We start from the raw sequence: 68,156 nt of genomic DNA on the forward strand, positions 1-68,156 counted from the left end.
GTACAGAGATGGATGATAACTTGATTTAGTTATACTAGTAAGAGTGTGAAATGTTATGTACTAGACTTTGAATCAGATACCTGAACTTTTAGAGAGTTAAAGTTGATTTTCAAGTATCTCAGAAGCTATTATAGTTAGTATAGATGTTTGTGTGAAAATGTGAGGGTATTTCGAAGAATTGTGCAGCAAAATTAGCATTATCACCGAAAGGTTAAATGAGCTATGGTTGATTACACGAAGAAGCTTGTGTATTCTTCTCAGTACGAATGAGTTTTTCTACTGAATGATTATCTGAGTTATTCATTTTGAGGTTGTCAATTCATTCAAAGTGTAAATTTTAGTTGTTATTGTAACGCCCCCACGCCCGAAACTGTCACCGGAGTCAAGCTTGAGGTGTTACTAAACTTATCTTACCTTTTAAACAACTCTAAACCACTTATTTTAATTTTCGGAATAAACTATTTTTCTGCGTCATGGTTACTAAAAAATTCATTTCTCAAGTTTCAAAACTCGAAATTAAGCTCCGTAAATTTTTCATGAAACTAGACTCATATATATATATCTACTAATGTTTTTCTAGAATTTTTTGACTTACCCAATTAGTACAGTTTATTAGTTAAAGTTACCCCTATTTCAGAATTTGACTGCACTGGCCTCTACTTACTACGAACCACTTTTCTCTCTGTACAAAAATCATATGACTATACCGTTTGTTTCTATTAAAACTAGATTCAATAAGGATTCTAACCATATAAGGTAAACCACCTAATTCTTTTTGTAAAATTTATGGTGAATTTCTAAAATTTAAATAGGGGATCCAGAAATCGCTCTGGCCCTATTTCACTAAAACTCAGATATCTTATAAAATACAAAACCTTTACCTGTTTTACTTAATCCATATGAAAATAGACACAATGAGCTTTAGCTTCATATATTATTCACCATCAACCCATGTCTCTACAATTCCTTGTGATTTTTCAAAATTACGTTATTTCTGATACTTGAATCTGTTTTTAAGTTACTTTCACATTTTTCTTAGTTTTCATGTGATAGTTACTACTTATTCATACATACTATTAAACATGTATATCATCAGCCCTTCTATTAGTTAATCACTAGCAAGTATTTACACATCATTCATTGATCATATCATATCAAAAGAAACTAAGTTCCTATACATGCCATGCACAAAACGAAACGTCTAACTATACCAATGTGATTTCTTCAATAGTGTGATCGGTCTCCGACGTTTCCTTCGATCCTCGAGTGGCTTGATAAGAACTATAAGAAAAAGAAAATGAAGAGAGTAAGCACCAGGCTTAGTAAGCTTACAAGCAAATAAATTACAACATTCAACATAATGAATAATTATACATAATGTCACCTAGCCTCATAAACTTTCTTTACTTCTCATTTTCTACCTTATTCTTTACTCATTTACCTTCTTTCTTACCTGACCTTTCACTATTCATAAATATAATCTACCTTCCCTTTTGCTGATAATTCACTGTAATTTAACGTGTACAATGACCCATTGAACCACTCGAATACTAAGGATACTAGGGTCGTTCCTGTCTATCAATATCCTGCCAATGCCATGTCTTCGACATGGACTTACATGAATTATTCCTGTTTCCAATGCCATATATATATCTAATATGGGCTTACATGGCTCATTCCTGTCTCCAAAGCCATATATCTGATATGGACTTACATGGCTCATTTCTGTCCTGCCCTGTCCTGTCAACCCCAATATCCTAACATTCCTAAGGTTCAAACGGGGCTTCTTAATGCTTTTTCTTTGTTACTTCGCCTTTAATTCGACTTTAAATATTCTCAAAAAAATAAGTATATAAATGCTGGAAATTGACAATAATAATGTAAAATAAAAGAATATTGCATTTATTTACTGTAAACTTACCTCGTATGCAAAAATAGCTACTTTTACCATTTCGTCCACTACTTGGTATTTTCCCCATTTTAGCCCGAATTTTAGTTTTCCTTGCTCTATCATTTAAAATATAGTCTAATTAGGACTCACATTATTCAAATTGACCCAAAATCATATTTTGGAAAAATTACAATTTTGCCCCTAAACTTTTGCATATTTACACTTTTGCCCCAAAGCTCGTAAATTAAACTTCAGCCTATTTTCTTATGTTTTATGACATGCTGATCATTTTTCCCTTCTATGGCAGCATCAAATTCACACTCTAACAGGCATTTATGACTATTAGGTATTTTTACCGATTAAGTCCTTTTACTCGTTTTTGCTTAAAACCGAGTAGTACAAGTTGTCTAACATAATTTAAAACCTCATATTCTATCATAAAACACCAAAATACACAAATTTCACTTTATGGGTATTTTTCCAAATATGAACCCTAGGTTGAATTATTGCTAGCATAAGCTTAATCGAGTTACCGGGACTCCAAAAACGTAAAAATCGTTAAAAACGAGGCTAGAACAGACTTACAATCGAGCTTGGAAGCTTGAAAAACCCTATCCATGGTTTCTCCTTGCTAAATTCGGCCATGGGGTTGAAGATGAGCAAAATTGGCTTTTAATTTTGTATTTTAATTCATTTTACTCCTAAATGACCAAAATGCCCTTACTACTAAACTTTCCAAAAATTCCATCCACGTCCAATTTTTGTCCATAGACTTAGAAATTGGTAAAATTACTCTTTAAGGACCTCTAATTAATAATCTAATTCAATTTTATGCAAAATACTTCTAGAGCACAAGTTTTGCAATTTATTCAATTTAGTCCCTAATTTCAAATTAAGCACTTTATGCATAGAATTTCTTCACAAAATTTTCACACAATCTTGAAAACATATCATAGACCTCAAAATAATAAAAAAAAAAATTTTTCTACCTCAAATTTGTGGTTTCGCAACTACTGTTCCGTTTAGGCCCTATTTCGGGATGTTATATTTCTCCCCCCTTTAGGGATTTTCGTCCCCGAAAATCTTACCTGTGAAGAGATTTGGGTACTATTTTCACATAGCCTCTTCGAGTTCCCATGTAGCCTCGTCTACCCCATGTCTATTCCATAGTACTTTCACAAGTGCAATACTTTTGTTCCTTAATTGCTTTACCTCTCGAGCTAGAATCTTTACCGGTTCTTCACCGTAAGTCATGTCTGGTTGAATCTAAACCTTTGTCTGAGAAATCACATGTGACGGATCTGAACGATAACAACGTAGCATAGGCACATGAAATGTTTTATGAATCTTCTCTAACTCAATCGACAAAGCTAACCGATATGCTAATGGTCCGACTCTCTCAATCACTTCAAACGGTCCAATAAAACGTGGACTTAGTTTGCCTTTCTTGCCAAATCTGAGAACTTTCTTCCACAGGGATACTTTTAAAAAAAAAACTTTGTCACCAACTTGATACTCAATCTATTTTTTCTTCAAATCTGCATACGACTTTTGTCTGTCTGAGGCTGCTTTCAAGCAATCTCTGATGATTTTTACTTAATCTCTGATGATTTTTACTTTCTCTTCTGTTTCCTTAACTAGATCAACCCTGTAAATCTGATTTTCCTTAAGCTCTGTCCAATACAAAGGTGTGCGACATTTACGTCCATACAAAGCTTCATAAGGTGCCATCTTCAAACTCGATTGATAACTATTATTGTAGGCAAACTCTACTAATGGTAAATATTTTTCCCAACTTCCTCGAAATTCCAGTACACAGCATCTAAGCATATCTTCAAGTACCTGAATAACTCTCTCTGACTGACCGTCGGTTTGAGGATGGAAAGCTGTACTAAAACTCAACTTTGTGCCCAAAGCCTTCTGTAATTTCTTCTAAAATCGTGAAGTAAATCTTGGATCTCTGTCTGAAATGATCGATAATGGTACCCCATGTAGTCTGACTATCTCTGAAATATACAACTCGGCCAACTTGTCAAGTGAAAGATCCATACGAACTGGGATAAAATGAGCCGACTTCGTTAACTTAACAATCACAACCCATACTGCATCTTTCTTTCTCGGTGTAAACGACAATCCTGTCACAAAATCCATAGTAACTCGATCCCATTTCCACTCAGGGACAAGCACAGGCTGCAATAAACCTGAAGGTACCTGATGTTCGGCCTTTACCTGCTGACAGATCAAACATCTAGAAACAAACTCTGAAATGTCCCTTTTTATTCCTACCCACCAGTACATTTTCTTCAAATCATTATACATCTTTGTACTACCTGGATGAATAGACAAAGAACTACTATGTGCTTCCTGTAAGATCTTTCGAATAAGCTCATCATTCTTCGGTACGCATTCCCTGTCTCGGAACATCAAACAACCGCCAGAACTGATCTGAAAATCTGACTCTATATCCGACTTACACCGATCTCTTTTAGCTAAAACTCACTGTCATTTTTTTGAGCTTCACAAATTTCTTCAAGAAACATCGATTTAGCTCTCAACTCAGCTAAGATAAAACCATCATCTGATAAGGCTGGACTAGTGTTCAAAGCTCTTAATACAAATAAAGATTTCCTACTCAAAGCATCAGCAACAACGTTTGCCTTACCTGGGTGATAATCGAGCACTCATAATCTTTAATCAACTCTAACCATCTTCTTTGCCTTAAATTCAAATCTTTTTGAGTAATCAAATATTTCAAACTTTTGTGATCAGTGAATATGTGGCACTTCTCACTGTACAAATGATGTCTCCAAATCTTCAGCGGAAAAACAATGGCAGCTAGCTCTAAATCATGTGTCGGATAGTTCTTCTCATGTGGCTTTAGTTGTCTAGAGGCATAAGCAATTACCTTCCCTTCCTGTATAAGTACACAACCAAGTCCATTCATGGACGCATCACTGTAAATCACAAACTCCTTACCTGGTTCTAGTTGCACTAAAATAGAAGCTTTAGTCAACAATGCTTTTAACTTGTCAAAACTCTGTTAACACTTCTCAGTCCATTCAAACTTGACATCCTTTCGCAGCAATCTTGCCAGCGGGGTAGCTATCATGGAAAATCCCTCTACAAATCGTCTATAATATTCGGCAAGACCAAGAAAACTTCTAACTTCTGATACATTTCTAGGAGGCTTCCAATCTTCAATGGCTGAAATCTTGCTCGGATCAACCTTAATACCTTCACCTGAAACAATATGTCTAAGAAAACCAACTTCTCGTAACCAGAACTCACTTTTGCTGAACTTGGCATACAACTGATTATCTTTCAGAATCTGTAAAACTGTTCTCAAATGCTCTGCATGCTCAGTCTCATCATGAGAATAAATCAAGATATCATCAATGAACACAACTACAAACTTATCCAAGTACGGTCTGAAAATTCGGTTCATTAAGTCCATGAAAATGGCAGGAGCATTAGTCAAGCCAAATGGCATCACAAGGAACTCATAATGACCATACCTAGTCCGGAAAGCAGTCTTTAAGACATCTGACTTTTTAACTCGCAACTGATAGTATCTGGATCTCAAATCTATCTTGAAAAACACAGTAGCTCCCTTTAATTGATCAAACAGATCATCAATTCTAGGCAATGGATACTTGTTCTTTACTGTTACCTTGTTAAGTTGCCGATAATTTATGCACAATCTCATCGATCCGTCATATTACCTTGTTTCAATTCCAGGAACTCCTTTCTCTTCTGGTCAATAAACCTCTGACTGATGTACTTTTTATGAAATTCCTCCTGAAAGAAATCACAAGTGACCCTCTCCTTTGGTACAACTGATACAAGTGTCTTCCACCAGTAGTAGGCTGAGTCTCTAAGAAGTGATACTACACATTTCATACATTCCTCGGGTGTACAAGATAATTCATCAAAGACTCTGATAGTATTTTCTAACCAAAATTCTGCTCTTTCTGCATCATCATCTTTTGTTGCTCGGAACTCTTCTGCCCCTTGTTTCTTAATTCTATCAATTGGTGGCTTTTCTCTTATCACTGTACCTGTGACTAGGGGAGCTTGAGCTACATGGGTAGCCTGAGAATCATGAGGGGGTGGAGGTTTAACTACCGGATTCGTACGAACGAACTCGGCAAACAAATCATTCAAAGCTTGGAAGAGAGCTTCTCGAGTCACTCCTCCCTGATTAACTGTTACTGGCCTATTCTCAAATGGCGCTACCCCTTCCGTGGGAGCAGGCACATTACTTTCTACATCATCATCACCAGCTCGCTCGGGATCCATTACAATAAAACAAAATATTTAAAAATCGTCAGGAGCCGTCACACTATCAAAATACAGGTATGGCATGTATAGCTAGACTTTTACTCACACTAACTGTTCCGAGAACCGACTAAACCTGCTGAGATACCAATAAATGTAACACCCCCACGCCCGAAACCGTCACCAGAGTCAAGCTTGAGGTGTTACTAAGCTTATCTTACCTTTTAAACAACTCTAAACCACTTATTTTAATTTTCGAATAAACTATTTTTCTGCGTCATGGTTACTTAAAAATTCATTTATCAGGTTTCAAAACTCGAAATTAAGATCTGTAAATTTTTAATGAAACTAGACTAATATATCTATCTACTAATTTTTTTCTAGAATTTTTTGACGTAGCCAATTAGTACAGTTTATTAGTTAAAGTTACCCTTGTTTCAGAATTTGACTGCACTGGCCTCTACTTACTACGAACCACTTTTCTCTCTGTACAAAAATCATATGACTATACCGTTTGTTTCTATTAAAACTAGATTCAATAAGGATTCTAACCATATAAGGTACACCACATAATTATTTTTTTAAAATTTATGGTGAATTTATAAAGTTGAAATAGGGGATCCAGAAATCGCTCTGGCCCTATTTCACTAAAACTCAGATATCTTATAAAATACAAAACCTTTACCTGTTTTACTTAATCCATATGAAAATAGACACAATGAGATTTAGCTTCATATATTATTCACCATCAACCCATGTCTCTACAATTCCTTGTGTTTTTTCAAAATTACGTTATTTCTGATACTTGAATTTGTTTTTAAGTTACTTTCACATTTTTCTTAGTTTTCATGTGATAGTTACTACTGATTCATACATACTATTAAACATGTATATCATCAGCCCTTCTATTAGTTAATCACTAGCAAGTATTTACACATCATTCATTGATCATATCATATCAAAAGAAACTAAGTTCCTATACATGCCATACACAAAACGAAACGTCTAACTATACCAATGTGATTTCTTCGATAGTGTGATCGGTCTCCGACGTTTCCTTCGATCCTCGAGTGGCTTGATAAGAACTATAAGAAAAAGAAAATGAAGAGAGTAAGCACTAGGCTTAGTAAGCTTACAAGCAAATAAATTACAACATTCAACATAATGAATAATTATACATAATGTCACCTAGCCTCATAAACTTTCTTTACTTCTCATTTTCTACCTTATTCTTTACTCATTTACCTTCTTTCTTACCTGACCTTTCACTATTCATAAATATAATCTACCTTCCCTTTTGCTGATAATTCACTGTAATTTAACGTGTACAATGACCCATTGAACCACTCGAATACTAAGGATACTAGGGTTGTTCCTGTCTATCAATATCCTGCCAATGCCATGTCTTCGACATGGACTTACATGAATTATTCCTGTCTCCAATGCCATATATATATCTAATATGGGCTTACATGGCTCATTCCTGTCTCCAAAGCCATATATCTGATATGGACTTACATGGCTCATTTCTATCCTGCCCTGTCCTGTCAACCACAATATCCTAACATTCCTAAGGTTCAAACGGGGCTTCCTAATGCTTTTTCTGTCACTTCGCCTTTAATTCGACTTTAAATATTCTCAAAAAAATAAGTATATAAATGCTGGAAATTGACAATAATAATGTAAAATAAAATAATATTGCGTTTATTTACTGTAAACTTACCTCGTATGCAAAAATAGCTATTTTTACCATTTCGTCCACAACTTGGTATTTTCCCCATTTTAGCTTGAATTTCAGTTTTCCTTGCTCTATCATTTAAAATATAGTCTAATTAGGACTCACATTATTCAAATTGACCCAGAATCATATTTTGGCAAAATTATAGTTTTTCCCCTAAACTTTTGCATATTTACACTTTTGCCCCAAAGTTCGTAAATTAAACTTCAGCCTATTTTCTTATGTTTTATGACATTCTGATCATTTCCCTTCTATGGCAGCATCAAATTCACACTCTAACATGCACTTATGACTATTAGGTATTTTTACCGATTAAGTCCTTTTACTCGTTTTTGCTTAAAACCGAGTAGTACAAGTTGTCTAACATAATTTAAAACCTCATATTCTATCATAAAACACCAAAATACACAAATTTCACCTTATGGGTATTTTTCCAAATATGAACCCTAGGTTGAATTATTGCTAGCATAAGCTTAATCGAGCTACCGGGACTCCAAAAACGTAAAAATCATTAAAAACGAGGCTAGAACGGACTTACAATCGAGCTTGGAAGCTTGAAAAACCCTATCCATGGTTTCTCCTTGCTATATTCGGCCATGGGGTTGAAGATGAGCAAAATTGGCTTTTAATTTTGTATTTTCATTCATTTTACCCCTAAATGACCAAAATGCCCTTACTACTAAACTTTCCAAAAATTCTATCCATGTCCAATTTTTGTCCATAGACTTAGAAATTGGTAAAATTACTCTTTAAGGACCTCTAATTAATAATCTAATTCAATTTTATGCAAAATACTTCTAGAACACAAGTTTTGCAATTTATTCAATTTAGTCCTTAATTTCAAATTAAGCACTTTATGCATAGAATTTCTTCACGAAATTTTCACACAATCTTGAAAACATATCATAGACCTCAAAATAATAAAAAAATAAATTTTTCTACCTCGAATTTGTGGTTTCGCAACCACTGTTCTCTTTAGGCCCTATTTCGGGATGTTACAATTATGGTTGGAAATCCAGGGTTGCACAGTGACTTCAGAAGAAAGCTACAGTAAGTTTTGACCATGAGATTGCTAAATGTTACTGCATGTCACGTTTGTACTGATAGTTGAATTGAGGAAGAGAAATTTGCAGAATTAAATTGAGCAGAAAGGATTAGAGGAAAGTGAAAATTAATTACAGAAATCAGAGACAGATTATCAAAAATTGTATACAGAATCGAAAGGTAAGAATATTGACACTCAAGAGAGAAACTAAGAATATTGACACTCAAAAGAGAAATAAGTTTTTTTTAAAGTACTTTAGTGGCAGAGAATTTCCATTTTGGTAAGAAAAGAAGAGTTAGTTGCGTTTCATTAGAAAGTATGAGGTTAATGATAAAATAAGGTCAGTTACTTATCAGTAGGTATTCCAGTTCAGAGCCTTAGTTTAAGAAGTAAAATGTTGGGTATGCCAAGGCTGAATGAGAATTTGAAAGTGTTGCTGGAAATCAAATTCGAATCGATTTGTAGGTAAGATTTTTGGGGACGAAAATCCCTAAAAGGGGAGAAATGTAACATCCCGAAATAGGGCCTAAACGGAATAGTAGTTGAGAAACCACGAATTTGAGGTCAAAAAAATTTATTCCGATTAAGTTTTAAGGTTTATTCATTGATTGAATAATTGTGTGAAAATTTCGTGAAGAAATTTTATGTATAAGTGCCTAATTTGATAATTAGGACTAAATTGTAAAATTAGTAAAATGTGTGTTCTAGATAATAAAAGGGATCTAATTGAAATGGGTTCTTAAAGTGGAGGTCCTTATTTAGTAATTATATCATTATATTCAAGTTTGGACAAAAATGGGCAAGAATAGGACAAATTTGAAAGAAAAGCCTTTAAGGGCATTTTGACCATTTAGTAATTAAAAGAATTAAAAAGGGAAAATAAAGCCAAAATTGGTCCATCTTCTTCATGGAGGCCGAATATAGCATGGGGGAAGCTATGGTTAGGGTTTCCAAGCTTTCCAAGCTCAATAATCCCAAAAAGTGAGATTTGGACCTAGAATAGGAGAAAAACCAAAAATCGAGAAAGTTGGTAAAATGGTCGTTTTGGTATCGAGGTAAATTCATATGTTAAATAAGCATTTAATTATGCATATTTGAATGATAAATTGATATTTTGGCCATAAATACTTTAGTTTTGAGTTTCAGATATAATGATTAATGTTCGATAATAATTCGATATTGGAAGGATAACTTGTATAATTTATATGTATGACCATATTTTGTGTTATGGCTTTGTATGATAACAAGAAAGTATTGACTAGCATAGTTTGATGAGAATAAGTTTAAGTTGATGATATGATGAGATTGAGAATGTAAGTATGTAAGTTGAGTAGCATTTTATTATTATGCAATTATTGTTATTAGTATTGTTATTATTAAGTTATGCAACTAACCTTGAGAATTTGAACAAGTATGTTTCAACCATGACTTGACAAGGCATTGATATCTCAAAGTCCATGGTTGTACCATGGCAATTAAGGAAGAATTGACGGAAAAAGTCCATGTTCATAACATGACATTAAGAAGGAATTGACGGTTAAGGATACCATGTAAGATCATGTCAAGACATGGCATTAGTAAGGCAAGGATTCCGTGTAAGACCATGTCAAGACATGGCATCGGCATTGATTAAGGACTCCATGTAAGACTACATCAAGATGTGACATTGGCATTAAGATAAGGATACCATGTAAGACCATGTTTGGAACATGGCATTTGGTAACATAAGGATATCATGTAAGACCATGCCAATGCATGGCATTGATAAGTTCTATAAGGCAAGGAAATCATGTAAGACCATGTCAAGACATGGTATTAATAAGTTACTATAAGACAAAGGTCCCATGTAAGACCATGCCAAGGCATGGCATTGGTGAGTTCATAAGGCAAGGATACCACGTAAGACCATGTCAAGACATGGCAATGGTAAGTTCAAAAAGGAAAAGGTTCCCGAGTAATCCAAAGAGTAAGTCAAAGAAACGACAAGGTGAGAACATAAAAAAATAGTACAGGTATACATTTAAGGCTTATTTAATACTGAGATTGTAAGTAATTGAGATTATCAAGTATTAAGTAAGTGATGAGTTTTCAGTTATACTTGTGACACTTTATGACATGATTGGCAATATGCCTATATTATGAAAGAGTACTCATGTGTTAAGTTAGATGTTACAGGTATGTAAGCAAGCTATTAAGTAAGGTGTCTTTTTTATTCTAAGCCTTTGGTAAGGTTACTGATGAGTAATGATGGTCGTGTAACTAACTAAAAATTCGACTTAAGGCAAGCGCACCTATCAAATAGTAGTATAGTTCTGGTGCGATCGGAAATATCGTATCCACGAGGACTAAAAGTACTAGTAATTACTATCTTTTTATTATCTAGCCTAGGAATTAAAGTGTGTTTTTAACCTAAAACTGATTATCTAATTAACTAAGATTATGACTGTCGAAACCATTTTCAAATCGAGTTTTGGAAAATAGGAATCGATTTTAAAAAACGAAAACGGGAGTCGCCACCAATCTTTTTAGGTGTGATTGGATCACCTTTAAAACATTTTGTTTTAAAATCATTAGTTTTGGTCTACGAAATTAGAAAACGGGTTCGGGAATCGGTTACGTACGAGGAAGGGTTAGCACCCTCGTAACGCCCAAAGATTGGTACCCAATTGATTATCAAGTGTCTTTAATGTCGGAGATTTAAAAATTTTAAGATGCAATCCTTTTTAGAATTTTTTTAATTTTTTTTGATATTAGAGCTCACTTGTATCAACGTATTGATATTAACCTAGCTTTTTAGAAATCCCTATCTCGAAACAACAAAACGCTACATCCAATAAGTTAGGACATATTGTTGTGCAATCCCAAGACAGTCGCTCACATTTTGCAAACATTTAAAAACTAAGAAGGGTACTTGATTATTCGAACTTAACGAGAAAAGTTGCAACCCAATAAGTTAGGGCACTACTTTCTCGAAATTTCTGAACACCAAGCATTGCCTTTATGTTTTTTGAAAACTTTTGGGCCTTATTTTTTAAAAAAAAATGATGTGTTATGAATGGAATTATATTATAAATAATAACACATTATTGTAGTAGGTAAATGATACATGCATTTAAACAGAATGGAGACAACAATATAAAGATCGTGCTAGATGCATAAAAATCATATATACATGGCAAATATTAACAATATGCATACAAAGATATATATATATATATAGCATGTATTGAAAATGAATAAACAATATGCAATATCAATGGACATATTCATGAAATGTAATATCAAATAATAAATATAAAATAACATATAATACATGATATATAAAATGAAACGAGTTATTGTTAACAAAATATACATATAACACAAATAATAACATAATTTAACAATAATCTTAAAATAGTATTTGCTATACAATATAATAACAAAATATTTATAAAAGAATGATAAAATATATTGGTTTTTTTTAAAAGTATATAGAAAAGAGTATATAAAAGAATTTATAACACATAAAATATCATTTTAAAATAAAATAACACATAATAAGTAAATAATTAATAATTTAATGTGTGTATAATATGAGTTAGAAATATAATTCAATTTACAAATTTTAAAATTTTAAGTAATATAATGAATAGCAAATAATATAATAAATAATATATACATAACATATATAAAAAAATAATAAGTAATATAGAATAAAAATAATAAACGTTATAGAATAAAACATAATTTGAATATATAGGAAATAAGAATTATAATAGATATGATATAAAATAACAAAAGTATATATGTAAGGACAATACATATATATATAATTAATAAATATATAATACAAGTAAAATATATTAATAATGTATAAAAATAATGATAATAATAATTTGTGAAAAATAATATACGATAAATAATAATAATGTATGATAAAAATAATCTTATAGTATATAATATAAAAGTAAGGTTTTTAAAAAATAAAATAAAACAATGTCTACATATAAAAATATATATATAATAATAAAAATGAATATATAGGGCTAAATTGAAAGTGCAGCAAAATTACGAGACAAATTTAAAAGAAATAAAAATGAATTAAGGCCCAATTTAAAACGCGCGTAAAACAAAAGGGACTCATTGGGCAAATCGCCCTATTCCCAAAACGGCGTCGTTTCCCTTAATATGGTTTCAAAACACTGTGAGGGTTAAATTGAAATGGAATTGAAACATTAAGGCTAAATTAAAAATAAATATTAATGAAATTATGAATAATTAAAAAAAAGGAGGACCAAATGAGCAATTAGCCCAATTTTCAAAGCACGCGGATCCTCCCCGGGTAACCGGATCAACACGCGGATCCTAGGGCTTCAAAACGTCATCGTTTTAAGCTTATTAGACTAAGCTAAAACGATGTCGTTTTGTTAGGGTTATTTAATCCAATACTAAGGCCTAAAATTCATTTGAAATATTGTTTCAGAAAAAAAAAAAACAAAAATCCTCTGAAGAGGACTAGGGGCCGGTCATCAGAGTTCTGTGAGTCTCCGTCCACCAGTCCCCACACGCCTACGCGTCGCCACATACGGCGGTCGGAGGGTTAAAAACCCTCCCTTTTTCAAGTGTAATACAGGTAACTTTCTTTCCTTTGTAAAACCTCAGTAATTTTTGCTTAGAACAATTTATGTATGCATGCTAAAATAAAAAAGGTACACGATTAAATCACCTTTTGGAAACTGTTTGTATTTCTCTCTGAGTCGAATATATAAGTACGTTTCTATTTTCAAAAATCCGGTCCTTTACAATGGTTTGATTTCAGGCTTTTATAGCTACGATTGTGATTACATAAACTGGAAAGAAATCTTTGATTTCTTTCCATTTCTTGTCTGCTGTATCATATCTTTGATTGATCTGCTGAAATCTTTTTAGTTTCCTTTTGTTTGCAGGTAACCTACGAGAATCTCGCTTAATCACTGAGGTTTGCACGCTGATGGAACCAACACCAGATTCTGGCGTATCTTGCGCGTTGATGGTGGCGCGTCGATTGATGACAGAGTCGAGAAGTCACGGCGTGCTTGGTGGCGATGATTGAGATGAAAGGTCATGCCGTTTGAAGTGCCTGAAGCTTCTAGAAACTCCTTGCGGCGTGAGGAGGGAAGAAACCCTAGTGTTTGATATGTGTTTGGGGTTCATTGGGCCTGCTAAGAATTTGGGCCATGACTGTATTGGTGTATTGGGTCACTGTAACGGGCTATGGGGTTATTGGGTTTATTTGGGTTGCTGGGTAGTAGCAGTGGGTCTGCTGGGTAGGACCTTGTAATTTGGACTTTTTAAATGGACATTTTTAATTTTTATTTTTTTTGCTTTCAGCCCGGTCAAATTTGGGCTATTACAACGACAAAAATGAAGTTTGGAAAATACTTTAGGAAAAACCAATGGATAAGACAATACCCAAGGAAGAATCCACCTAGACTTCACTTATTACTTCTGAATTAGACAATTTATTCACTTAACTTAATCCGTAGAAATCCCTAATTTATATTAATATCTCTCTCAAGACTAAGAACAACTGACTTTAGGTTGATTAATTGAAATCTCTTTCTAATTAAAACCCCTATTGTCGCAATAACTCGATCAATAGATTCCCTTATCAGATTTGACTCTAATCCGGCAGATTTATGTGTCCTATCTCTAAGATTGCATTCAACTCCGCTTAATTATGAATGATCTACTCTTAAACAGTGACTTTTGCTCCATTGAATAAGCACATCAAAACCTGAATTAATACCCTGGAATATTAAAACAAGAATTTAGAACTCACAATTAAGAATAAGAATAAGTCTTTATCATATAATTCAAATAGTAATAAGATTCGTCATAGGGTTCATCTCTCTTAGGTATTTAGAGAGTTTAGTTCATAATAATGGAAAACATCTCAAAGTTTGGAAAACAACAAAACATAAAGAAACCCAAAGAACTTCTAGGAAATTGGATGGAAATCTTCAGTCTTGATGTAAATCCTGGCTCCGAGGTGATTTCGATGGCTGTTCTTGAGTATTTTCTGCCTCCAACTCCGTGTGTTCTCTCTAATCCTCTTCTAGGGTATTTATATAGGCTTTAGAATGCTTCAAAATCCTCAAAAGTGCCATTTTCCAAATAGAACTAGGCTTGGGCTCAGTAGAGACACGGCCGTGTGCCATGCCCATGTGAAGGTGCTCAGGCCATGTGCAATACTGAGTTGGTTCTTAGTCAACACGGCCATGATACACGGGCGTGTGATCTACCCGTGTGTCACACACGGGCATGTGGATCACCCATGTGGCACACGCGGGCGTGTGGATCACCCGTGTGGAAGTACCTAAGCCGTGTGCAACACTGATTTAAGCCCAATTTGTCCGTTTTTGGCCCGTTTCTCGCTCCTTTTGCTATCCTAAGCTCTCCTGAGTATAAAACATGAAATTAAAGGATTAGGAGCATCAGATTCACTAAAACCAATGAGAAATCATTCATAAATATGCCAAGCATGGGGTAAAAAATATGTATAAATTACGGTTTATCAAGTAAGATGGGAAAGTAAGAACTAAACATTCTTTAAGCAAATTATGACAGCATAGTAGTAAGCTAAATTTATTGCTAATGCTTATTATTTTACATGTGAACTTACTAAGCTTTATAAGCTTACTTCTTTCACTTTCCCATGTTTCAGAGTACTTAAAAGCAAGCTCGGGTTGGAGGTCGTCGGAGATCACTTCACACTATCGACTATCAAGTTACCAAATGGGTATCTTTGTTTACAAACGTTCTAGTTTATGGCATGTATATGGACTTAGCCATTTTGTGTGTATGTCCTTATGATATGGCTAAAGAATAGTATGTAAATATTTGATAATGATTAGCTATTGAAATGGCTAATGAAGAATATGTTTCGGTGTTATGTATGCCTAAATGGTAGTTAATACAAAGAAATCATGAAAAAGTGAAATTAGCATTAAAATAGTATTGAACAGTAGTAATGATGTGATTTTGAAAAATCACCAAGAATAGTAGAAATAGAATTAGGTAATTAATGAGATATAAAATTAAATCTTATTGAGTCTATTTTCATATGAAAGAAACAGAGTAAGCAAAAAAAGTGTATATCAAGAGATATTTTAATATTAGTGAGACAGGGTCAGAGCGATTTCTAAATCCCCTGTTCCTACTTTATAAATTCACTAAAAATTGTACAAAAAGAATTAGGAGTTATAGTTTATATTTCTAGATTCCTTAGTGAATCTACTTTCAAGAGAAACAAATAGCATGGTTATTTGAATTCCGTACAGGGAGAAAATTCATTAGTAGTGAGGAGTGGTTAGAGTAGTCAAATAGTGCAACAGGGAAAACTTTAACTAATAAACTGTACTAATTGGCTAGACCAAAAATTCTGAAGAAAAATTAGTAAGAAGATATATGAGTCTAGTTTCAGGGAAAATTCACGAATTTAAATTTTGAGTTTTTTGACTTGAGTTATGATTTATTTAGTGACTATGACGTAGGTGGGCAGTTTTATGAGAAATAATGAAATAAATTGTTTTGATTGGTCTAAGTATTCGGAAAATTTTTAATGTTCCCGGTTTGGTCCCGAACCATTTCAATTGCATGTTTTAAGGTCTCGAGGGCCTTTTTAGGGACATATTGAGTGAATGAAAATAAATTAATTTTAAAAGCAAATTTTATGCCCCGAATTAGTAAGTTAAGTCAGTTAATGCCTCGTGCTCGATTCCGGCGATGGTCTTAGGTAAGGGGTGTTACATTAGTGGCGACTCCTATTTTCATTTTCTTAAAATAAAATTCGACCCCTCTAAAAAAATGGTTTTGACAGTGCCGTAATATTTATAATGATTGTTTCCAACTTAATATACAGTTTTATAATACTGGTATGGCGATCCAAGGGTCATATGCGAGTGAGAATGTGATTACTACGTCTTTAATGGTTCCTCAAATGCCGATTTCCAAATCTGAATATGGTGATGAAAATGGTGGTGTAGTGGAGGTAAAAAATCATAATAACCGTAGTTCTCCACCATCCTATTCGGCATCGACGATACCAAGTGACACAGATGAGTACCACGCGATCCTTAAGAATAAACTCTATCAAATTTGCACGACTGTTGCTCTCTCTCATGCATCAGTTATGAATGCAGAAGGTCTGTCTACGCAAGTCAAAATTCAAGCGCTTCAATCGGATCTGATGTTCAAAGTTCCTTCGATACAGGAACAGGGTGAACCTGATAATGGTATTTCAACTATTTCAACTACATAAAAAATATCAGGGACACGAGTGAGGCAAGCCATAATTGGGACAAATGATAGGTGTGCAGTGATAGGTAAGGTTCCTCCAAATGAATACTTCTTCAGTAGAGTGCCAGTAGCAAACGATCCAGTTGATGATTTTGACGGGATTTTAGGTGATTCTGTTGTTGGGAATTTAATGGCTTCTACTCGATGTTCTATTCATTGGTATTCGGTTAGATTTGATAACCCTTGCAAAACCCTACTTTGGATTACTTAGGCAGTGAGCTATTCAATAGTTCCTCCATTGTCTGTGCTTGTTGCAGTAGACTCATACCTAAAGAAAGTGTAGTTTTGTTAGAAAACCGTGCATTGCTCTTGTTTGATTTAGTTTCTTGTGTTAATTATCAGAAAATCAATGGCTATGTTAAAGGGAGTGAACTTAGAGTTTTATGGGACGATTTAAATGGTGCAAAGAATTATAAATGGTTGGGTATTAAGTTCAAATTGCATCCTAAGATCTTAGTTGTTGCCCGATCATATGTTGCTTTATTACTTGATTTTATACATGATGAATGCAATGTAATTTGTTTAGGTAAGATTGAGATGTTGAGCTCTTATGTTGTAGTTGATGAGGATCTGTTCCTATCATTTTCTAAAGCAGGAGCTGATGGGTTTCAGTGTGTTTTGGCTTCCAAAGGTTTATTGCTTCTTTGTGATATGTGTACGCCAATGGTGCCATTGTTGTGTTGGGCTCATGATCTAGATAATCCATGCTTCATTGATGTGATTAGGTTATTAAAATTAAGGTCACAATCTAGGAATGATACATATCAGTAGGCAACTAAATTAGATTTTTACATAATGTTGGGATCATTTTGGAATTGTGAGTTTAAGTTGTTCAGTTATGGGTCTTTTTCAGCCAATGAAAGATATGTTGCTACAGGAATTTCAATGCTTTGCAAACCCTTTTTGAGCAGAGATCTCTCAAAGTTGGTGTGCGAGCTAAATGAATTTGGTAGGTTTATTTTGATTAGGCTAATGTCTTTAGGGAAGATTGAAGCTCAACGATATTGTGCCTCATGGGATTTGATGTAGCTCACAGAGAACCATTGTTCAATTTTGAGGATAGCTTACCATACTTCTTGAGTGATGATGGATATGATATTCTTAAAAGGTTTAAGTATGTGAACTTTAACCATCTTCGTGTTATTTAAATGGCAATCTTACGTAAGGCCTAGGTTCCAAGATGCAGAAGTCATATAAGGATTTTTAGTAGAAAAAAATCTTTTAATTTAAACTTTTATGAAATTTTCTGTGAGAAGTTGACGGTATGCGGATTTGGTCGATTTAGGTCATCTCTTGCACTTTCTTTTGTCTTCAATAACATTAGCTTGCCAACAAGTATATGGGAAGCTGCTTCTAAGCAAATGTGGGCAACCTTTTCTTTGGAGCTTTTACTACTAGTTTTCCCTAGCCATCTTAAGTTACTTGATGTGCCCTTTTCGATAACATGACAATGCCTCTGAAATTTTGAATTGTTCCAAACCATCCTCAATTGCCTCCATTCCTATTAGGGGAGTCCTTATGCCGCAACACTAAGTGGTCACATAAAATGCAGCATGATGATTCACTTATGGGTCATATTCTTCCTCTCCTCATTTTTCTTGCACTTTACGAGTTTCGTAATGGTTATCCAAATTCGGAGAAAATGTGTGGATTTTCATTAGATATGGAGTTTGGCTTTAGGTTTAATGAAGTCATGAGAGTTACTACAAAAATGGCTATATCAAATTTTTGCTTGTTTAACAATGATGAATTTGTCTCTCTTGCTGATGATAGGGATGAGATATGGGTTAACTCTCAAAGGCCAAAATAATTCCTTTTATATTATCCAGTTGTAGGCGAGGCACGTGGAAACCGAATTTATAATGATGTGAAATTTACTACCATGATTACCAAAGTGCATAAGGTTATTGATCCTAATGACACAATGGATTGTGTCGGGCTAGAACTTTTGATGATCTATATCCCATTGAATTCAAGTTTAATGTTACTGTCATGAACTTTGTGCTGATGGATGCCCTATACTTGATCAAAGAATGGGTATCTATGGTTATCTTATATATGATGTTTTGTTTTTGGCTAAGGTCATTATTTTGTTCCTCCCTCCCTCTCCCCCCTCCCCCTCCCTCCCTCTCCCTCTTCTCTCTCTCTCTCTCTCTCTCTCTCTCTCTCTCACTCACTCACAAAAAGCCTGTGGAAAGTGAAAACATAAGATTTTGAATCTCTACATATGTACTAACATTATATCCGCTGCTGTTTCTGAATGCCTCTCCTTCTCATGCAAACCTAACTAGGTTTTGCCTATTACTCCTTCACTATTATTATTGTTATTTGTAGACTTCTCTTGCCATTACAATACATTACAAATTTATATGTATAATTGCCTTAAATGTCACCATCTAGAACATGTAGGAAAATCCCTCTTTAACTAGCAACATTGTTGTTAAAGGCATTAAAAATTGTGGGTTTGAATTAATTTAGTCACGTAATGTCATCTCCACTAGATAAATATATAGTTATAGGATTTGAGAAATTGAAATCAAGTTCGAATCTAGAAGTTGAGTTTGTTGAGAGAAGTAGGAGCGGTTTTTTTTCCAAACATTTAGACCAAATTTGAATCCTAAAATTGAAATTGTTGAGAGAACTTTACTTGAATACCATCCTATCCCGACAAAATTATTTGAAATGGACTAAAACTATGATTATTAAAAAAAAACATAGAAAAAAATGGTTAGTCTTGATAGAGCACCACAGTGGCAGAGCCACACATATCACTATGGAGTCAATTGACCCACATAAAAAACTTTAACAAAAATTTAATTATACATTTAGTACATTGATCCGCAAGGTATTTGAAAATAATCTCATAAAAAATTTGATTTTAAAAAATTTTGAAAAGGCTTGCTAATTTTTTTCAAAAAAAAATATTTTATAAAACAAATTATTTTATATAAAAATAAATGAATTTCTCTCAGCCCAACTAAACTCAAAAGTCATTTATATTCTTTCAACACTCATCACTTCTCTTTTATTTTCTCACATTCTCTCTAAAATTTTTACAAGTTAAATGTTCAATCTTTTGGCACTTTCAAGTAAGTCTTCTGATTTATTGATAATCTTTTTTTTTTCAACTTCAATGATTAATTTTTAGAAAATTAAGATAGTTACTTTTTTATGTGATCGATTAAGATTTTTATGCACATTTAGTGTTTTATTTATTAAATGATTTTGGAACATTAATTTTGTATGAGATTTCTGACATCATGATTGAGTAATAATTTTTAAAGGTTGATTAATAAAAATCCTTGAAGAAATTAGGATTGGTTGTATTTATAATTTTGAATTTCTTGAATACTAATTAGAAATTTAATATTTTTATTTAGAATTTGTTGTTGATAGAGTGATTATTGTAAATCTTGTGTTTAGAATTATGATATTGCATTTTCATGAAAGTAATAAACACTTAAGTAATTTTTATTTTTGTAAAAGAATTTACTAGTTGTATGTTGACTCCGTAAACAATTCTATGTGTTTAAAACTGAACTTTATTTGCTTAAAATATTTAACGAGAATGAAAAAAATATTAAAAAAAAAGAACATTTTAATTTTAAAGGATAATAGGCCACTATTCACTTTACATATAAATTTTTTGTTTACTACGATTCACTTGAAACATAGTGTATATATATATATATGTTATATGAAGTTGATATTTTCGTGGTCTACTTCTTCCTTTTCTGCCCTAAAAGGTTTAAGTATTAACAAAACGGTATCTTTCAAATCTGAAGTTGCAGCTGGGACCAATCACTCTTCCACCTTCTTTCTTATCACTGCATCTGGGGAGCTGCTCGATTATACCGTCAAGACACTTCTTACAGTCAGAGCTTGAAAGATCCTGGGTGCACTGAGTCAACCCATAGATTTTCACAGCCCCGTACACCTCCATCTCTCCACTGGCCTAAAATGATTTAGGATATACAGAAGCTTCGGTAGCCAATGCACTCAGCAGTTCCTTGGCCTGTCGACCATATGACTCGGGTACGTTATTCGGGTTCCACAAGTAGATCGCGATTTGGTTATCAATCTTGCCGAAGAATTCCATGTTTGAATGCTTGAGAAGACAATAATCATACCAGATGATTGCACCTTTTTTGTAAGGGCAGCGTTTACGTATTTCGTTACCTGCTTCAACAACGCAGGTTTTACAATCCGCGCTCCTCACATCGCCTCTGCAAAGTGCGAGCCCATATGCTTGGTTTGGGTTTTGACCTATGGAACGGAGCCCGAACCACGAAGGAGGAGCTTGATTAGAGAGGTACTCAGTGAGCTGCTTTAAGTTGGCTTCATAAGGACTGCCGGCGGAGAAATTTCCAGTGTTTGAACAAGTACGGAAAAGAGGCTCAGCTCCAAAAGCTGTTTGGAGAAGGGAAGCAAGGGTTAGAAGATAAACAGAGGAGGTAATTCTTGAACAAGACATTGTAATTTGTTTGAAGCTTGGAAGCTTGAAAGGTGTTATTTATAGGCAAAATTTTCCATTCAGATTTTTACTGATGAATTAATATTGTCAGAGGTGGGCTGGTGAGACTAAGATAATGCTGTAAATAATGGGGTAAGCTGAAACGCACTTATATTCATAAAACTATCATGCAAGAGGAGTGTAATGGACAAGGAATTAGATTTTATATATATAGATATAGGATGGTGTGTGTTTGCATCAAATTAGGTTCTTAAGTCATGCAAATTGCAATGACACATGTCAAGAATTAATCAATTATAATGATTAGTGATTATTTAAACAAATACCTAATTCACAAGAATTAATCAAATTGCATGTAACTTTTATTTGTAATATATATATGTGTTTATATATATATAACTGCTGCATGCTTTACTATGTATGTAATTATGAATTGGTGTAGAGAGGAGATCCAAAGGATCAAGGCCAACAATCCAGCACTGCTGAAGTTCACTTGGTTGCAAAAACTCCATCAATCAGAACATAGACATTAGTTTTTAAGGTTTCCTATAAAATATTTATGATTATTCACGACCTCTTTGTTATCTTTTATTCCTATATTATAGTGGGCGCACCTCCCTAATATCCATTTTGGGCTGATGCTGGAAACCAACAATCAAACTAAGTTGGATGATGTAAGTAGTTAATCCAATTCCTGATAATACAGTATACCTAAACACATACAAATAAGTATAGTTACTTTCTATTTAAACTTCAGCTCAGTTTATAGCGATGCTATTGTAATAATGATGAATTTGAATGTGTTCAAACTCTTTCAGTACCAGCTTTAGCAAAAGAGTGTACCATGGAGTTCTAATCACGATTAACATGGTGAAAACTAATTAAACCAATCTTTGAAAAAAATCGATCAATATCATCAAACAAACACCATAGCTTCCATGGTCGATCATCTTTCTTAGTAAACCAAGAAACAACCGTAGCAGCTAGAGTCAGATTCAATAATGATCAACCCCTTATCAGATTCAATAATGATCAACCCCTTATCACATCTTCTTGCCGATTGATCAAAAAAGCAAGTGGGCAATTTAATGGCAACAAGTTCGGTAATAAGTGGGAGAGTAGAACCAAGAAGGTTAGAAAACAAAGCAATAGCCACACCCTTGTTATCTCGAAAAACTCCTCCACAACCTGCTGATCCTAGGCATCCTCGAGTAGCTCCATTGACATTTAAACTTAAGGAAACCTGTAGGAGATGGTGTCCAATGAAGAAACCAGTACATCCCTACAGCTATCAACAATACACTTATGCTATGACAAAGGAACTTTTACTGGTACTAACTTCTCTGCAAACATACACAAATTTGACATTTCTAAGTAAGCTAGCTATCTCCATTTCACGAGAAAGCATTCCTATGCTAAGGTATTCATTTTCATACTACTTTTTTGGTATCTAATGTTGGTAGTGATCCAAAATTATCGTGTTCGTGAAATCGATCACTTGTTTATCGTTATCAATTTAATGAAATAATTATGATAAATTATGTCCTTACTTTATTATTATATTGATTTTACTACTGAGTTACTATTAATTTAATTACAGTTTTTGTTTTCAATTTTATACAGGTGATGCTTTATAGGAATATGTCTAGGACTATGTTTTGGCTTTATTTTGATTGTGTTTAGTTTATTACTACTTAGTTTGGGCTAAATATTTTCTTAATGTTCGGATTTTGTTTGGACTATGGATTTTATATTTAGATTATATATATTGGACTATGATTATATTTATATTACTACTTTATTTAAAGCAGGCTTCCGTCAATTTCTAGCAATCACCTGGATGCCTCCTTCTATGACGTTCACAAATAGGCGTAGATACATCTCTCATGCCCTCGGTACTAGCAATTGAGGTAGTCTGAGGTCGCTGACTATCATGCCTATGTCCTTCCCTCCTTAAAGACTATGAACGAGTGGAAAAATAACTTCTAAAGTCCTTGGCCCTTTTGGTTGAAGATGGTGGCAAGGTGACTGCTTGCATCGCCGACGTGCAAACATCAGGGTGCAAAATCAACACTAACACAATCAAATAATAAAGCAGTATCTGTAAGTGTGACAAGTTAGTTGTAATATTTATAATATTCAATGGAACACCAAGGTATTCCAAGGATTGAACCCACAAGAATCGACAATTAAGCGATTTCTAAACTATGGACATGTAATTAAGGAAGTCTAGCCAACTACTCACTAAGCTTTGTAGTACGGAAGGCCATAAATGAGGTTAATTATGTTAATATACTAACTAATCGCTAAAGAGGACTAAATCATAAAATAATCAAAACTATGAACTTAACCAATTAATAAAAAGTAGTGGTTGATTGACTTCCATGCAGCTAGTTAACCCTTGAATTAGGGAACTAACTGGCTTAAACTCCTAAAATGACTCAATTTTACATATCGGCCTCAATTTTACCAAGTTAGATGAATTAGTCTTGTTTATCTCTCGACCTCACCCAACTAACCCGGGACTATCAAATTGGTGCCCGATAAGATCTCCTTTCGATCTCACTTATCTTAATTTTTCCTTAGGGCGTCAATCCTAAGCTTTAAAATCTATTCGATTTAGTCTAATTTTTACAATTTAGTTCCTGAAACAAAAGTTAACCAGCTAACATTTCCACCAACCTCCCACTTCAGATTTAGTTACCCAAAATCATATTTAAGCAAACAAAAACACAATAATCAAATAAAATTTGAATCTAAGCTAAACACAATAAAAATGAGAAAAGCTTGAAAGTAATGAAAATGGCAGCAAAGGAAATGTAAAAAAAAACTTAAAATAATATTTTTAATGATGAAAATAAAAGGAAATTGAGTTATATTGAAACTAAGGATTAAATTGAAAATAAAAAGAGTTTAAGGTACAAAATCAGTAAATAATCACTAGTTATAGTGATAACTAACTTAACTAACTATTCTTGAAATTAAGAAAAAACGGATGAAAACATAAACTAAACGCTATAATTATAGAGTAGAAGATTAAAACCCTAAAAGATGAAGAGAAAAATTGAAAAACATGAAAATGTGTTGAGTATACATTAACTTTTTTTGGTTTAGCTAAATTTGACATTTTTTTTAATAGATTACAAACCTAAAAATAATGAACAAATTACCCCCGATTGTCTAATTTTGATTGTGAGATATGTTAGATAAGGACTACCACTACAGTCATTTTCTGTTTCTTCTCGTCAGTGATATTGCAATACTTACAACAGTATTGAAATAACTAGATGTTTTGATTTATTGGCGACTAGCTCAAGGAATATGGTATTTGGACAAAGTTTCAAATACCCAACTATTCTTGCTTTTTGGAATTATTATTATGTTTTTTGGAGTTCAAATATGTTCATTGTGATGATTTGTGTTTTTCAATTTTGTCTGGTTATTATTAAGCTCGTTCTATTTTTGCTTAAGGCAAGGCAAAGATTGTGCATTTTCCTTTACGAGGATGGTTGGTGCAATCATATATGGAAAAATCCTTTCATGGATTGAGCATGGTGTTTTATGTGATTTAAGTGCCAAGGTGTTTCATTGAAGGAATGCTTTTGTGTTATTTTTGTTCATAAATTTCAAATATGTTACTTATTGTTTTTACCTCTATAATTAGATTCGTTCTTTATATTTTTAGGACCCTAAGCAAAACAATAAATTGGGCCCCTTTTAACAAAAAATTATAAAATAAAATATAATAAAAGCTGAAAAAATTTTAGAGCCCTAGAAAATAAAGTATTTATGGTAAAAATTGAAAGCCTAGACATTTAATTAATTTATTTTAATTTGAAATTTTTTTCTCCCTTTAAAAACCGAAAAAATATTTTTTGGGTCCTTTCCAACCTTGGGCCCTAGACGATTGCGCTCTCAAAAAATCACCAAGACCGAACCTATCTATAACAAAGTTACAATTTCTTGGTAATGTGTAGGTGTAGTTGTCTCCCATGACTAAAGGGTGATGATGAATCAATTAGCAATAATCGACATTTTATTTGACCCAATTAGCAATAATCGACATTTTATTTGACCGTAGTTAATGCTTTGAAGGCCTTTCGGCGTGTATTCGGATGGGCAGTACGTTTACCTGCTGTAAATATAAAAACAATGATGGCGATAAGATTAGATATTGTAGCAATACTACAACGTAGACAAAAAGTAAGTTAAACGCACCGCATCATACTCCACCACTCATCCAAACTCACCCTCAATTAAGTGGTAATCAAGCTAAAATTTTGTTTGACAGTAGATGTTGCTAACGAGTGGTTATTTGGTTGATTGTTTATGCAGGATTCGGGCAATGTTCTGTTTCATTGATATTGTCATTCGTAGGTGATCATCCTTGAATCCAAGTTGGTTTTATTGTGGTTGTCTCTAGCTTGGTGATTGGTTGCTATTGGTTGTATGATGCAATTTTTTGGTTGACGCGTGGCTTTCTCACTATGCTCCCTTTCTTTTAATTTTACCATTTTACACAAATGGTTAAATTTTAGATCCTTATAATACGCTTAAAATTGAGATTTAATATATATACTTTAACTTTTAATATAATTTGATCCCTATACTTTTATAATTATATCAATTAGTTCAAATAGTTAATACATAACTTTCAATTAAAACATTACGTGGTTATATTATATATAATTTGAATACCTTAAAAATATTAAAGACAAACATATGGCTTTTCATTCCTTTTAGGTTTACGTCAGTGTTTACCTATTTTTTCAGTTCTAAAAAAATGGTTAAATTTCAGTTTTGACCCCTCTATCATGCATAAATTTGAGATTTAACTTCCACACTTTAATTTCTAATGTAATTTAGTCCCTATGGTTTTATAATGTTGTTAATTAGTTCAAATAGTTAATATTATTAATTTCTTGAGTAAAAAATTACGTGATTATACATTATTTATTGCCCTAAGGGTCTACGTATCACTTTATTTCTTTTAGGTTTACCTTGCTTCATTTTTTTTATATTATAAGACAATGATAAATTTTCAATTTTAGCCTTTACTACACCTTATTTTTGACATAATTTTATCCTTCAACTTTTACAATGTCATTAGTTAGTCTAAATATTTAATATTATTAACTATTTCAATTAAAATACTGACTTTAATTTTTCTTAGACTATTCCAACAAAAAAAATTATTTTATCATGACAAATTTGAATGAATATTCTTAAAAAAAATTTATATAAACATTTTTTATGTTATTTTTATTATTACATATTGTAATGACCCGAAGTTTAAGGGTATCAGAAAAGTGTATTTTCGGGTCTCCGTTTTCGTAAAACGGATTCGTAAATATTTATTAAAAATATTTATAAAGTTAGTTGTGTGGTTAATTAGATGTTAATTAGGTGAATTAGTTTGAATTAAGGTTAAGTAGGTATAAAGATTAAATTGAATTAAGGGTGAAAGTTTAATTATAGAATCAAGAAAAGTTGAAGGACTAAATTAGCAAATAAAGCATAAGGGAAATAAGTGACAAATTTATGGAAAATATTATTCCATGTGTATTTATTTATACTTTATACTTAAGTATATGATATAATAATATATTAATATAAGAAGATAATAATATAATATAATAAAACATAAATAAACTAAAGTAAATAAAACAAAGAAAAAGAGAAATAAAGAAATGAAACAGAGAAGAACAGGGGAGAAAAAAAGAAAAGAAAAAAAAAGGAAATTAGTGATTTTAAGGTTTGAAGCTTAAGTGGTAAGTCAATTTAATCCATTTTCTTATAATTTTGATGTTTTTAGAATCCTAGAACAAAATACTACTTGATATAATTGGAAATTTTGAAAGTTAGTTGATTTTTAGATGTGGGTTATGTTGAATTAATTGAAGAATTAGGGTTTGAATTTATTGAATTTTAAGTTAGAATTGAGAAAAGGATTGAATTGTAAAACAAATTATAAGTTTTAAGTAGTAGGGACTAAATTGAAAGAAATTCAAAATTAGAGTTTTATGGCGAAATTAGGGAGTTGAAATTAGATTAAAGTGGACATTCAATTGAGATATGGAATTGGTTTCGTAAGAGAAAAAGTTGATTAGATTTAAGGACTAAATTGAAATTTAGGCAAAAGTTTTGTATAAATTGAAATAATTGATATAAAATTGTGTTGTATTGATAATTTTTAATTGTTTAAATTCCGTAGCTAACGTGGTACCAGAGACGTCGGCTAAGAAAGGAAAGGAAAAAGTCAACGAAGATTAGCTCAGAAAATACGATTTGTATTTCTATAATCCGAATTTAATAATTATTTAATGTATTTATTAATGATATGTGTGGCAAGTGAAAATTTAAGTAAGTGTTGATATTGTGGTATTGAATTGAATTGCGAGTAAGTGTGAATATTTGAATTAGAATTATGAATTTGTATGGATTATTGAATTGAAATGTGTATTGATTGAAAAATTGAAAGTGAATTGAATACCCTATTAACAATGTCGTGTTAAGTTAGATATAGTCGGCATGTCATAGGATTGGAAGTGTTCAGGGATACTTCAATTTCGAGTCGATGAGGCACTGTGTGTCGTATTATTATTGCTTCGGATAAATCCGATGAAGTACTGAGTACTGTATTGTTTTACTTCGACATGACCGATGAGGCACTGAGTGTCGTACTAGTGTGCTCTGGTTGGATTCATGTATCTGTCTGAGTCCGAGTTGTATTAATAGAGGTTTGTGAATAATTTGATCAATTGATTGATATTGAAAGATATTGATTATAAATTGGAATGAACATTGAAATGGAATATGTAATTGAAATGCATGGAATTGTATGAATCATGGGTTCATGAAATGGATATTAATATTGAAATTGCCTTGAATATCTTATTGTGAATTGCTAATAAATAGCAATTAAATGATTGAAATAAAAGATATGATAATTGGAAGTGTACTGAATAATATAATTATGATATTTTATTGTTGTTGAATAGTTTTTGTTATGCGTAATTATATGTTTAAGTATTATAAATTTATTCGGATTATAGAAATATCATTGAGTTTATACTCAGCGTACGGTTTGTTTCCGTGCGCAAATTGGGTTAAAGTCAGAACGTTGAATCAGCATCCAGAGTCGATCCTGAACTCAAGTGGTGAAGTATATTTTCTTTTTGGTAAATGGCATGTACCTAGGATGTTATGTTTGTCATTTTGGGAAATGAATGTAATGATGCTATAATGTGAAATGGGTTGAATATATATATAACATATGTGTTATATTAAGAATATATAATGGTATGTTGTGTTAATGAGTGAAAGAATATAACATAGATAAATTTTGGTTAACTTTGGCATGAATTTAGAATTAATCTTTTATAGTAAATGGTGGATTGTTTTGTAATATATTTAAAATGTTTACAAAATATATTAGTTAATTTATTAGATTGTTTATTTTGACATGTTTAAAAATATATTTGAATGTGTTTTGGATTAGTTGAATTATTGGTTTTTGTATTGCTTGAGATTCAAGATCTGCAGGGTTGGTAAACTTGAGGTATAAGGCTCATTTTGAGTCCACATAGCCTGGGACACGGGCATGTGTGCTGTGTACTTAGGAAAAATTTGAAATTTCATAAAAAATTCTCTGAGTTTTCGATTAAGTCCCGATTTGTTTCCAACACATGATTTGGGCCTCGAGGGCTCAATAAAGGGATATTATGATTAAATTAAGATGTCTATGATAAATTATTATGTGATTGTTTGTATTTGTTCTGTTAAATCTGGTAATGCTTCTTAACCCTGTTCCAGTGACGAATAAGGGTTAGGGTGTTACACATATAACTACCAATTATATTTTTTTTAATTTTAAAATGTCACACCAATAAATTTAATAGAAAAATTTTAATAATGATAATAATTCAATTTAAAATTTTAAATCCAAATAGTAAAAGTTATAAATTTTTGAAAAATAAAATTAAAAGTATATTTTAAACTTTGAATAATAATAAATCTAACACTAAGAGTCGAAATCATATCAACTTTATCTGTATTCCGGTGTTAATAATTAATTGTGTAGTTTATTTATTCATGGTGTAGTTTTTCTAGTTTCTGTCCTTAAAGGTTTAAGCCTTAACGAAAGGGAAACTTGTTAGATTTGTAAAATAAATCTAAAATAAAACTGAATAAATCAGGATCTATCATGTCAAATCATCAAGAATAAATCAAGAATAAAACTAAATGTGGAAGCATCCCTGAATCCATGAATACTTTAAAATTTTTCCCAATCTTGAGGATTTGATCTTCCAAATTAGCACACAAGAAATTCAGATAATATCTGCTCTCTCTTCCCTAATGATGAGATATTAGAAAAGATATTTTGTGTATAATTTGGGGACCATAACCGTAATATTTATAACCTTGGCATATTAGTTTTAATCAAATTCTAATTAGCCCATCATTAATTAGAATTTGATTAGAACTCAATTACTAGAGTATCTACACATATTTGACCTATACTTTATTTAATAATTAAAGCCCAATAAAATTTTAACCAAATTAGATCACTTTTAATTTGGGCTAATCTATCATGATAGTAAATAATAACATGTAATTATCTTTATTATATATGTGATGTTCATATTTTCCAACAATCTCTCACTTGGACTACATATATATACTAATTACTCTATAATTACATGTCATTATATAACCTTATCAGCTCAAAATTTTACTATCATATCCACAAGGTATTCCGAACAATCTCGTCCATTAATCATGATGACATAGAACCAAGATGATTTTTGTTACATATATCGTAACTAAATCCATCCATGATGATGTATATTAACACAACCAAATGACATAGATCAAGTATGGATCTGTAGCATGGAAATTACATGCAATATGATCTAAACATATTTATTTCCAACTGGTTCTCCTTAGTGAGATCAAACCTTACCAAAATTAGAGTGTGAATAAAACAAATAAACTTTATTTCTGTAGAAAATAAACTTAATATCCTTAAAGTGAAATAACTAAAAATGTGTCTATAACATAAAAGCATTTAAAAGTACAAACTCCCACTAAAACCAAATATCCTTAAATGATATTACACCCATATGAGCAACATGCTTATGAAAAACCTTAGGTGTAGTCCCTTAGTAAGCAGATCCGTAATTATGGAGTTTTTCCTAATATGTTTTATAGACACCTAACAACTCTGAACTTTTACTTTGACAACCAAGAACTTAAAGTCGATGTGTTTTGACTTCGATGTGCTCCTGTTGCTATTGGAATAAAAAGCTGCAATTTGTTTTCACAATTTGCACCATAGTGACAAAATCTTGTATCCATATTCTATCAAAATCGAAGGCTATATACCTGATGATCTCTAATTGATTAGACCTCCGATATATGAGCATGTAATCTTTTGTTCTCTGAAAATACCTTATAAACCTCTTGGACGCTATCCAATAGTCCAAACCAGGGTTGCTTAAAATATCTGTCTAACATCCCAATAGTGTGTAACGCCCCAATTTTCGGGAATCCTGTGGATGTTGGCATAGGTTTAATTATGTTAGTGGGCCTCTAGAAAGCCCAAACTTAAGATAGAACCCGAAAATTTTAGTTAATTTTTGTTCCATAAGAAAAAGGGGGTGAAATTATGAAATAGAACCTATGTGAAAATGTTTGAAAATGCTATAGGCTAAATTGAAGTGGTCAAATAAATAGGAGTGCAAAATAGGAGGATTTGCATGACAAACCTCCCATTTTACATGAAGTGGCCAGCCATCATGTTGTTGTAGACAAAATGTGCACTTGATATCCATAATTTATGGTACAAATTGATAATAGGTTAGGTAAATGTTCCATGATAATGGGTTAAGTAAATGTTTCATGATAATGGGTTAGATAAATGTTTCATGATAAGAATTTCATGTCTTTTGTATTAAAGAATTAAATGGATGAAATATGAAGTTTTATTAAAAGAAAAAGGGGTGAAAAGAACAAAGTTTTGTCCATCTTTGTTCATCATAGCTGAAAGTTAAAGAAGAGAAAGGAGAGGAGAAAGCTCTTGAGTATTCGGTCATTAGGAGGAGGAAAATTGAAGGTAAGTTCTTGGTACCTTGCTTCTATTTTGAGGTTCATGAGTTCTTCTTGATTCTACCTTAACTCTTGAAGTATATTTTGATTTTTAGTTGTGTTGTGAGCATTTAGTCATGAATTAAAATGAAGGAAATGGTTGTTGTTTCATGTTCTTTTGATGAAAAATGGAAGATAGGTGAAGTTGAGCCAAACAAATGAGCATGCATGTGCCTTAGATGTTAAAGGGAAAAATCAGCTAACATGTTGTGCTTTAAAATGATGAAATGGATATTATACTTAAGTAAAATCATAGATATGTGATGATTGATTGGTGATATACATGTTTAAATAACATGCATGCAAGTTATGTGCGAAAGAGTGAATTTGGTAATAAATCTGCTTGGGACAGCAGCAGTAACGTGACTTTGGAAAATCACCATAAATTGTGGGAGATGAATTAGAAGCTGAATAAATTATGTAATTAAAGTTTATTGAGTCTAGTTTCTAATGAAATAAACAAGAATATATTTTGAATTCTGTACAATGAGAAATTTGATTCGTAATGAAGAGTGGTCAGATTAGTCAAACGGTGAAACATGGGAAACTTTGAGAAAAATCTGGTATTGATTGGCTAAACAAAAATTCTGAAAATTTTATGGATAGAAGATATATGAGTCTATTTTCAGGAAAAATTAACGGAACTTGATTTGGAGTTTCATAGCTCCAGTTATAAATGATTTAGTAACTGTTGCTTAGGAAGACAGCTTGCAGTGAAATTATGATTATGTGGTAAACATTGACAAAAATTTGTTAATGAGTTGGTTATTGATTTCTTATAAGCTTACTATGACCTGTAGGTGTGGTTGGCCGAATATTGTAAGGGGTTAATACGTAGTTTGTATTTGAATAGTTAGATTAACGTGTTACTAATCCAATTGTAGGCGGTTCGTGTGTGGATCTCGTCAGCATATTGTCGCAAACAAGTGTGTAACTAACACCCTCTTTCTTAGTCTGGATAGGCAAAAGCCGAAAAGCCGAAATGCCGAAAACCGGCATTTTGTAAATTTGCGAGTGTGCGAATGCTCGTGAGGTAAATCGATTAATGTTTTTGGTAAGCTGCAATGTTTGGACTGTAAAGTACATGATTTCTGTGCCCTCGATATTTTTAGGCTTAATGGGCCAAAATTGGAATGATGGGCCAACGGGCCCAATTCGGTAAGAACCCTCGGTAGTGATTCTGTTAGTACGTGAAAGGTAGGAATATGCATGAAAAACCCTAAAATAGATAAATTACTGAAATACCTTTAAAAGTGGAAAATTTACAGTTTTACCCCTAGGAGATAAATTACCGAAATATCCCTAGGACTAAATTGACCTAAATGCATGTTTGACTGTTGTTATTTACTGCATGCCATGTTGTTATTATCTGGTGCATGGGACTGGGATATTGACGGAGGAAGTACTGAAAGTGGCTTGTCCACGTACTAGAGGCTTTGCCTCAATTTACTGTTAACTGAGCAGCAAGGCTGCAACTGTGGAGTGTTGGGCTTGGTGGGTTGAGCTATTCCCCACATGGAGTGTATGGCTGGTACGGGTGGAGTGTAGTGGTTGGTGGGTTGAGTAGTCTCCCCAAATGGGCTTGCATATGTTATTGATGTTGCATGTATTTTGAAATGGGCCGATGGGCCATACTGTTATCTGAATAAGGGGCTAAGGCCCAGTTTATTATAATCTGAAAAGGGCTCTGGCCCAGTACCACTGTTACCTGAATGGGCTTAGGCCCAATAGGCTTAAGCTGACTTGGGCTTTGAATGGGTTTTCCTTACACACTGAATTTCCCCAAACTCACCCCTTTTATTTTCATCCACGCAGGAAATCCCCAACCATAGTGGGCTTGGAGCTGTGAGGGAATTTGGAGTGGCCACCCATTCTAAAAGTTTGATTTTCTTCTGGTGAACTGGACATCCTTTTAATTACGTTTGAGGTTTTGGGCTTTTAAATGTAATAAGGCCGCTTATTTATTTTTGATGGTTTTTAATATGTATTACTAAGATAGGTAATACTTATTTTAACTGTTGAAATTGGATAGCTTTAGGGCGCGTTTTCAAAAACAACAGTTGATTTCAAAATAACACGACAACAAGCAAAGCTTCCGCAATGAAAGTATTTTCCAAAATTAATCACCTTTCCTAAAAATGACTTAATCAAATCGGTTTCCTAGAAATATCCATGACGTTAAGGTGTGGCAATGGCGGTATGCATGTCTAGGATTGGATCCGAAGGGAGCTTGGTACTTAAGCAGTCCGATGGACTCACCACCTCTTTTCCGGTTTCCTACCTGGTGCACAGCTTCCATTCACCTTAACCCTTAATGAATTAATCTTTTGAACATCAAGTACGATTTTCTGGACTTAGAATGAAATTTTTTTTTACGTTTTTGATGTGGCATGCCGGATCCAGCCATAACTTCTGGGCCGGGTTTAGGGTGTTACATTTAGTGGTATCAGAGCCTAGGTTGCAACAACTCGGCCGTAGAATGGGTTTACAAAAACAAAGATTTTTGAAAACGAAAATTTTATAAAGAATGCAAAAAACTCGATTTTCAAAATTTAGATCTTTAGAAGGTGGCATTCCGAATCTCCGGCTCAAGTCTGTAAGTATTACTCTGAACGCTTCTAAATATTTTTCTGACTTATCTGTCTGTACTGAAATCCTGCTAGGATACTCTAGATAGGATGATACTGAAACCATAGGAAAATCTGATAAGAGACTGAAACTGTAGCTAGACTTCGATTCTGCGAAAACAAACTCTGAACTACTGTCTGATTCATAAAACATCTGTAATAAACACTGGAATATTAATTGATGCATAAAAATTCGTAATCAAGATAATACATATGAGTATAAGAGGCCGTGGACGGAGCCGAGGAAGTGATCGAGCGAGATCTTCGTCTTCGAGACATATGCCGGCGGTGGATGCATCGGTACCACCGGCAACAAAGGTAGAGTCTCATGACCACGGTGCCGAGGATGATGCTCTGTCACAAGCAATGCTTCGTGTTCTGGAAAGGGTTGCCGGGGCAAGTACGGGTAATGGAGTTCAGGGATCAATTTCTGAATGACTTCGGGACTAACGGAACGGAGATCTTTAAGGGCGTGTCTGGTATAGCCCCGAATGTGGCGGAATATTGGTTGAAGGCCACAGAACGGATTATGGACGACTTGGACTGCTCTGAGGAGATTGTGAGTGGGGTATCTGTACTAAGTCCTTTAGGTCACTCGGTTAGGGTAGACAAACTGTATAGGGATGTACCCTTAGAAACTCAAGGTAAGATTTTCCCTAGAGATCTGATGGAGTTACCGTTCAGAGAGTTTGATCTCATTTTGGGAATGGACTGGCTTGTTAAGCATAAAGCAACTCTGGATTGTGCTGCTAAACGAATGGTGTTAAGGACCACAAAGGATGAGGAGGTTACGGTGATAGGTGAGCGAAGGGATTATTTTTCCAATGTGGTGTCGGCATTAAGAGCCGAAAAGTGGATTCGGAAAGGTTGTGAGGTCTATTTAGCATTTGTAATTCAGTCAGAAGAGGAGGAACTGACAGTGGATAAGGTTAGGACCGTAAAGGAGTTCCAAGATGTTTTTCCGGAGGAGCTTCCAGGATTGCCTCCGAACCGAGAAGTTGAGTTTGGAATAGACTTGTTGCCTGGAATGGCGCCTGTGTCTATCGCACTGTATAGGATGGCACCGAAGGATTTAGTAGAGTTAAATGCTCAAATTCAAGAGTTGTTGGATAGGGGCTTTATTAGGCCAAGCGTGTCTCCATGGGGAGCACCGGTGCTATTCGTGAAAAAGAAGGATGGTACAATGCGGATGTGCATTAATTATCGCCAGTTGAACAAACTGACGATTAAGAATAAGTATCCACTGCCAAGGATTGATGATCTGTTCGACTAGCTTAGAGGAGCTTCTGTATTTTCCAAGATTGACCTTCGATCTGGATATCATCAGTTAAGGGTCAAGGAGGCAGATATCCATAAGACAGCATTCAGGACTCGGTATGGTCATTACTAGTTTCTGGTTATGCCATTTGGACTGACGAACGCTCCTGCAGCATTTATGGATCTGATGAATCATGTGTTCCAACCATTTTTAGATCAGTTCGTAGTCGTCTTTATTGACGATATCCTGGTATATTCTGAAACTGAAGCGAAACATGATGAGCATCTCCGTATAGTGCTGCGAGTGTTAAGGGAGAAGGAACTCTTTGCGAAGTTCAGCAAGTGTGAATTTTGGTTGAGGGAGGTAACCTTCTTAGGACATGTGGTCTCTTCCGAAGGGATTAAGGTGGACCCTCGGAAAATTGAAGCGATTTTGGAGTGGAAGCCGCCTAGGTCAGTGTCAGAAATACGGAGTTTTCTAGGACTGGCAGGATACTACAGAAGGTTTGTGGAAGGTTTTTCTGTGATGGCAGGGCTGCAACTGTGGAGTGTTGGGCTGGGTGGGTTGAGCTATTCCCCACATGGAGTGTATGGCTGGTACGGGTGGAGTGTAGTGGTTGGTGGGTTGAGTAGTCTCCCCAGATGGGCTTGCATATGCTATTGATGTTGCATGTATTTTGAAATGGGCCTATGGGCCATACTGTTATCTGAATAAAGGGCTAAGGCCTAGTTTATTGTAATCTGAAAAGGGCTCTGGCCCAGTACCACTGTTACCTGAATGGGCTTAGGCCCAATAGGCTTAAGCTGACTTGGGCTTTGAATGGGTTTTCCTTACACACTGAGTTTCCCCAAACTCACCCCTTTTATTTTCATCCACGCAGGAAATCCCCAACCATAGCGGGCTTGGAGCTGTGAGGGAATTCGGAGTGGCCACCCGTTCTGAAAGTTTGATTTTCTTCTGGTGAACTGGACATCCTTTTAATTACGTTTGAGGTTTTGGGCTTTTAAATGTAATAAGGCCGCTTATTTATTTTTGATGGTTTTTAATATGTATTACTAAGATAGGTAATACTTATTTTAACTGTTGAAATTGGATAGCTTTAAGGCGCATTTTCAAAAACAACAGTTGATTTCAAAATAACACGACAACAAGCAAAGCTTCCGCAATGAAAGTATTTTCCAAAATTAATCACTTTTCCTAAAAATGACTTAATCAAATCGGTTTCCTAGAAATATCCATGACGTTAAGGTGTGGCAATGGCAGTATGCAAGTCTAGGATTGGATCCGAAGAGAGCTTGGTACTTAAGCAGTCCGATGGACTCACCACCTCTTTTCCGGTTTCCTACCTGGTGCACAGCTTCCATTCACCTTAACCCTTAATGAATTAATATTTTGAACATCAAGTACGATTTTCTGGACTTAGAATGAAATTTTTTTTTACGTTTTTGATGTGGCATGCCGGATCCGGCCATAACTTCTGGGCCGGGTTTGGGGTGCTACATAGTGTACACAATATTCCAATGTATACAAACCCGAATGTACATTAGACTTTCTATTGCTAAAATGTGAAAAATCTAATGCATTTTTGTAACCTCAAAATTATTTTTAGGGTATTGATTGAGGTTATATTTATTATTGACAAGCAGTATGTCATTAACATATAACACCAAATATAGAACCTTACTCCCACTAAACTTATGGTATATAAGATTATCAATAAAATTCATCTCTAAATCGAATGAGATAATCATTTGTTAAAATTTGTAATATTATTGACGAGAAGTTTGCTTAAACCCATAGATGAAGTTCTTTGCAAATCATTAACTTTGCATCACTAGACACAAAGCTTTCTAATTGCACCATATAAATGTATGATCAATGTTACCATTGAGAAACCATTAACTTAATATTCATCTGATGTAGCTTAATGTCAAAATATTCCACTAAAGCCATTATAATCATTTCTCTACTGGACCTTTTTAATGACATTCATTCTTGAGGTTGTTGAGTTTGTTCTTCTGGAACAATTACCTAATCTTGAATAAGGAGTTGTTCAATATTGTCTTATTGAGGTTCTAGATTCACTTCTTAATCAATAATAGGTATGATAACCTAAACATCATCAAAAGTGATGTAGGAAATGAATTAGAATTCAATTCCTCATTAAAAGTAATGTCTCTAACCTTATTTCTCCCTCCAAACTCAACATCCTAAAAGAATATTGAAATTCTCTTCCTAAAAATATTTCTAATTGTGGGATCATAAAACTCATAGCCATTAAATCGCTTAGAATTTCTTTAACCCTTAACTTTATAGACATCAAAGAAGTCAGAAATGATGTCATTTCAACCTTATCATTTTTAGCAAAACGTTTCTCAATTTCGTCAAGGAAACCTTAGCCTGAGTAATCTTTTCAAATTCTATGCCCCAAAAGGCTTCTGAAATGTTGTGCTTCATGATCACTAGACTCTTACAATTTGAACGATCCCACCTCTCAAAATCACTTTTAACATAGGGGGTGTTTTCCTCAATAAGAGGTGCGAGTAGTTCTTCCCTTAGTACAAGGTCTATGTTCATACAGCCAAGTGCTATAAGTAAGTGCATTTTCCATTCATTTAAATTACTCCCATTAAGCATAGGTATAGAATTTATATTCGTTGATATTGTGGCAGTAGAATATGAATTAGCTGAATATAGAACAAAAAATAAATAAAAGTAAGCTCACATCAATATTCATAAGTAAACAATAAATTCAATATAATGGCTAATCTCATCTCAAGATACCAAACACAACATTAATATCAAGTCTTTGGAAAGTAATATTAATAGTAAGCGGTACTATTGTTGTAGCAATCAAACATTGAGAATAAATTATGTCAAATAATGAATTAATCTTTGGACTAACTTATTACTCACATAAAATACATTATAATTGTCATATATTTATCACCACATATGTCGTTGAAATTTTGCCAAATATTAACTTACTTTTGGGTCAATCAATAAACGCATGAATCACAAAATCATATAATCATCTTAATATTTCAAATAAACTAATCTACACAAAAGATGTCACTTTAGCGGCATTTTTTTTCAACTAATTTATTTAAAATATTAGACATCCTTAATTAAAAGTCAAAATCTGAATTTATTTGTTTCAAAATATTTACCTTAATTTTATCTTTCAATCAAATTAAAAGATAATTATATATATTTATATAAATTTTCAAAACAACATGCATTAAACCAATCAAAGCATATATATATATATATTATTTTTATATATAAACAAAACATATATATATAAATCAATTTCTATACTTTGAATTATTTTTTTAAAATGCCTTACATGATTTTTTAAAAAAAATTAATAATAATAACCACATGCTTTGCAATTATATTTGCATATAAATATACAATAAATCAAAGCATAAATTAAAAAAATTAAAACAAAACCTTAAAATTTTTAATATGAATTCAAGATAATTAAGATCTAAAAAAAATATTTTAATATAAATCTTCAAAGATCAACATATATATCCGAAATATGAAACCAATGAAATTTCATGAATCAATCATTCAAATGAAAAATCTTAATCAATTTCCAATGATTCGATATGACAAGGCTCTGATACCACTTGTTAGATTTGTAAAATAAATCTAAAATAAAACTGAATAAATCATGATCTATCACGTCAAATCATCAAAAATAAATCAAGAATAAAACTAAATGTGAAAACGTACCTGAATCCATGAATTCCTTGAAGTTTTTCCTGATATTGAGGATTTAATCTTCCAAATTTGCACACTAGAAATTCAGATAATATCTTATCTCTCTTCCCTAATGATGAGATATTAGAAAAGATATTTTGTGTATAATTTGGGGACAATAACACTAATATTTATAACCTTGGCATATTTGTTCTAATTAAATTCTAATTAGCCCATCATTAATTAGAATTTGATTAGAACTCAATTACTAGAGTATCTACACATATTTGACCCATACTTTATCTAATAATTGAATCCTAATAAAATTTTAATCAAATTAGATCACTCTTAATTTGGGCTAACCTATGATGATAGTAAATAATAAAATGTAATTACCCTTATTATATATGTGATCTCCATATTTTCCAACACAACCATCACATATGAAGTTACAGCTGCCACTAACAACTCTACCTCCTGCTAACCGATTACAGCATTTGGGAAGCTCGTAGATTATGCTGTCAAGGCATTTCTTATAGTCAGAGCTTGAAAGGTCCCTGGTGTACTGAGTCAACCCATAAATTTTCGCTGACCCGTACACCTGAATCTCTCCACTAGTATAAAGTGATCTGCGATCTGCAGAAGCTTTATTAGCCAATACACTCAGCAATTCCTCGGTCTGCCTACTATAAGCCTCAGATACGTTATTCGGGTTCCACAAGTAAAACTTGTTTTGGTTATCAATTTGGCCGAAGAATTCAATGTTTGAATACTTAACAAGGCAATAATCATACTAGTTGATGGCGCCTTTGTTGTAAGGGTAGAGTTGACGTATTTCATTACCTGTGCTAACAACTCAGGTTTTACAATCTTCGCTACTCACATTGCCTCTGCAAAGTGCCAGCCCATATACTTGGTTTTTTGATTAAACGTTAAATGTGATTTTAATGGATTTAAAGTGATTTTAATAGGTTTAATTTAGAAGTTTATTTTTTAGAAAAACGAAAGGTCAAGAGTAATTGGTTTATGGCTTTTATTATATTTTAATATTTTCAGTTTTTTTAAGGAGAATAGCCTATAAATAGTTTGTAAGCATTTAATATAATAGAGAGAGAAAAAAAAGAAAGAAAATTCAGAAGTCAAAGATAAAAGTTTTTTTTCTGTCTTGAGCAATTTGTCAATTTGGTATTCGAGCCATGGAGAGTGTGACCAGTAATGTGCCGCTGCCTTGACTAACAAAGGTGAACTACGAGAATTGGAGCATCCAAATGAAAGTTCTCCTCGGGTCTCAAGATGGTTGGGAGGTGGTCCAAGAAGGTTTTGTAGAACCGACAACTACGGCAGAATATACGGCGGCTGAAAACAAGGCATTGAAAGAGATGCGATCAAAAGATAAGGCGGCATTGTACATGTTTTTTTGAGCTGTTGAGGAGTTGGACTTTGAGAAGATTGCGAGAGCGACAACTTCAAAAGAAGCATGGGACATTTTGGCGAAGGTGTAAAAAGGAGTCGACCGGGTTAAAAAAGTCTGCCTTCAAAATCTTCGCGGTGAGTTGGAAGGCATGAAGATGAAGGAATTGGAAGGTGTCTCCGACTATATTACACGTGTTCAAACAATAGTGAGCCAACTCAACTGAAACGAAGAAGCGTTGACCGATGCACGAGTTGTGGAAAAGATTTTGAGGTTGTTAACTAACAGTTTCGAGAATGTCGTATGTGTCATAGAAGAGTCAAAAGATCTAGCAACGCTCACAGTCAACGAGCTCGTCGGTTCTCTCGAGGCATATGAACAATGTAAGAAGAAGAAGAAAGAGGAGACACTCGAGCAATCACTTCAAATGAAGGCTTCAATCAAAGATGAAAAGGTTTTCTATTCTCAAAACTTTCAAGGTAGATGGCGTAGCCATGGAGGTCAAGAAAATGGTCGCGGTGGAAGAGACTGCGGTCAAGAAGGGCATTACGAAGGGAAGAAGCAATCAAACCAACAAAATTAGCGTAGAAGAGGACGCGGTCGTGGAAGAGGCGGTCGGTCGAATTATTCCAACATCGAGTGTTACATGTGTGGCAAATGTGGTCACTATGCGAAGGATTGCAATTCTAATAAGTGTTACAATTGTGGTAAGACAAGGCATTTTGTGAAAGAATGTCACGACTTTAAAGGTGGAAGAAACAACCAACCTAACCACGGAAAATGATGAGGCGAAAGAAGGTTTTCTTTTGATGGCACACAACGAAGTCAACACCAACAACAACATGGTGTGGTACCTTGACACAGGTGCAAGCAACCATATGTGCAGGCATAAGCACCAATTCAAAGAGACACGAAAGGTTAAAACGGGATATTTGTCGTGTAATACCCTGAAAATTTTTACAGTAAGATATTATCCTTGATATAGTAAAATAAGGAAATAAAGTGACAAAAAGGGAAATTTTGAGTTATGTCAATATTGAGAAGTATATTATGATATATTAATTCAAGAAAGGACTCAATTGTAAAAGTGAGAAAAGTTTTGTTGCACAAGAGTAAATATTCATAATTTGAGGGGTTAAAGTGTAAATATGAAAAAGTTGAAGGACCAATAGCGTAAATAATTTAAGAGTGGAATGATCTAGAAACTAAGGAAAATGGATGAATTAGGACCAAATTGAATAGATGAAGAACTATGAGGGACTAAATTACAATTTTACTAAATTAAATGATGACTCAATGATGGAATTTTAAAAGATAATGAAGGGCAAAATGGTCAATTGGAAGAGAGAGAAATCTAGAAAGTAATAATGATGCTAGAGATATTTTGATATTTTATAATTATTTAATTAGATAAATATTATTTTATTAATACTTTAATAAAATATTTTATTGATTTATTAGTATATAAAGAAAGAAAGATGAGAAATTCTCATCCATATTTTCCCATGCACTAACGTGAGAGAAAGAGAGGAAGAAAGAAAGTTTTGCTTTCTTTACAATTTGGTCCTTTTACCAAAAATTCACCATTTTCACCCAAAAATCAAATGAATTTCCATAGCTACCAAGAGACAAAAATGTTAAGGAGAGCATGGGGAGTTAGAATATCCAGTTGGATTCAAGAAATAGAAGCTGGAAGAGAGAGAAAATCAAGTTAAAGATTAGTATCAATAGAACAAGGTAAGTATATCAAGATTTCAATATGTTTTTAAGTTTGTTATTATTGACAAAGCATGGAAATAATGTTATAGTAGAGTTTTCTTACATAAGGTCCTATGTGTTTGATATGTTAGTGAAGAGAAAATAAGAGAAAGTGATGAGAAATGGTGTAGGAAAAAGAAAATAAGGGTGTTATAACATGGTAATTAATAGCTTGCACAAAAACAGTTTGAACAGCAGCAGTAGACTAACTTTGAAAAATCACCATAAATTGTAGAAATCGAATTACAAGATGAAAAAAATATGGAATTAAAGCTTATTGAGTATAGTTTCTCATAGAAGAAATAGTGTAAGCAATGAATTTTTAAATTTTGATATATAATGAATTTTGTGAGACAAGGTCAGAATGAATTCGGGTTCCCCTGTTCTGACTTTGAAAAATCATAACAAATTGAATAAAAATAATTAGGGGCTTAAATTTATATTTCTAAAATCCTGAATGAGTCTATTTTTAAGAAGAATAAACAAGAACATCATTTGAATCCTGTATGAGGAGATAATTAATTTTTGGTGAAGAGGGGTCAGAACTATCAGACAGCAGAACAGGGGTAACTTTAAAGAATAAACTGTACTTATTGGCTAAACCAAAAATTCTGAAATTTTTATGGTAAGAATATATATGAGTCTAAATTCATTGAAAATTATCGGATATTAATTTGGAGTTCTATAGATACAGATATAAATAATTTAGTGACTATGATGCAGATAGACAGCTTGAATATTCATAAAAGTAAATAATAAAAATTATGGATAATGTTACTTACAAGTGTGTTATCTACATTAAGGATGTGGAATGGAGAGGAGGAGGAGGAAAAATATGTATGAATATTCATCTAGCATGGCTAATTTGCATATTTTAGGCTCAGGGAATAAATTGAATAAAAGTAAAACTTTATGGGCAATTTTGTAAACATGTCAGAAATGACCAAATTGCATGAAATGGATTATTTTATTATTTAAATTACAAAATTGAATGAAATTATTAATTTAGTTCAAGATCGGGGGAAAACGTGTTTTAGGGATTAAATTGAAAAGTGTTGAAATTATGAAAAATTCTGATATTTTATAGAATTCATGGATTGTTATCAATATATATGAGAATAATAGCTGGAAATAAGGATTAAATTGCAAGAATTTTATTTTCCTGACCCTAAGGATGAAATCGTCATTAATTAAAAGTTTAGGGACAAAATGGTAATTTTGCCTAGAGCATTAATTAAATGCATTAGAATATGAAATGAATGAAAATGATGATCAAATTTATTTATAAATATCCGGACGACTCAAATATGAGACTTGATCGTGGAAAAGAAAAGATATCAGATTAATGAAATTATAAACACAAAGAAGCAATGAGGTAAGTTCGTGCAACTTGAATTATATTCTTAAATGCTTGAGATTGTATGTTATTTATGTGAATATGATTTGAATGTTCATTGTATGAAAATTTATGAAACATTGATAAATTTGATAAAAGGAGAAGAAATCTCGGTTGAATGAAAGGAAAATTCGATGGATCTCTGAAAAGGAATTGACGGTAAAAAGGATTTAGCCCGGATGGGTGATCCTATCCTGATATAGCCCTCCCGAAGAATATGTGTAAAATGGATTTAGCCCGGACGGGTAATCCGAATTAGGGTCTGAATTTAGCCTGGACTGGTAATTCAGATCCAAGCTCATTAGAGTAATTGTCGTTGCAGAGGATTTAGCCTGGACTGGTAATCCCGACAATACTCTATGAGTTTATATTACAGGGGATTTAGCCTGGACTGGTAATCCCACTGTAAGGAAGAGGTTCGCAGGAGTGTGCTCTCTGATATGAAATGTGTAAGACCATGGTTGAAAGATACCATGGCAACCTATGTGTAAGACCATGGTTGAAAGATACCATGGCAACCTGATATGAAATGTGTAAGACCATGGTTGAAAGATACCATGGCAACCTGTGTGTAAGACCATGGTTGAAAGATACCATGGCAACCTGATATGAGATGTGTAAGACCATGGTTGAAAGATACCATGGCAACCTGTGTGTAAGACCATGGTTGAAAGATACCATGGCAACCTGATATGAAATGTGTAAGACCATGGTTGAAAGATACCATGGCAACCTGATATGAGATGTGTAAGACCATGGTTGAAAGATACCATGGCAACGTGACATGAAAAGAATAAGACCATGGTTGAAAGATACCATGGCAACATGACAGAAAATGAGTAAGACCATAGTTGAAAGACACTATGGCATCACGTCAAAGATAAATAAGACCATGGATGGGAGACGCTATAACATCTGTTGAACAATTGATATTCAGGTAAAATGTATCAGATGACGAATGGTTATATGAAATGGTTGTGTGAAATATTTACAAGAACTGGTCATATGAAAATATATGTACAAAAGCGTTTTATGAAATAATTATGAAAATGGATAAACGAAATAAGTATAAGTACATGGAATATAATTTATGTTAAGTTTGATATAAGCTATTACCAGAATAAATATACATAAAATATATGGAAATGATGAACCATAAAATATTGATATAATGAAATGAATGATATATGCTTGTGAAGAAACGGTAAGAGCATGATATGTTTCATGACATGTACATATATGATTATCTTTGATATGTTGATACAAGAAAATTATGTAATTGAGACTATTATTAAACTCAAGTGCGACATGTCAAGAAAATAGATATATCAATGTTGAATTTATATGAGATATGTGCAAGTATACTAAAAATGTTGTTGTTTGATGCTTATACAAGTGTCAAACTGTTGATTGAATGGTAATATATTTATTTTATATGATGCATTGAATCGGTAAGTATTTTAATTTTTTTAAGTGATCTGCAAATGGTAGTAATGCTCCGAAATCCTGTCCTGGCAGTGGATACGGGTTAGGGGTGTTACATGTCATTTGGAGATACGTCAAAAGTTGAGGTAAAAAGCTAAGGTACCATTTGTTATTTACAAAAAGATGGGTTAGTTGGGTCTATCCAAGATGTTTATTATGTACCAAACCTCAAGAGCAGCATTTTGAGTATGGGGCAACTCATTGAAAAATGTTATTCGGTACTTATGAGAGACCGGGTGTTACACTTGAAAAATAAGCAAGGGCGTTTGGTCGCTCGAGTTGAAATGGGGAGAAATCGCATGTACAAGTTGAATTTGAGAAGCGTTCGAGAAAAATGTTTGTAAGTCGACATAGAAGACAATGTGTCGTTGTGGCATCTCCATTTTGGTCACCTACATTATGATGGTCTAAACGAGTTGACGAAGAAGAACATGGTGTACGGGCTACCGGACATGGACTATGAGGGAAAATTTTGTGAAGAGTGTGTGCTCTGAAAGCATGCGAGAACTTCGTTTCAAAAGAAGGTAGAACATCGAGCTAAACAATCTCTCGAATTGATTCATACCTACATATATGGACCAATTACCCCCGAATCTTTTAGCGGTAAAAGGTATTTCATTTCTTTTATCGATGATTTCTCACGAAAAACTTAGGTTTATTTTCAGAAAGAAAAATCTGAGGCGTTCGAGGTGTTCAAAAAGTTCAAAGTGATGGTGGAAAAGGCAACCCGTAGATACATCAAATCTGTACGATCTGATAGATGTGGCGAGTATACTTCGACAGCTTTCATGGAGTATTGTGAGAAGCAAGGCATAAGACGATTCCTAACCGCACCGTACTCTCCTCAACAAAATGGTGTGACAGAGAGGAAAAATCAGACTATTCTCGACATGGTTCAGTTAATTCTCAAGAGCAAGAAGATGCCGAATGAATTTTGGGTGGAAGCCATACAACGTGCCATCTATGTGTAAAATCAGTTTCCACATGGGAAGTTGAATGATCAAACACGACAAGAGGCTTGGAGTGGACAAAAACTGATAGTTTTTCATATCAAAGTATTCGGTAGTGAGGTATATGCACATGTGCCGGATCAGCGAAAAACGAAGCTCGAAGATAAAAGCAAAAGGTTTATTTTTATTGGGTATGATGAGAAAACAAAAGGATACAAACTACTCGACCCGATAAGTAAGAAGGTTGTGGTGAGTCATGATGTCCGAGTTAATGAAGCAAGCGAGTGGGATTGGAATAACTCAACGAAGGTTATTATCAAAGATGGAGAATCATCAACCACTACACCAACAATCATACCGACAAATCTTGAAACTATCGATGATGAAGATGAAATGCAACAACCCAAAATGCGAAGTTTGCAAGATTTTATGATTTAACAAGTAAGGTACACATTGTATGTCTTTTGGCAGATTTCGAGAAAATAAGTTTTGAAGAGGTGGTACGAGACAAGAAGTGGCAAACTGCCATGGACGAGGAGATTAAAACTATTGACCGCAACAGCACATTGGAGTTAACGGAGTTGTCGAAAAAAAGTCAGCCCATTAGTATAAAGTGGGTGTTCAAAAGAAAGATGAATGCTCAAGGCGAGATAGAACGGTACAAGGCGTGACTTGTTGTAAAGGGATACAAACAAAAGGAGGGAATCGATTATGACGAGGTATTTTCTCATGTTGCAAAAATGGAGACAATCCAGTTGCTCTTTTCACAAGTGACTCAATTCAAATGACTGATATTTCAAATGGATGTCAAGTCGACATTCTTGAATAGTGTGCTCGAAGAAGAAGTTTACATCAAACAACCACCCCGGTACATGAAAAGTGGAGAAGAGAAGAAGGTGTTAAAATTGAAGAAGGCACTTTACGGGTTGAAGCAAGCACTGCGGGCATGGAATACTCATATTGATACATACTTCAAGGAGAATAGGTTCAAACAATGTCCCTATGAACATGCCCTTTACGTGAAGAAGAATGGAGGTAATATGTTATTTATTTCTTTTTATGTTGATGACCTCATTTTTATGGGGAACAATGGTGAGATGATACAAGATTTTAAGAGCACAATGACACAAGAATTCAAGATGATAGATTTAGGTTTGGTGAAGTTTTTCCTTGGTTTGGAGGTAAGACAAGAAGAGACAAGTATTTTTGTATCACGGGAGGCATATGCAAGGGAAATTTTGAAGAAATACAAGATGGCATATTGTAAACCGGTATCAACACCAATAAAACCAGGTGTAAAATTCTTGAAATTCAATGGAGGAGAACAAGTCGACGCGAGCAAATACCGGAGTTTGGTGGGAAGTCTTCACTATCTCACATGCACAAAGCCTGATCTTTCGCTAAGTGTTGGTATTGTAAGTCGGTTCATGGAGCAGTCAGTTTATTCACATTGGAAGGCATTGAAGCGAATCCTACAGTATATCCAATGAACAGTATCACACGGGTTATTTTGTTCAAAAGTGGAAGATTACAAGTTGATTGGGTACTCTGATAGTGATTGGTGCAGAGACTTAGACGATCAGAAAAGTACATCAGGATATGTGTTCTTTATGGGTAACATGACGTTTACTTGGCTTTCAAATAAGCAACCAATTGTGACACTCTCGACATGTGAAGCTGAATATGTGGCAGTGTCTTGGTATATGTGTCATGTTATATGGCTCAGAAATTTGTTGGACAGGTTAAAGCAACAACAACTTGGTGCGACTGATATACAAATTGACAATAAATCAACAATTGAGTTAGCAAAGAACCCAGTGAATCAGGAGAGAAGCAAACATATTAACATTCATTTTCACTTCATCCGAGATCATGTAAAGGAAGGAAGTGTGAAATTAGTGCACGTGGCAAGCCGAGACCAAGTCGCAGATATCTTCACGAAACCACTATCGATGGTATTTTTTGACAATTGCAAGAAATTAATTGGCATAAAGGATGGCAGAAGCATTTAAGTTTATGAGGGAGTTTTGTTGATTAAATGTTAAATGTGATTTTAATGGGTTTAAAGTGATTTTAATGGGTTTAATTTAGAAGTTTATTTTTTAGGAAAATGAAAGGTCAAGAGTCATTAGTTTATGGCTTTTATTAGATTTTAATATTTTCAGTTTTTTTTGAAGGACAATAGCCTATAAATAGTTTGTAAGCATTTGATATAATAAGAGAGAGAGAAAAAAGTAAGAAAATTCAGAAGTCAAAGATAAAAGTTTTTTTTCCTGTCTTTAGCAATTTGTCACAGTTTGGGTTTTGACCTATGGCACGGAGCGCGAACCCTGATGGAGGAGTTTGATTGGAGAGGTACTCAATGAGCTGCTTTAAGTTGGCTTCATAAGGATCACCAGCGGAGAAACTTCCAGTGTCGGAACAATTATGAAAGAGTCCAACAGCTGTTTGGAGAAGAGAAGCAAGGGTTAGAAGATAAACAAATGAGGCAATTCTTAAACAAAACATTGTAATTTTCTATTTTTGATTATTCGTTTGAAGCTTAGGATCATGAAAGGTGTTATTTATAGGCAAAATTTTCCATTCTGATTGCATTAAGGTGGTGAGAAAATTTCAAACGTGGTATATAAAAAGTGAATACATTGTTGCAGTATAGATTTATTTTATGTTTAGGGTTTAGGGTTTAAGAAAAAAATATTTTTTTGTTATTTTATGTTATTTTAGATATATATATATTTATGCACAAATAATTCATATATTTTTTAACTTATACATTTTACTTATGTTGTATTCATTTTAATTTTTGTATTGCTTTGTAATTATTTATGGTATGTTATGTTTATGTCATGTATCAATTATTTAATATTGCACTTTAATTTTGTTATTGTGATTCAATTCAAGAAAAAAATTATATGTATTCATAATCTATAATGATTTGGTATTAAATTATTTAAATTAATAATTAAAATCTATAAACAAATTTATTTACTTAATTGTTTTAATTTTAATATTAAATCATGTTATTTAAATGGATTGATTTAGAATACCATGTCATTTTTAATTCCATCCTATTGTATTTTTATCTAATATGCCTATTTATCTCATATTTTGCATAATTTATTATAATTATTAGAGTTTAATTTCAAAATATCTACATAAATTGTTAAATATAAAATAATATATTTAAATTACACCTATTTAATATAATTAAAATTATACCTTTTCGTAATCTCTTAATATATTAGTTGGTACCTAGAGTTTGTACCTGTATTTTTTAATCTAATGTGTAAAACATGATTTATAAAATTAATTATTTTACATACATGATGATAATCTGGTTGCAAATTTTATAAATTATATTTTTTATAAAATATCATAAATTTATTTTTAATAATTAACAAAATATAATAATATTAGCAATACTCAAAATTTGTTTTCAACTTTTCAAAAATAAAATAATTATTCTATAGGTTTATTTAGAGTTTCAATTAATACAAAAAAGAGAATATCTTACTGACTTTGATATGTGTAATAAAGGCTAATTAGGAAAGGCATTATATACTAAATCCCTAACCTTGAATTTAGAGTAATAAAAAGTAAAAGTTATCACAAAATAAAAATTTGTGAGTAGTGTTATAATCATTTATATTAATATTATTAATTTGGAATATTATGGGTTCTGAGTGAGCTTAATAAAAAGGTTATCGAAGGTCCATGTGGACACGATACCATACGTTGAGAACGTTCCAAAGTTATTGAAATTTTTCAAAAATCACTTACTTTTTCAAGAAAATAATTTTTAGTAGTTAATTTTTCTTGGATTATCAAGCAAATAAACTACTAAAGAAAAAGTTACTTCGCAACGTCACTGCATTTGCGTGTTGTCTTGGATTAGGTTCTGTTTGTGACGATAGCTTCCTTTGAGAGTTTAATTTCTCAATTGATATGGTCAATTATTTTATAGATGCCTTCGTTTCTTTTTGGAAATTAAGAGTTTGCTGTTGGAAATCAATGACATTAGCTGCTAATTTATTGACCATAGTTTCTAAAGAAGTAATTAAATCTCGTGGTTGATGTGGAAACTGATTTTGGTATGGCTGATTATACCTTGGGTTGGCACCATAACTCAAGTTAGGACGGTCCCTCCATCCTGGGTTGTAGGTATTAGCGTAGGGGTCATATCGCCTTTTGTGGTGGTCCAGGGAAGTTTCCCCCAGTATCCAAATGAGCCATAGTATCATCATACAGACTAGGGCATGCATCCGTTGTATGTTTAGGGGTAGCACAGATTCCACGTAGCCGGGCTAGTTTTGTTTTTTCTACAACAAGAGAATTTAGAATATTAGCAAGTCTATCGACTTTAGCTTCTAAGGTCGAATTACTTAGCTGGTGAACCCTTCTAAGGGGCTCAGGATTGGTTCGGAGTGACTGAGTATTTGTAGCCATCATGGATATTAAGTCTCTTGTTTGTTGGGGAGTCATGTTGACCAACGCTCCTACACTAGCGGTGTCTACCATATTCATCTCCATGAGTTTCAGGCCTTCATAAAAGTACTGGAGAAGAGATTGTTCTGTTATACCATATTGTGGGCAACTTGCACACAACTTCTTAAACTACTCCCAATAGTCGTAAAGAGACTCTGCTTCTTTTTGCCTTATTCTTACGGTCTCCCTTCTCAACTCAGCTGCACACGATGCTGGAAAAAACCTGTTAAGAAACAAACAAGAAAGATCACCCAAGTTGTAATAGATCCAGAGGGTAGATAAAATAACCATTCCCTAGCAAAATCTGCTAGAGAAAAAGGGAAAGCACACAATTTTTTTCGATCATCAGTTGGCCCCTGAGGTTTCATACTACAACAAACCTATGAAACTCTTTCAGATGTTTGTGGGGATTTTCATTTTGCAACCTATGAAAAGTTGGCAGTAACTGGATTAAACCTGACTTCAGTTCAAAATCAGTATCCATAGTAGGATATGCAATGCACAATGGCAGTTGTTCTGCAGGAGCTTCGGCCAGTTGCCCAATTGTTTGAGCCATTGGTTGATGTGCTAGATTCGATTTTTCGTTAACCCTAGCGTTAAGCACTTCTTTTGGTGAGTCGACTTCTACTTTTTCGCTTGCAAGTGTTTGAGTAGGGTTTTCATTAACCCTAGACTCAACTTCGTCGTCGACTTCAATTTCTGGCAATAGGTTACTTTGAGTCCCAACCACTGCTGACTTTTTTTCTTAACTTTGTTTCCTTGTGATTAGCTCTCACAGTCTTTTCAAACTCTGAATCAAACGCAAGAGTACCTAGAGTAGATCTAGTCATAAGAAACAAAAAACAAGGTTAACACGTTGCTAGTCCTAGGCCACGGTGCCAAAATTTGATACGTTGTTGAAGCACTTGCGTACCTAGGAAAAAAATAAAAAGACAAAATAAAAAAGATAAAATTAAAAGTTGATTGAAATTGTGAAATTAAATAAATTGTGAAAATTAAAATAGAGAATATAAAAATAAACAGAGTTTGGGAAAAGAGAGAGTTTCTTATGTGGCGAAATTCTAGCCTCTGGTTGTCTCGATCCTCCTTAGGTTAAATCCTCGGCTTTTAGGTGATCCTTCTCGAACTGAATAAGCCAGTTATAGTGGAAGAGGACGCCTACGACCACCAGCTCCACTTAGGGTTTAGACTTATAATTTAGAGGAACCTGACTCTAGCCAACCGTCGCTCCAGTGGGACCGTCTTACACTAGGTCATCACTTCCCAATGGCAAATCTCACGCTATTTTTTTCTTGGGCTCGGCAACCGCTGACGCAGTAAGCTCACGAACCGACTGTGCAACCTTCTCAAAATATACAAAGCAGCCGTTCCTTGCACAAGTTGAAAAGATCACTTTTGATGGGACATGGACGGAAGCATCAGCCCCGTAATGTGGAGAAGTGATGAATACTCGTTGAGAAGGCTAAGCGTGGAATCTAAGCCTCATGAACCTTTTTGGGGGAGGGAGTGTTTACAGAAAAGATGATATGAAATTTGAGTCACTCCATCTCTATTTATAGTACTAGGAAACCTAATCTAGTTATACTTAAATTCTAAAAGATAAATACAGACAAATAAAGATAATTAAAGATAAAAGCTGAAATAAACTCTAAATAATAATATCTAGTAATTATCCTAATATAATTAAAAATTAATAGATTCTTGTGTTTATAAAATATCTCTTCTTTGCATTTTTGTCCTTATGTCTTCCATGCTTGCATTTTCGGCACCACCTTTTTTCCTATGTCGCATGTTGGCTCACTTTATCTCTAAATTCATGCTTTTCGCCCTTAAACTTACTTTTTCCTTCAATTTAGTCCCTAAAAGATAAAAGACCATAAATAGCCCAAATTAATAGGATCATACTCAAAATAAATATACAATTAACACATAAAAATGTGTCGTTCTAGAGTATTATCAAGCAAATAAAAAGTAGCTACAGTGATAACTAACTACACTTGAAATTAAGAAAAACCGGATGAAAACATAAACTAAACACTACAATTATGGAGCAGAAGACTAAAACTCTAAAATATGAAGAGAAAAATTGAAAAACATGAAAATGTGTTGAGTATACATTAGCTTTTTTGATTTAGCTAAACTTGACCTTTTTTTTAATAGATTACAAACCTAAAAATAATGAACAAATTATCCTCGATCATCTAATTTTGGTTGTGGGACATGTTAGATAAGAACTACCCCTACAATCATTTTATGTCTCCTCTCGTCAGTGATATTGCAATACCTACAACAATCTTGAAGTGAATAGATGTTTTGATTTATTGGGGACTAACTCAAGGACTATGGTATGTGGACAAATTTTCAAGGATCGAACTATTCTTGCTTTTTGGAATTATTATTATGTTTTTTTGGAGTTCAAATATGTTCACTGTGATGATTTGTGTTTTTGAATTTTGTCTGGTTACTATTAAGCTTGTTCTATTTTTGCTCAAGGCAAGGCAAAGATTGTGCTTTTTTCCTTTACGAGGATGGTTGGTGCAATCATATATGGAAAAATCCTTTCATGGATTAAGCATAGTGTTTTATGTGATTTAAGTGCCAAGGTGTTTCATAGAAGAAATGCTTTTGTGGTATTCTCGTTCCTAAATTTCGAATATATTACTTATTGTTTTTATCTCTATAATTAGATTCGTTCTTGATATTTTTAGAACCCTAAGCGAAATAATAAATTAGGCCCCTTTTAAAAAAAATTATAAAATATAATATAATAAAAGCTGAAAAAATTTTAGAGCCCCAGAAAATAAAGCATTTATGGTAAAAATTGAAAGCATAGATATTTAATTAATTTATTTTAATTTAAAATTTTTTTCTCCCATTAAAAATTGAAAAAAATATTTTTTTTGGTCCTTTCCAACCCTGGGCCTTAAGTAACTGCACTCTCAAACAATCACCAGGACTAGACCTGTCTATAACAAAGTTGCAATTTCTTGGTAATGTGTAGGTGTAGTTGGCTCCCATGGCTAAAGGGTGATGGTGAATCAATAGTTAATGCTTTGAAGGCCTTTCAGTGTAAGCTTGGATGGATAGTACGTTTATTTGCGGTAAGTGTAAAAATAATGATGGCGATAAGATTAAATGTTGTAACAATACTATAACATAAAACAAAAGTTAAACTAAACGCACCACATCACACTCCACCGTTCATCCAAAGTGGTAATCAAGCTACAATTTTGTTTGACAATAGATGTTGCTAACGAGTGGTTATTTGGTTGATTGTTTATGAAGGATTCGGGCAATGTTTTGTTTCATTGATACTTTCATTCGTAGGTGATCATCCTTGAATCCAAGTTGGTTCTACTGTGGTTGTTTTTGGCTTGGTGATTGGTTGCTATTGGTTGTATGATGCAATTTTTTTGTTGACGCGTGGCTCTCTCACTATCTTCCCTTTCTTTTAATTTTTTTCATTTTACACAAATGGTTAAGTTTCACCTTGATCCTTCTAATATGCTTAAAATTGAGATTTAATCTATAAACTTTAACTTTTAATATAATTTGATCTCTATGCTTTTATAATTATATTAATCAGTTCAAATAGTTAATACATAACTTTTCAATTAAAACATTACGTGGTTATATCATATATAATTTGAATACCTTAAAAGTATTAAAGACAAACATGTGGTTTTCCATTCCTTTTAGGTTTACGTTAGTGCTTACTTTTTTTTTTCAGTTCTAAAAAATGGTTAAATTTCAGTTTTGACCCCTCTATCAGGCATAAATTTGATATTTAACTGCCAAACTTTAATTTCTAATGTAATTTGGTTCCTATGGTTTTATAATGTTATTAATTAGTCCAAATAGTTAATATTCTTAATTTATTGAGTAAAAAATTACGTGATTATACATGATTTGTTGCCCTAAGGGTCTACGTATCATTTTATTTCTTTTAGGTTTACATTGCTTCATTTTTTTATATTATAAGACAATGATAAAATTCCAATTTTAGCCTTACTATACCTTATTTTTGACAATTTTATCCTTCAACTTTTACAATGTCATTAGTTAGTCTAAATATTTAATATTGTTAACTATTTCAATTAAAATATTGATGTTAAGTTTTCTTAGACTATTCCAACAACAAAAAAATTATTTTATCACAACAAATTCGAATGAATATTCTTAAGAAAAAAATTATATAAACATTTTTAATGTTATTTTTATTGTTACATATAACTATCAAGTGATTTTTTTTTAATTTTAAAATGTCACACCAATAAATTTAATAGAAAAAATTTAATAATGATAATAATTCAACTTAAATTTTTAAATCCAAATAGTAAAAGTTATAAATTTCTGAAAAATAAAATTAAAAGTATATTTTAAACTTTAAATAATAATAAATCTAACACTAAGAGTGGAAATCAAATCATACCAACTTTATTTGTATTCCGGTGCTAATAATTATTTGTGTAGTTTATTTATTCATGGTGTAGTTTTTCTATTTTTTGTCCTCAAAGGTTTAGGCCTTAACGAAAGGGAAATTTTCATATCTGAAGTTACAGCTGCCACTAATAACTCTACCTCCTAACCGATTACAGCATTTGGGAAGCTCGTCGATTATGCCGTCAAGGCACTTCTTACAGTTAGAGCTTGAAAGGTCCCTGGTGCACTAAGTCAACCCATAAATTTTCGCTGACCCGTACACATAAATCTCTCCACTGGCGTAAAGTTATCTGGGATCTGCAGAAGCTTCATTAGCCAATACACTCAGCAATTCCTCGGTCTGCCGACTATATGCCTCGGATACATTATTCGGGTTCCACAGGTAGAACTTGTTTTGGTTATCAATCTGGCCGAAGAATCCAATGTTTGAATACTTAACAAGGCAATAATCATACCAGTTGATTGCACCTTTCTTGTAGGGGCAGAGTTGACGCAGGTTTTACAATCTTCGCTACTCACATCGCCTCTGTAAAGTGCCAGCCCATATACTCGGTGTAATGACCTGAAATTCACGGGCACCAGAAAAGTGAGTTATAGGGCCTCCGTCTTAGTGAAATAAGTTCGAAAATAATTATTAAAAATATTTATGAGCCTAGTGGTGTGTCTAATTAGGATCTAATTAAGTGAATTTAGCTTAATTTAGAGTAAGTAATAAAAATGATTAAATTGAATAAAGGGTAAAAGTTTAATTATAAAGCAATAGAAAATAAAAAGGATTAAAATGGTAATTAAGCCATTGACTACAAATGAGGTGGCATATTGGTGAAATAAAATCAAAGTTTTTTTTTAGGTTTTATATATTATAATGATTATTATTATGGTTTTATATTAAATTGTTATGATTATTTAATTGATAATATATTATAAATAAATTAAATAGAAGACAATTGTATGGTAATAAAATATACATGTGTAAGAATTGTATGGGTACATTTGTAATTTAAATATTTAATTACTTATAATTTAAGTATAAAGATATTTTATAATTATTAATTGTATTAATTAAATCATGAGATTTTTATTTAATAAGCAAATTAGATAATGACATTTGTAATAATATAAATATGTACACTTGTTATATAATTATTAATTTACTTAATATTAAAGTAAAAGATATTTTATTATATTATATTAATATTATATTATGTTAATAAAATAATAAAGTATAAAAGAATTAAAGAAATAAAGAAACAAAAGGAAATAGAAACAGAGTTGAAAACGGGAAGCAGGGGAGAAAAAGAGAAAGAAAAAGGGAAAGGAAAAACTAGGGTTTTAAGGTTTGAAGCTTTAAAAGGTAAGTCAACTAAGTCCTTTTCTCTTAATTTTGATGTTTTAGGAGCTTTGAAACAAGATTTTGATGAAATTAAGTCGATAGTTCAAGAGTTCATATGTTTCCAAGTAGGGTTCATGTTGGAAAAATTATGGAATTAGGGATTTAATTGAATGAATTCTAAGTTAGAATTGATTAAGGGATTAAATTGTAAACTAGGCTATAAGTTTTATGTTGTAGGGACTAAATTGAAGAAATTTCAAAATTAGGGAAATATGCTGGAAATTTTATAGTTAAATATAAGTTTAGACAAAATTTGAATAGAAAAAGAGAGAGAATTGGATTAAGAAAATAATTAAGTTTAGTTAGGATTAAATTGAGAATAAGGTAGGAGTTGTTTAGAAATTTAATTATTTATTATAATTAATGCTGTAAATAATAATGTAAATTACTATTATTTTCGTAGCCAACAAAGAACCGGAAGCATCAGCATCGAAAGGAAAGGAGAAAGTCATCGAGGACTAAAACGGGAGAATTACGGTGTGTATTACTATAATTCAAATTTTAATTATTATTAATTGCTGAAATTTTAATTGTTATGTGTGGTAAATAAGACTTGAGGTAAGTATGTGAAATCGATATGAATATTGAGTGAAAATGAAAGTGATATAAATTGAATCAAATTGAATTGAATAAGTGAATTATGGAATATGTGATTATTTGAAAAGTGTATTGATTGAAAATAAATAAATTGTGACAAATGTATGGTGTTGATGGTATACACTTGTGTGAAAATTAATTTGTATATGAATTAAGATAATAGATATTTGAATTGATTGAGTATTGAAAATTTTTGTGTAAATTAAATTGAAATTAGAAAAAGTAAAATAATACCCTATTAACTTGTCGGACTAGATTCGATACAAATGGCATGCCATTGGATTTGTGATGTGATGAAGAGATTGTAGTTCGGCCGAGAAGATGTTTCTGTTATTATATACTTCGGTTTATCCGAATAGGCATTTAATGCCTTATTGGTGTGTTTGGGAAGATATATTATACCGGTGTGTTATGGAGGATTTACAATATTCCGGGTGTGTTTGGGTTGGATATTCTGGTGTATTTGGGTGGAAATCCGCGTATCTGTCATAGTCTGAGTTTTGTTAATAGGGTAAATAATTGAAATGAAATTTTGAAAATGAGATTATTTGTTTTAGCACTATTGAAAAGTACGAGAAAGAATGTATGAACTAAATTATGAATTGAGTTAGTATGAGAAAAATAAATTATGAATTTAAGATTTATGAAGTAAAATAATTTTATATAAAAGTAGTTTAAATAATTATAAATTTATGGTTGATGTTTGTAATTTATTAATGTTAAATAGTCTTGATTTATAGTAATACCACTGAGTATATCCATACTCAGCGTACGGTTGTTTCCGTGCGCAGGTTAGTAAAAGTCAAGTGTCCCGGATCAGCATCCAGAACAATCCCGACTCCAACACAAACTTGGTGATGTATATTTTTCTTTTGGGTAAAGGTGGCATGTATATAGGTGTTATTTAGTCACTTGAATATGTATATTGTTTTGAGTAGTGAATGATGAATTATAAGATTTAGATGGTTAAATGAAATGGTAAGGAAAGTACATGATATTTTGATACATGAACATTAACTTGTTAAATGAATGAAGTTTATAATCAATTTTGAATGATGCTATGATAGTTATTAAGTTAAAATTATGTTAATGATATAAATATTAGTTATATGAATGTGAAATATTGGTGTTGGTTGTTTTGGTTTGAATTTGCAGGAGGTTTAGGTAAAAATAAGCAGAAATGCTGCCGAAATTTTTATAAAAAAAAAATTGGAATACTCGAAAAAGTCCCGTTCTACTTTTAATACGTGTTTGAACTTTGAGAGTTCAAGATAGGGACTTAATTATTATATTATACTATGAAAGTTATAATAATTGTAAATTATTCGTAAGTTGCCTGATATGTCCGGTAATGCCTCATAACCTCGTTCCGGCGACGGTTTGGGGTTAGGGGGTGTTACAATTGTTGGTATCAGAGCTATCAGGTTTAGCGATTCTCTGGCTAAATTGGGCTCGGAAGTGAGTTTAGAAGTACATGCCACTGTCGAGTCGAAATTGAGTCGGGATTTTTGGATGCTAATGTATTTATTTGATTTTGTTTTATAGATAAAATGTCAGATGAAAGAATGGATAATGTTGAACAGGAAATGTATACTGGAAGTCGAGAATTAGAAGAAACTGAATCTGCTACACCTAGTGTGAATCCGTTAAATAATCAATCTCCTAACGTAGGGAGAGAAAGAAATACCTCACAAATGTTAAGAGATATAGCTGATGCATTACAGCATATAGTGAGAGCTATACCTACTACTACATCTGTACCCACTGTCAGACAGGCACCAATTAAAGAGCTACGAAAATATGGTGCTACGGAATTTCAGGGATTAAAAGGAGCTGATCCATCTGTTGCTAAAAATTGGATAGAAACAACAAAAAGAGTTTTGCAACAATTAGATTGCACCCCGGAGAGAGTCTGATATGTGCTGTATCACTGTTACAAGGAGAAGCGTATCTCTGGTGGGAATCTGTGGTTAGACATTTGCCGGATGATCAGGTAACTTGGGACTTGTTTCAAAAAGAATTTCAAAAGAAGTATATTGGGGAATTGTACATCGAAGAGAAAAAGCAAGAGTTTTTAGTGTTGAAACAGGGGAATATGTCAGTACTGGATTATGAGCGAGAGTTCTCTAGATTGAGCAGGTATGCTTTAGAATATGTTCCAACCGAGGCTGATGATTGTAAACGATTTCTACGGGGATTGCGAGATGAAATCAAGATTCAATTGGTAAGTCTCAGAATTACTGAACTTGTTGACCTGGTTGAGCGAGCAAAAATGATAGAACAAGTACTGGGTCTGGATAAAAAAATCAGAAATTGGTAACTCAGCGGGGAAACGTATGGGAACTACTAGTTCTAATCCATTACCGAAGAGATTCAGGGAATTAAGAAGTGACTGGAGATCCAGTTTTAGTTCAGATAGAGGTGGTAGAAGCAGAGGTAAACAGATGACAATATCTACTAGTAGTGTGAGAGGTCCATCCCGAAGTATAGAAATTCCAGACTGTGAGCATTGCGGAAAGAAACATTTAGGTGAATGTTGGAGGATAACTCGACGATGTTTTCGATGTGGGGCTACAGATCATTTCATCCGAGATTGCCCGAAAGGTGAAAGTGCCACACCTGCAACATCTCAAAGATCAGTACCTAGTGTTCGTGGCAGAAGATCTAGTAGGGGTGGTTCGGGTTCTGTGTCTAGAGGTGGAGGTGTCAGAAGAAATAGTGATATAGTTACACAACAGTCAGAGGCCAGAGCGCCGGCCAGAGTGTACGTAGTCCGGACCCGTGAGGAGGGCGATGCACATGATGTTGTTACAGGTATATTTCTATTGTATTCTGAGCCTATTTATGCTTTAATTGATCCGGGTTCGTCACACTCTTATATAAATTCAAAACTAGTCGAATCGGGGAAATTAGAATCTGAAATGTCTAAAGTTTCTATAGAAGTGTCTAGCCCTTTGGGACAAACGGTGTTAGTAGATAGAGTATGTCGGAGGTGCCCGTTAATAATACATGATAAAATGTTTCTTGTGGACTTGTTGATCATGCCTTTTGGTGATTTTGATATCATTTTGGGTATGGACTGGCTATATGAACATGGGGTATATTTGGATTGCTATAAAAAGAGGTTTAGTATTCAGACAGAAAATGGGAATAGAATTGAAGTGAATGGCATCCGTACCAGTGGTTCGACGCGCATTATTTCAGCGATGAAGGCTAATAAATTACTGCAGCAGGGTTGTCCAGTATACTTGGCATATGTTATTAATTCTGATTCAGTTGGGAGTCAGTGCAGTCAGATTAGGACTGTATGTGAGTTTCCAGATGTATTCCCAGAAGAATTACCGGGCTTACCACCTGACAGAGAGGTTGAATTTGCTATTGAGGTGTATCCAGGTACAACACCAATTTCTATACCTCCGTATCGAATGTCGCCCACTGAGTTGAAAGAGTTGAAGGTGCAGTTACAAGATTTACTAGATCGTGGATTTATTAGACCAAGCATTTCACCCTGGTGAGCTCCAGTATTGTTTGTTAAAAAGAAAGATGGCTCTATGCGACTTTGTATTGATTACCGACAGTTGAACAAGGTAACAATTAAAAATAAGTACCCGTTGCCTCGCATTGATGATTTATTTGATCAGTTGAGAGGAGCTTCTGTGTTTTCGAAGATTGACTTAAGGTCGGGTTACTATCAGTTGAAGGTAAAAGAAAGTGATGTACCGAAAACAGCTTTTCGTACGAGGTATGGCCATTATGAGTTCTTGGTAATGCCATTTGGGTTAACAAATGCCCCAGCTGCTTTTATGGATCTCATGAATCGTATTTTTCAGCCGTATTTAGATCAGTTTGTAGTGGTTTTCATTGATGATATATTGCTATATTCGAAGACAGTGGCAGAACATGATCAGCATCTTCGAATAGTTCTACAAATTTTACGAGAGAAATAGTTATATGGAAAGCTTAGTAAATACGAGTTCTGGTTATCAGAAGTGGTATTTCTGGGACATGTAATATCTGCAGATGGAATTCGAGTTGATCCGAAAAAGATCGAAGCAATTGTTCAGTGGAAGGCGCCAAATAATGTATCGGAGGTACGTAGTTTTCTCGGTTTAGCTGGGTATTACAGGAGGTTTGTAAATGGATTCTCGAAGATAGCACTACCAATGACTAAACTATTGCATAAGAATGTTCCTTTTATTTGGGATGATCAATGTCAGAAAAGTTTTGAAACATTGAAGCGAATGTTAACCGAAGCACCAGTTTTGATATTGCCAGAATCGGGTAAAGAATTTGTAGTGTATAGTGATGCTTCTTTGAGTGGTTTGGGTTGTGTATTGATGCAGGATGGGAAGGTAATAGCCTATGCATCTCGTCAATTGAAATCACATGAAATGAATTATCCCACTCATGATCTTGAGTTAGCAGCTGTGATTTTTGCATTGAAGATTTGGAGACATTATCTTTATGGTGAAAAATGCTACATCTATACTGATCATAAGAGTTTGAAATATCTTCTTTCTCAAAAGGAATTGAATTTGAGACAAAGGCGTTGGATCGAGCTTCTGAAAGATTATGATTGTGTTATAGACTATCATCCGGGAAGAGCTAATGCTGTAGCTGATGCATTAAGCAGAAAAGCTGTAATTGAATTAAGAGCAATGTTTGCACGGCTTAGTATCACTGATGATGGGAGTCTTTTGGCCGAATTAAGAGTAAAACCGGTAATGTTTGATCAGATTAGATCAGCTCAGTTGAAAGATGACAAATTATTGAAGAAAAGAGAGATACTACAGAATGGCACAGCAGAAAATTTTAGTATTGATGATTGTGGATGCTTGAGGTTTCGAAATCGGATTTGTATTCCAAATACTTCTGAGCTTAAAGAGTTAATTCTACGGGAAGCTCATGATAGTTCGTTTGCTATGCACCCCGGAGGCACGAAAATGTATCGAGATTTAAGAGAATTATACTGGTGGCCAGGGATGAAAAGAGACATAGTAGAATTTGTAAGTAAATGTCTGACTTGCCAACGGGTAAAGGCAGAACATCAGGTTCCTACTGGATTGCTTCAGCCTATTAATATTCCTGAATGGAAATGGGATCGCATCACGATGGATTTTATTTCGGGATTACCGTTGTCAGCAAGCAAAAAGAATGCTATTTGGGTGATAGTTGATAGACTTACCAAGTCACCACATTTTATAGCATTCAGGACTGATTGGTCGTTGCAGAAGCTTGCAGACGTGTATATTCGAGAAATTGTTAGACTACATGGCATTCCGATATCAATAATTTCAGATCGAGATCCTCGGTTCACATCGAGATTTTAGAGACAGTTACATGAGTCGTTGGGTACTAGACTTAGTTTCAGTACAGCTTTTCATCCCCAAACTGACGGACAGTCCGAACGGGTAATTCAAGTACTAGAAGATATGCTTCGAACTTGTATTTTTGAGTTTGAAGCAGGTTGGGAGCGATATTTGCCACTAGCTGAGTTTGTCTATAATAATAGTTTCCAATCTAGTATTCAGATGGCTCCGTATGAAGCGTTATATGGTCGAAAATGTAGATCACCAGTATGTTGGACAGAATTGAATGAAAGAAAAGTAATTGGGCCGGAATTGATTCGTGAAACAGAAGAAACAGTCAAGAAGATTCAACAGAGATTAAAAGCAGCTTTTGACAGACAAAAATCTTATGCTGATCTGAAACGTCGGGACATTGAATATTCAGTTGGAGTCAAAGTATTTCTAAAGGTTTCTCCTTGGAAAAAAGTTTTGAGATTTGGTCGGAAAGGTAAATTGACCCCACGTTTTATTGGACCGTATGAAATAGTGGAAAGAATTGGACCAGTTGCATATCGATTGGCTTTACCTTCTGAATTACAAAGGATTCATGATGTTTTTCATGTTTCGATGCTACGGAAATATAGATCAGATCCTTCTCATATAATTTCTACAGAAGATATTGAAGTTCGACCTGATCTATCATATGAAGAAGAGCCGGTTCAAATTTTAGCACGAGAAGTGAAAGAATTAAGAAATAAAAAGGTTCCTTTAGTGAAAGTCCTATGGAGAAATCATAATGTTGAAGAAGCGACTTGGGAACCAGAGGAAACTATGAGAGTACAATATCCTCATCTCTTTTCAGGTAAATTTCGAGGACGAAATTTATTAAGGGGGAGAAATGTAATGACCTGAAATTCACGGGCACCGGAAAAGTGAGTTATAGGGCCTCCGTCTTAGTGAAATAAGTTCGAAAATAATTATTAATTATATTTATGAGCCTAGTGGTGTGTCTAATTAGGATCTAATTGAATTTAGCTTAATTTAGAGTAAGTAATAAAAATGATTAAATTGAATAAAGGGTAAAAGTTTAATTATAAGGCAATAGAAAATAAAAAGGATTAAAATGGCAATTAAGCCATTGACTACAAATGAGGTGGCATATTGGTGAAATAAAATCAAAGTTTTTTTTTAGGTTTTATATATTATAATGATTATTATTATGGTTTTATATTAAATTGTTATGATTATTTAATTGATAATATATTATAAATAAATTAAATAGAAGACAATTGTATGGTAATAAAATATACATGTGTAAGAATTGTATGGGTACATTTGTAATTTAAATATTTAATTACTTATAATTTAAGTATAAAGATATTTTATAATTATTTATTGTATTAATTAAATCATGAGATTTTTATTTAATAAGTAAATTAGATAATGACATTTGTAATAATATAAATATGTACACTTGTTATAAAATTATTAATTTACTTAATATTAAAGTAAAAGATATTTTAATATATTATATTAATATTATATTATGTTAATAAAATAATAAAGTATAAAAGAATTAAAGAAATAAAGAAACAAAAGGAAATAGAAACAGAGTTGAAAACGGGAAGCAGGGGAGAAAAAGAGAAAGAAAAAGGGAAAGGAAAAACTAGGGTTTTAAGGTTTGAAGCTTTAAAAGGTAAGTCAACTAAGTCCTTTTCTCTTAATTTTGATGTTTTAGGAGCTTTGAAACAAGATTTTGATGAAATTAAGTTGATAGTTCAAGAGTTCATATGTTTCCAAGTAGGGTTCATGTGGGAAAATTATGGAATTAGGGATTTAATTGAATGAATTCTAAGTTAGAATTGATTAAGGGATTAAATTGTAAACTAGGCTATAAGTTTTATGTTGTAGGGACTAAATTGAAGAAATTTCGAAAATAGGGAAATATGCTGGAAATTTTATAGTTAAATATAAGTTTAGACAAAATTTGAATAGAAAAAGAGAGAGAATTGGATTAAGAAAATAATTAAGTTTAGTTATGATTAAATTGGGAATAAGGTAGGAGTTGTTTAGAAATTTAATTATTTATTATAATTAATGCTGTAAATAATAATGTAAATTACTATTATTTTCGTAGCCAACAAAGAACCGGAAGCATCAGCATCGAAAGGAAAGGAGAAAGTCATCAAGGACTAAAACGGGAGAATTACGGTGTGTATTACTATAATTCAAATTTTAATTATTATTGATTGCTGAAATTTTAATTGTTATGTATGGTAAATAAGACTTGAGGTAAGTATGTGAAATCGATATGAATATTGAGTGAAAATGAAAGTGATATAAATTGAATCAAATTTTATTGAATAAGTGAATTATGGAATATGTTATTATTTGAAAAGTGTATTGATTGAAAATAAATAAATTGTGACAAATGTATGGTGTTGATGGTATGCACTTGTGTGAAAATTAATTTGTATATGAATTAAGATAATAGATATTTGAATTGAATGAGTATTGAAAATTTTTGTGTAAATTAAATTGAAATTAGAAAAAGTAAAATAATACCCTATTAACTTGTCGGACTAGATTCGATACAAATGGCATGCCATTAGATTTGTGATGTGATAAAGAGATTGTAGTTCAGCCGAGAAGATGTTTCTGTTATTATATACTTCGGTTTATCCGAATAGGCATTTAATGCCTTATTGGTGTGTTTGGGAAGATATATTATACCGGTGTGTTATGGAGGATTTACAATATTCCGGGTGTGTTTGGGTTGGATATTCTGGTGTGTTTGGGTGGAAATCCGCGTATCTGTCATAGTCCGAGCTTTGTTAATAGGGTAAATAATTGAAATGAAATTTTGAAAATGAGATTATTTGTTTTAGCACTATTGAAAAGTACGAGAAAGAATGTATGAACTAAATTATGAATTGAGTTAGTATGAGAAAAATAAATTATGAATTTAAGATTTATGAAGTAAAATAATTTTATATAAAAGTAGTTTAAATAATTATAAAATTTATGGTTGATGTTTGTAATTTATTAATGTTAAATAGTCTTGATTTATAGTAATACCACTGAGTATATCCATACTCAGCGTACGGTTGTTTCTGTGCGTAGGTTAGTAAAAGTCAAGTGTCCCGGCTCAACATCCAGAACAATCCCGACTCCAACACAAACTTGGTGATGTATATTTTTCTTTTGGGTAAAGGTGGCATGTACATAGGTGTTATTTAGTCACTTGAATATGTATATTGTTTTGAGTAGTGAAGGATGAATTATAAGATTTAGATGGTTAAATGAAATGGTAAGGAAAGTACATGATATTTTGATACATGAACATTAACTTGTTAAATGAATGAAGTTTATAATCAATTTTGAATGATGCTATGATAGTTATTAAGTTAAAATTATGTTAATGATATAAATATTAGTTATATGAATGTGAAATATTGGTGTTGGTTGTTTTGGTTTGAATTTGCAGGAGGTTTAGGTAAAAATAAGCAGAAATGCTGCCGAAATTTTTATAAAAAAAAATTGGAATACTTGAACAAGTCCCGTTCTACTTTTAATACGTGTTTGAACTTCGAGAGTTCAAGATAGGGACTTAATTATTATATTATACTATGAAAGTTATATTAATTGTAAATTATTCGTAAGTTGTCTGATATGTCCGGTAATGCCTTATAACCTCGTTCCGGCGGCGGTTTGGGGTTAAGGGGTGTTACACTCGGTTTGGATTTTGACCTATGGCACGGCGCCCGAACCCTGATGGAGGAGTTTGATTGGAGAGGTACTCAATGAGCTGCTTTAAGTTGGCTTCATAAGGATCGCCAGCGGAGAAACTTCCAATGTCGGAACAATTATGGAAGAGTCCAAAAGCTGTTTGGAGAAGAGAAGCAAGGGTTAGAAGATAAACAAAGGAGGCAATTCTTGAACAAGACATTGTAATTATCTAATTTTGATTATTCGTTTGAAGCTTAGGACCATGAAAGGTGTTATTTATAGGCAAAATTTTCCATTCTGATTGCATTAAGGTGGTGAGAAAATTTCAAAACGTGCTATATAAAAAATGAATACATTGTTGCAGTATAGATTTATTTTAGGTTTAGGGTTTAGGATTTAAGAAAAAAAATAATTTTTTGTTATTTTATGTTATTTTAGATATATATATGTACAAATAATTCATATATTTTTTAATTTATACATTTTACTCATGTTGTATTCATTTTAATTTTTGTATTGTTTTGTAATTATTTATGGTATGTTATGTTTATGTCATGGCACTTTAATTTTGTTATTGTGATTCAATTCAAGAAAAAAATTATATGTATTCATAATCTATAATGATTTGGTATTAAATTATTTAAATAACTTATATTAATAATTAAAATTTAAAAACAAATTTATTTACTTAATTGTTTTAACTTTAATATTAAATCATGTTATTTAAATGGATTGACTTAGAACACCATGTCATTTTTAATTCCATCCTATTGTATTTTTATCTAATATGCCTATTTATCTCATATTTTTCATAACTTATTATAATTATTAGAGTTTAATTTTAAAATATCTACATAAAATGTTAAATATAAAATAATATATTTAAATTACACCTATTTAATATAATTAAAATTATACCTTTTCGTAATCTCTTAACATATTAGTTGGTACCTAGAGTTTGTACCTGTATTTTTTGATCCAATGTGTAAAACATGATTTATAAAAATTAATTATTTTACATACATGATGATAATCTGGTTGCAAATTTTATAAATTATAATTTTTATAAAATATAATAAATTTGTTTTTAATAATTGACAAAATATAATAATATTAGCGATACTCAAAATTTGTTTTCAACTTTTCAAAAATAAAATAATTATTCTATAGTTTTTTTTAGAGTTTCAATTAATACAAAAAAGAGAATATCTGGCTGACTTTTATAGGTTTAATAAAGGCTAACTAGGAAAGGCATTATATACTAAATCCCTAACCTTGAATTTAGAGTAATAAAAAGTAAAAGTTATCACAAAATAAAAATTTGTGAGTAGTGTTATAATATTAATTTGGAATATTATGGGTTCCTAGTGAGCTTAATGAAAAAGTTACCGAAGGGCCATGTAGACACGCGATACCATACGTTGAGAACGTTCCAAGGTTATTGAAAATTTTCAAAAATCACTTAACTTTTAGTAGATAATTTTTAAAATTTTCAAATTAAAATTTTAGCTTACTTTTATTGATGGGAACATTAAAGCCTATTATTGATGCTTAGGGACCAAACTTTAATCTCACTGTTATTGGTTTGTTTAGTCAACTAATACTTAATTGAATCAGTATAGGTTGGGTAACAGTCACCTACATTTTAGTTTAAGCTGTTAACAACTCTTAATTCTTTTGGAACTAATTTAAAATCCTTTTTAAATTGGAAAAATGTTTTATTTAGCC

General features: G+C 32.8%; 2 pseudogenes; both read right to left on the reverse strand.

Moving 5' to 3' along the window:
- Positions 1 to 21,022: 21,022 nt before the first annotated feature.
- Positions 21,023 to 21,854, reverse strand: LOC107896113 (cysteine-rich repeat secretory protein 38-like; annotated as a pseudogene).
- Positions 21,855 to 22,703: 849 nt separating this feature from the next.
- LOC107895728 (cysteine-rich repeat secretory protein 38-like) lies at positions 22,704 to 49,001 on the reverse strand (annotated as a pseudogene).
- Positions 49,002 to 68,156: the final 19,155 nt, after the last annotated feature.

This window comes from Gossypium hirsutum, chromosome A10, assembly GCF_007990345.1.
Source record: "Gossypium hirsutum isolate 1008001.06 chromosome A10, Gossypium_hirsutum_v2.1, whole genome shotgun sequence".
NCBI lineage: Eukaryota > Viridiplantae > Streptophyta > Magnoliopsida > Malvales > Malvaceae > Gossypium > Gossypium hirsutum.